The 71,686-nt window shown below is 39.3% G+C and overlaps 3 protein-coding genes across 5 annotated transcripts in view; 2 read left to right on the forward strand and 1 right to left on the reverse strand.

Annotated features, from left to right (window-relative positions):
- Nucleotides 1-9,178: 9,178 nt before the first annotated feature.
- Nucleotides 9,179-27,593, reverse strand: ANKRA2 (ankyrin repeat family A member 2). Of its 2 annotated transcripts, none has more exons than XM_029215765.1 (9): nucleotides 27,230-27,496; nucleotides 24,425-24,817; nucleotides 23,407-23,565; nucleotides 21,673-21,738; nucleotides 19,574-19,671; nucleotides 18,943-19,068; nucleotides 18,584-18,650; nucleotides 17,997-18,077; nucleotides 9,179-9,242 (listed from the first exon to the last, which is right to left on the reverse strand). In XM_029215765.1, exons 2-9 carry the CDS (start codon nucleotides 24,711-24,713, stop codon nucleotides 9,217-9,219), a joined length of 912 nt encoding a protein of 303 aa, XP_029071598.1. In that variant the 5' UTR covers nucleotides 24,714-24,817; nucleotides 27,230-27,496; the 3' UTR covers nucleotides 9,179-9,216. The 2 variants fall into 2 exon arrangements, with proteins under 2 accessions (XP_029071598.1, XP_029071596.1); XM_029215763.1 differs by lacking the exon at nucleotides 9,179-9,242 and adding an exon at nucleotides 16,901-17,422 and having other exon boundaries at nucleotides 27,230-27,593.
- A 256-nt stretch (nucleotides 27,594-27,849) lies between these two features.
- UTP15 (UTP15 small subunit processome component) lies at nucleotides 27,850-47,312 on the forward strand. Of its 2 annotated transcripts, none has more exons than XM_029218415.1 (13): nucleotides 27,850-28,023; nucleotides 31,050-31,218; nucleotides 32,868-32,960; nucleotides 33,079-33,263; nucleotides 34,415-34,593; nucleotides 35,840-35,965; nucleotides 37,570-37,705; nucleotides 39,333-39,417; nucleotides 40,255-40,404; nucleotides 41,332-41,433; nucleotides 42,943-43,076; nucleotides 43,248-43,306; nucleotides 44,258-47,312. In XM_029218415.1, exons 2-13 carry the CDS (start codon nucleotides 31,129-31,131, stop codon nucleotides 44,260-44,262), a joined length of 1,344 nt encoding a protein of 447 aa, XP_029074248.1. In that variant the 5' UTR covers nucleotides 27,850-28,023; nucleotides 31,050-31,128; the 3' UTR covers nucleotides 44,263-47,312. The 2 variants fall into 2 exon arrangements, with proteins under 2 accessions (XP_029074248.1, XP_029074246.1); XM_029218413.1 differs by having other exon boundaries at nucleotides 44,085-44,410.
- A 20,597-nt stretch (nucleotides 47,313-67,909) lies between these two features.
- ARHGEF28 (Rho guanine nucleotide exchange factor 28) overlaps nucleotides 67,910-71,686 on the forward strand; it is a 309,995-nt gene continuing 306,218 nt past the window's right edge. The window contains exon 1 of the mRNA XM_029216894.1: nucleotides 67,910-68,032. The gene's annotated coding sequence lies outside the window, so the exon portion shown is untranslated. The remainder of the gene's footprint in view (nucleotides 68,033-71,686) is intronic.

Raw genomic sequence — 71,686 nt, forward strand, 5'->3', positions numbered from 1 at the left:
GGTTCCTATTATAGTTGCAAATCGTACCTCAACAACTGGTTGTATCAGAGAACTTTGAAAAGACAAGGTTTATTACTCAAAAGTCCTAGAGGGTGCATAGCACACCTGGGGTCACACAGAGAGGTTGTGGTGTGGGTCGACAGAACCTGGGGTTCTGCCTTTATTGGGGTGGAAGTTGGAGTGCTTAGGGTTTCATGGGTTCACTCTGTCGGTGAATTCTAAAACTAGGATTAGAATATAACCTAGGTCCTAGTATTATTTAAAATAAACACTTGTTGTAGTTGTATCTTGCTCCAAACAAGCCATTACGTATTTCATCAAATCTAAGGTGCTTTTGAGATTGAGGATTTCTCCATCCTATTGGAATGCGTCAATGGAAAATTTCCTATTACTACATCATGACTGCCACCTGGTGGACAATTATTGTATGACACATTGACTGCATCCTTTCACAGATGCGTGCTGATTTTAGAGGTTAAAATGAGAAAAAAGTCGAGCGCACTTTAGAATCGTTGAATAGGGTATATTTGCATAAAAATATTAAGGACTAATTATTCGTTTTACATAAAATGTTCATATTAGCTCCTTAATGACTCTGTTTTTTAAAAAAATACAGTTTGATTTACTAAATCCCAGCATTAATACACAATGTTGATGAAATGTCACTATTGCACAGAGGAGGTGACAGCCGGCAGTGCAGCCTCACAGAACCTGTGCTTGTTGCCTGCCTTTCACCTGCTGAGAGAAAAGGCTCTTACATCAGTACATCATTAGTCCTGATCATCTTCCTTTATTTTCTCTCTCTTTGCTTTTGGAAAATATAGATAGAAAATTATTCACAGTCAACTTCTTCTCTTTCAAATAAAAAAGTTAATAACAGACCTCATAAGATAGGTAGTGGGTTTCTTGGGGGGTTTTTTGTGCCTCAGTGTTTCAGCCTGGAAAATGCCAAGGGACAGTCCTCTGTGTATTTCTACTGTGAGCATGTACAGAGAACAATCTTGGGAAGTCTGGCTTCTTCACTGTTTACTAGCTATGCAAGTCTCATGCCTCTTTGGGTGTCGGTTTCCTTGATTGTCAAATGGATACACTCACCAATCCTTCGAGCTCCTGGGGACTCCTGAGTGAATCCAATGAAGCAATGGGCAGATGCATTTTGGTAACTATTAAAAGCTTTCTGCAAATGTATAATGAGAATCGCTGAAAAAAATACTTGGAGAGTGTTTTGGCAAGTGCCCGAGGTAGTCGAAACAAAATTTTCAATTTAAAATCTTTTTGACTTTTAAAATAATTTGGAACAAAATCAAAGTATTGGATCTAAGTCTGTGTGCTGTAAAGAATTTGGCCAACTTTAAGGTTTAAAAACGATGACAAATTATTATCTTATGGAATGGCCATTAAGCCACTGGCAATGGCATTCAAGTCCTACTCAGTGGGGGGACACGAGTTTGGTGCACAGGTTGCTGGGAAGCCCACCCAAGAGCAGCCTCAACTTTCTCCCAGGTGTACGTTTATGTGGCAGTTATGTGGGGACTACCTGAGCTGGAGCATGAACCCTTCTCTTTAGGCAGCCAAAGATAGTTTCCAAAATGAGCCCTTGAGGCGGTAGGGAAGCTTGTGACTTAGGGACACTGTGGGGAATAGAGCCAGCCCTCCTCAAAGCAGGTGAAGACAGAGGCTTTCCTGAGCTCTTCTGTGGCTTTGTCACTTGGGGATCCCCCTCTCCTCCTCTTGATGGCCCTGATTTGGAATAATCCTTCCCAGGTCCTGACTAAGTCTCTGACAGAGGATTATAAGTGTGTGTGCCCCTGGCAGCTGGAGATGCAGAAAATCTGACCTCTGGGTCCTGTGGCCTATGAAAAATCTGCTTAGTTCATGATCATGGAAAGTCATCTTCAGCAGGATGAAAATTATGGCTGGTTTTTATTATTTTGTAAATAATTTAGCCTGCTTATAACTTTTAGGGCAAAAAACTTAACCTATATATTTTAATTGAGACTATGTGTGTTTATGTATATACTTAACTTTATTAAAATATGCCTTTATAATGAAACTATTATATATGTGTGTCATATTCATGTCAATATAAGCATATTGGCTTTTAAAAAAATTTATATTTTATTTATTTTATTTTTGGCTGTGTTTTGTCTTCATGCTGTGTACAGGCTTCCTCTAGTTGTCGCAAGCGGGGGCTACTCTTCTTTGCAGTGCATGGGCTTCTCACTATGGTGGCTTCTCTTGTTGCAGAGCACAGGCTCTAGGCGCAGTTGGCTTCAGTAGTTGTGGCACGCAGACTCAGTAGTTTTGGCTCGTGGGCTGCAGAGCGCAGGCTCAGTAGTTGTGGCGCACGGGCTTAGTTACTCCACGGCATGTGGGATCTTCCTGGACCAGGGCTTGAACTCGTGTCCCCTGCACTGGCAGGCGGATTCTTAACCCCTGAGGCATCAGGGAAGCCCGCGTATTGACATTTATGGAAAGTTGGTTACTGCAAATGACTGGCAGTGGATGTATCTGAGCCATTCTTGTGCATAATCTTTAGTCCCTGGGGACCCCGAGGGACTAAATGGGATTTAACCCCAACCAGCTTGGTTACTCAGAATATACCTGCAACCACCCTCCAGGTAAAGTTTCCTAGGAGCCAGAGTCTGGGAAACACCTACTGCTACTTTAGGTGCCTTGAAGCCATTGGCTGAAACACAGAGAAGGTATCACTGAGTGGCTCTTGGGACGTGACCGAATGATTCTTGTTTTGCAGAGCCATTTTATTTATTTATTTATTTATTTATTTATTTATGGCTGTGTTGGGTCTTAGTTGCTGCGCGCGGGGTTCCTCTAGTTGCAGTGAGCGGGGGCTACTCTTTGTTGTGGTGCACCGGCTTCTCATTGCAGTGGCTTCTCTTGTTGTGGAGCACGGGCTCTAGGCACACAGACTCAGTAGTTGTGGCTTGCGGGCTTAGTTGCTCTGCGGCATGTGGGATCTTACTGAACCAGGGCTTGAACCCGTGTCCCCTGCACTGGCAGGTGGATTCTTAACCACTGTGCCACCAGGGAAGTCCCATTTTATTTACTTTTGAAAAAAGTAAATGCCTTCCGATCTGAAGGCATTTCCTTTGCAGTGGAAAGAGGAGAGACTTCTGTCACCTACAAGAGAAGGAACAGTCTTGACTATTCTGATGCGCAGGAACTTATTTTGGGTTACACAGCATACTGGAGTGAAGTGAGACTTCTCTGAGGGAGGGCTGAGCTGAGGCTCTGCCATCTTGTCTCATTAAAATGTGCTCTGTGAATGCTGGTGGAAGAGAGGGAGGAAAGAGGGAGGGGACAAGCCTTTAGGAAACAGGTGTCAGGTTCAACAGGAATCATTTAGTCCTGCTAAAGATAATCTAGAAGGATCTTTTTAGAAAAAGGACAATTTATTTCCCAAAGTATCCAGTTTCTCAATATGTAGGGGTTCTAAACCAGGCCCCAATTGTGTGCTCGCCAGGCAGCCGGACTTGTCTGGGCAAATGGATGAATGAATGGAACGGTGGCTCCAGGAGGGTACTTATAGGAGCCCTGCTGTACAGGGTGGGGCTCTTGTCCTGGAGGAGGTTTAGACAGCGAGGGATGGAGAGAGAGCAAGCTGAACGTCTCTGCTGCTGGCTGGTGCTCTGGAACCTGAAATCATACCTGAGACCTGGAGAGATGAGAGAAGGGGGCGGGGAGGGTGAGCAAACACACAGCCAGGACTAAAGGAGCTGGGTTTTTTTGTTTTAATTGAAGTATAGTCAATTTACAATGTTTTTTTAGTTTCAGGTGTACAGCAGAGTGATTCAGTTTATCTATCTATCTATATTCTTTTTCAGATTCTTTTCCATTATAGGTTATTACAAGATACTGAATATATTTCCCTGTGCTATACTGTAGGTCCTTGTTGTTCATCTATTTTATATATAGTAGTGTATATCTGTTAATGCCAAACTTTTTTTTTTTTTTCTTTTGCGGTACGCGGGCCCCTCACTGTTGTGGCCTCTCCCGTTGCGAAGCACAGGCTCCGGACGCGCAGGCTCAGCGGTCATGGCTCACGGGCCCAGCCGCTCCGCGGCATGTGGGATCCTCCCAGACTGGGGCACGAACCCGTGTCCCCTGCATCGGCAGGTGGACTCTCAACCACTGCGCCACCAGGGAAGCCCAATCCCAAACTTTTAATTTATCTCTTCCCCACGTCCCCTGCTAGTAACCATATGTTTGTTTTCTATGTCTGTGAGTCTATTTTTGTTCTGTATATAGATTCATTTGTATTATTTTTTAGATTCTACATATAGGTGAAACTATATGATATTTATCTTTCTCTGACTTACTTCACTTAGTATTAGAATCTCTAGGTCCATCCATGTTGCTGAAAATGGCATTATTTCATTCTTTTGTATGGCTAATATTCCATTGTATCTGTATATATACCACATCTTCTTTATCCATTCATCTGTCAATGGACATTTAGATTGCTTCCATGTCTTAGCCATTGTAAATAGTGCTGCTATGAACATTGGGGTGCATGTATCTTTTTGAGTTAGAGTTCTCATCTTTTCTGGATATATGCCCAGGAATTGGATTGCTGGGTCACATGGCAACTCTATTTTTAGTTTTTTAAGGAACCTCCACACTTTTCTCCATAGTGGCTGCACCAGTTTACATTCTCACCAACAGTGTAGGTTTTCTCCACACCCTCTCCAGCATTTATTATTTGTAGACTTTTTGATGATGGCCATTCCAACTGATGTGAGGTGATACCTCATTGTGGTTTTGATTTGCATTTCTCTAATAACTAGCAATGTGCCTTTCATATGCCTATTGGCCATCTGTATGTCTTCTTTGGAGAAATGTCTATTTAGGTCTTCTGCCTTTTTTTTTTGGATCGGGTTGTTTGGGTTGTTTTTGTTTTTGTGTTTTGTTTTGATATTGAGCTGTATGAGCTGTTTGTATATAAGGAGCTGTTTTCATGAAGGATTCTTAGTGCTCAGATGGCAAAGAGGGACACAGAGTGTGGGAGAGGGATTTTCTCCTTGTTTCCTTATAACTGGCAAAAAACTTTAGCATCAGAAACCAACTCTAGTTAAACAGAAAAGGAATGGACTGAAAAGCAGTTGGTTCACAAAAGTACCAGGAAGCCTTGAGAAGCAGGCTGGAGGAAGGCAGGAAACATGGGAGACCAGGCAGCTGCGGGGCCACAGCCAACATCTTACCAGTGAGGACATGGCTGTGACATTTTGTACAGTATCTGCTGTTCCCAGAAACTGGATATTGCTGTGGTCACTGCCGTCACTGCTATGGACTCCATTGTTCTTAGTGCTTTGCATCAGTAGCCACCAATTCAAAAATCTGGGGTGGGAGCATCTGATTGGTTAAACCTTCATCACATACTTGCATTCTAGCTGCAAGGGAGGCTGGATAAAGGAGAAGCTAGGAAAGGGAGCACCTGGGCTTTTTGGCTTCTTTGAAGGGAAGTGATTTGAGACATTGTTTTAGGAGCACCAGGGAACTGGTGAATTTAACTACACAAAATAAACTATGCCTGGACTTCCCTGGTGGCACAGTGGTTAAGAATCCGCCTGCCGGTGCAGGGGACACGGGTTCAAGCTTTGGTCCAGGAAGGTCCCACATGCCGTGGAGCAGCTAAGCCCGTGCACCACAACCACTTAGCCTGTGCTCTAGAGCCCATGAGCCACAACTACCAAACCCACGTGCCACAACTACTGAAGCCCGTGCACTTAGAGCCCAAGCTCCGCAACAAGAGAAGCCACTGCAATGAGAAGTCCGCGCACCGCAACAAAGAGTAGCCTCTGCTCACTGCAACTAGAGAAAGCCCGTGTGCAGCCAAAATTAAATAAATAAATAAATAAATTTATTAAGAAAAGAAACTATGCCTGCTCTGGAAAAATCAGCATAAAGCCAAAAGACAATGACAACCTGATTGTCCGAATAAACTTCCTGGAACACCTTGTTTTAAGATGAATCAACTAGTCATCTTACTTTGTACCTACCTTTATGTACAAAAGGAGAGGAGAGACAGGAAAAGTTCTGAGACTATTTGTTTTTAACATAGAAGAATGGTAGTTGATACCTTCTAGAGTTACAAATCTCAGTGTGAATCCAGTTATCCATGACTTCCAGTCAGCATACAAGATTTTTAGAGATTAAAAGCTGCATATTTAAGGAACAGCATCAAACTTTGAAAGCCAGATATCTCAGAAAAGAACTTTTTACAGACCACCTCATGAGGAAATTTTTATTGATTGCTAAATATAAGACAGGGTTTCATTCTAAAAATTTCAACCTCCAAATGCATCTAAAATTATTTTTTAGGAAATTCCCCGGCAGTCCAGTGGTTAGGACTCGGCACTTTCACTGCTGGGGTGCAGGTTCGATCCCTGGTAGGAGAATTAAGATCCTGTAAGCTGTGCATCTGTGCCCCCAGATAAATAAACAAATAAATATTTAAAAAATAAAATTTTTTAAATTGTTACTTAGTATTTCATCTTTTCTTCTGGTATCAGTAGCTCTTTTCTTTATTATTTGCAAGTAGTAGGGCTTCCTTTTTCAAGGAATAGAATTCCATTTGCTAGGTTACCAGGGGTTAGGGGAGATGAAAGGATGAATAGGCAGAACATAGAAGATATTTTAGGGCAGTGAAAATACTGTGTATGATACCATAATGATGGACATATGTCATTACACACTTGTCGAAACCCATAGAATGTACAACACCAAGAGTGTACTCTAATGTAAACTATGGACTTTGAGTGATTATAATGGGTCCATGTAAGTTCATCAAGGGTAACAAACGTTCCACTCCAGTGGGGATGTTGACAAGGGGAGAGGCTGTGCATGTGTGGGGACAATGGTATATGGGAAATCTCTGTACCTTTGCTCAATTTTGCTGTCAGCCTAAAACTGCTCTAAAAATAAAGTCTTTAAAAATTAAGAAGTATTCCTTGGTATATACAGAACTTTAAAAATTAATAGGAAAAAGAGCAATAACCTAACAGAAAAGTGGGACAAATGAACACTTAAAAGAAAAACCAGTGGCTTAGCTTGTGAAAAGGTGTCCAACCTCGCTTGTGATTAAAAAATTGTAAATTAAAATGGAAACAAGCTACCATTTTAAATCATTAGAATGAAGAAGATTAAAAAGTTAGAAACCATGGAGGGCTGATGAACAATCTTCCCCTACTCAAAGATCATGAAGGTATTCTCCTACGTTTTCCTTCAAAATTAACTAGACCTGTAATCCATCTCTAGTTAATTTTGTAGTAAGATGTGAAAGCTGAAACTTAATTTTTTCTCACAATGATATTTAATGACCCAGCACTGTTGGTTAAAAAAAATATACTATTTTCTCCACTGAGTTGCAGTGGTGCCTTTGTGTAAATCAGTGATATATATGTACACATCTGTTTCTAGATTCTCTCTTCTGTTCCATGGGTTTATTTGTTTTGTCAACACCTGGCTTAATCATTGTAGCTTTACAGTGAGTCTTGATATCTGGTAATTTAATTTTTCTACATTGTTCTTCTTCAAGTTTTGGCCAGCCTAGGTCCCTGAAGTTCCTTGTGCCAACATTAATGTGGCCACACCAACATTCTTTTGGTTGATGTTTGATGGTGTCTTTTCCTATCTTTTTACTTTCAATCTATCTACATCTTTATACTTAAAGTATGTTTCTTTAAAATAGTAATAGGTGATTCTTGCTTGGTTTCCTTAGTCCAGTCTCTTGGAATGTTTAGTGCTCATACATTTAATGTTGAATTTAAGTCTATCATCTATTCTTTGTTCCCATATTTCTCATTTCCTGCCCTCTTTTGAATAAATCAAGTATTTTTTTTTATCATTCCATTTTATCTTCTCTGTTAGCTTTCTAGTTCTGTATTATTCTTTTGCTTATCTACTTAAGGTGACTGGTCAGGGCTCTCCAAAGTGAATTTCATGTGTATTGTATTTGTTCCTCTTTCTCCTTCTTAATGGAAGGCCAATGCTTCTCCCCACTCAGCCCAGGTGCTACACAAGATGCTGACTCTCAGTTGAATGGGCATGACTGGTGGGTACTAGGGTAATCTCAGTCTCCATGACTGGTTCAGAAATGAGCATGTGACCCAACTGCAGGAAATAAAACTAGGAGAGAGATTTTCTGGGGAAGTTCTTCCTCACTATTGGAAGGGGGTATGGGACACCTTTTTCTCTCAGTGGACTGGACAGAAACGAGGAAGCATATGGCCCCTGCTATTGGAAGTCACACTATGACCCGCAGGCAACCAGACTTAGGATGAAGCTGAATTGTGGCCAGCAGAGTGCAGAGCCTGAAGGAATCCAGGTCTTACTTGGCATTGTTAAGCTGCTATCTATGAACCAAACTTGAAGTGTACCTAACTCTTCATGTGAACAAATACATTCACTTATTTATTTAAGCCATCTTAGGTGGGTCTTATTTGATAGCTAAAAGCATCCTAACAACAGATACAAGAAGTACACATTACTTTTATATTCAGAAAAGTAATAAAGATCAATGTTTTAAAATGCCTAAGTATTAGTGATTTGACATTTGCTTCCTAAAGCCACAGAAGTAATTTTCTTCCTCCAGTTTATTCCTGCTTGACAATGGCTTTTGTTATCTATTATCTCATAGTGCTTTGTTGTTAGTTAATCTGTATCGCATTGAGGCACAGTGACCGTGACCCCAGCAGCCAGCACAAAGCTTGACATTTGTGCTAGGCTCTTTCTCGCAGACAATAGTGGTTGATATATTTGATTTCTCCCCAAGTAGGAGGCTACGTGAAAGCTGACCAAGTACACAATGCTCTCTCAGGAAGGGCCCTATAACATCTCATCAACATAGGCAAGGCAACACTATCTTTAAAAGAAGAATCTGCAATGGCGCAGAAAGAGTGGTTTATCTTCTGAACAGGCCAAACTCTGGCTTGGTTAGGTGGATGGGCTCTTGCTTAAATACTGACATGCTGTTCCTGACTCAGCTGAGGGGGCCTCTGAGGAAGGGGCTCACTGAGACAGGGGTACATGCAATTGACTTAATTCTTGTTGACAGTCTCCTTGGAAGAGGGGCAAACACCAGGACAGCCAACTAAGAGGAAAAGGTTTTCATAACAGGCATGCATGATGGAGGAGGCGTTACCTGGCCTTGTGACCCCTGTGAGCTGGCATGGGTTCTGGAGGCCAGTGCTTCAGTCAACACCCATGTCTCCAAGGAAATCCTAGAACAAAGGAATAACAAGATAAGCTCTTTGGTATTTGTGGGTGCAAATTGCTGTCCTGGACGTTCAGGACTCCTTTTTATCCAAAAGGTAAGCAAGATAAACAGTCACATGGCATCACATATGGGCTCTGTCTTTAAGAAATGCAGGTTAATAAAGGATGTTGAGTCACAGCTAACAACTTGCTGAACAACAAGGTGAATTACAAAAGGTAAGATTAGGGTTTCAAAATTCTTTATTTTGTCACATAGGCTTAAAAGGGTACATGTTTATCTTTACCAAAAAAATCAGAGAAGGTACCAACAGGCCAGAGAGAAAGGATAAACTAGGTTCTTTCATAAGGTTCTTTGTAGACAAGATGGCAATGTGAGAGGCAAATGTTAGGATGTGGTTTGGAATATGCTGGTTCCACCAGCCAGGAGCTAATCGACCCTAGAGTAGGGGTTCTTAGCCTTGACTGTACATTAGAATCACGTGGAAATCTATTATATATCCTCATACGGCATCCTAGATTGATAAATCAGACTCTCTGGGGTGGAGGGCAGAGGGCAGGCCTCAGTATTTTCTTTTTGTTGTTGTTGTTTAGTTAGTTAATTAATTTTATTTTTGGCTGCGTTGGGTCTTCCTTGCTGCAGCTAGGCTTTTCTCTAGCTGCGGCGAGCGGGGGCTACTCTTCGTTGCAGTTCACGAGCTTCTCATTGCGGTGGCGTCTCTTGCTGAGGAGCACGGGCTCTAGGCGTGTGGGCTTCAGTAGCTGTGGCTCGCAGGCTCTAGAGCACAGGCTCAGTAGCTGTGGCGCACGGGCTTAGTTGCTCTGAGGCATGTCGGATCTTCCCGGGCCAGGGATCAAACTTGTGTCCCCTGCATTGGCAGGCGGATTCTTAACCACTGCGCCACCAGGGAAGCCCAAGCCTCAGTGTTTTCTAAACCTCTCCAGATAATTCCACCGTGGCAATTGAGAACCAGCTGCCCTTGGAATGGACCTTTCTTCCATCACTCTAAATTTCTGGGCCCTCTGGTTGCCCTCAGGACATAGGAGTTTCTGTTGTGTCAATAAGAGCACTGATGTTTTGACACAGCAGAACAAGTGGTATATGGGAAACCCAGTAATAGACATATTTGAGCCTTGAACATACTTCAATTAGTACATGACATTTTTTTAAATTGAAGCATAGTTGATTCAGAATGTTGTGTTAATTTCTGCTGTACAGCAAAGTGATTCAGTTATACATATGTATACATTCCTTATATTTTCCATTATGGTTTATTATACGATATTGAATATAGTTCCCTGTGCTGTATAGTAGGACCTTGTTGTTTATCCATTTTATATATAATACTTTGCATCTGCTAATCCCAAACTCCCACTCCACCCCTCCCCCAACCCTCTCCCCCTTGGCAAACACAAGTCTGTTCTCTATGGCCATGATTCTGTTTCTGTTTTATAGATAGGTTCATTTGTCATATTTTAGATTCCACATATAAGTGATATCATATGGTGTTTGTCTTTCTCTTTTTGACTTAACTTCACTAAGTATGATAATCTCTAGTTGCATCCATGTTGCACTCATTGTCTATATGTACCACATCTTCTTTATCCATTCATCTGAGTACATGACATTTTTAACTTGTCCTCAGGATGTATGGGATGAGGGGAGATGATTTTTAGCAGAGCCACACTCGCTCGGTATGCAGATCATTATGTAAGATCTGCAGGGCAGGGCAGGGCACTGGGTCTGTGTGGGTCTCCACTGCATCCCTGGGGCCCAGTCCAAATCAGCAGAGTATGGGCTCAATAAATGTGTGTCGAAGGATTGAATAACTGTTAGAGGAAATTTCTTGTTTCAAACATTTAACCTTTTGGAGGAGAGATGGTGAACATAAAATCAATTAAGCACCAAGAAGGTATTCAAGATACTTTCCACAAATTGATTCTGGGATATGTAATATATCCAACTATTCTCGGGGAATGTGAAGAAGGAAAATAACAGAAACATCTACAAGTTTAAGATACTTCCCAGGTTCATAAACTAACATGAGTGAATCTGAATGAACAATTTCACTGAATTTATGAATAAAAAATAAAACGTGGGGCAAATGTATCATAGTGGTCTGTACTCCATTTCACAGAGAGGAAAATTCAGCAGACAGTGAGTTTGGGAGGGTCTGTTCTCAGTGTAATAATTACGTATCCAATCGTAGTTTCAATCCCACAGAGCATAAAATCACCAATAATAATTTCATGCTTCCCATCACTGACATGATAATAATGCAGGTGGATCGCGTTTTTGTGCACCAGCTCCTATTACACAGCTCAGAAAAGGCTTTACTGTCTGAAGAGGAAAATCTACACAGCAGACCGTAAACCTTTGAAGTTTACTTTAATCAAAAAACATTTACACAGATATCTGTGGGCTGTACCCCTTTTCTTAAATGGTTGCATCTCCTGTCTAAACACACACCTAAAAAAGTTTCAATCATGTTACAGTCCTTTTTCATATCTTTATTGTTATTTTAAAACCAATCTATACGTATTGTAAAAATTTCTAAGCAACAAAAAAATGTGAAAACTTACTATTGCCATCCCGAGTTTTATCAAGAGTATCCACTACAAAGGAGTAAGGTGGTGAACTTTTGAAGCTCTTATTAGGTATGTAAATCTGAGAAGGACTGTCAGAAAAAAATCTGAATATTAAAGAGAAAGGACACTTACTTTAAGGATTTTATAATAGCCAGAGTTTTTCCTGCCTTTCATTCTATTTTTTTTCTCTTTACAACTATCAGATTTGTAAACATTTTATCTATCACACAGGAAACCACCTAACAGAAGTGCATTCAATGCCACCTACTGGAAATATAAATATTCAATGATATAACTTGCATGAAACGTAAATATATAGTGTATTAATATACAACCAGTTTGTTCTAACAAAAGAATTTAAAGTTTTAACTTTAGGTATGGATAAAGAGACAGGAAATGGTAATGAAATCATAGTGTTTTCTAAAATCAGTAGGCTAACTGGATTTTAGAGAAAATGCAAAGCTATAAACCTTAAAAATCTTTATAGTTTAGTGATTAACATCCTCCATTACATCTTCCATAAAAACAAACATTTTCTTCAAGCTATTGGCAATATTTTTTGAAAGTTCAAGAATATTAAAATGATTAACCTTTTTCATTGAGCTCTCTGGTTCACAGCTTCTTTCACCATGGAAAAAGTGAAAGTGAAAGTGAAAATGAATTACATGGTCTAGTCTGGAGGAGAATGTGAGAGAGGCGTTGTCACCAACACTAGGAGGCTTATATTAGTCTACCTGTCAGCTGATGACAGAAGAGCCATTACAAAGGTGATTACCTTACTCCCAGGCTGGCTTTCACTGAAGTACTAAAAAGGGTCATGGCCACACATCCTTTTTCAATGTCATGTGAGATGAAGGCCACCCAAGGATTACCTAGAGAAATGTAATTTGATTCACCATTTACTATTTATTCAAGGTCCCAGACTTAGTGAAGTTACATGTTAATTTGGATATTTCTGTCTGGTAGAGAAGCAAATAATTTCTGTCTTGTGTAAAAAATCACCCAAATGATAATTTCTGTCCCTGTTGGACAACAGTCAGATTTGTCTATAACCCAGCACTCTTATCTTAACATTGCTAAAAATGCTCAGCTTCTCAAATGCTCTTAGAGCCAGTTTTCATATCTTACTGGTTTCCTCATTGAAACGGAGCAGGACACTATGGTCCTTCCCCCCGCCCCCGCCCCCCCCCCCCCCGCCCCTGCCGCCTCGTGTCCACAGCCTGCCTTTTGTCTGTGAAAAAACTTTAGCCAAAGAATAAGTTTAATCAGAGAAGTGAGAAAATGCAGAAACAAAGGAAAACAGTCAAAGGAGACCAATAATATGTATAGCTGATTCACTTTGTTATAAAGCAGAAACTAACACACCATTGTAAAGCAATTATACTCCAATAAAGATGTTAAAAAAAAAAAAGGAGACCAATAATAATAGTTTAGTCATTAAGCATCATAGTCAAGGACTTTAGTTCCTCCTCAAGGGCAATATAGATAGTATTCTGAGCCATATCCTGTGAGCTGTCTTATAGAGACTGAAACCCCCATCAGGTGGAAGAAATTAACTACATGATGACCAGACTGTAGCCATGACATAAGCTGCCACAATTCCAAGAACTGGCCTCAAGAAAATGGGAACAAACCGACCCTGGAACTGAAGATTAATTGTACTTAAGATGACGCTGGTCAGACCACCGATGACCAATTTCAAGATGCCTGTCAGAGCTGTCGGTGCTGTTTCTGCATGTAGCCCCCTCCCTCCTTCCATCTATAAAAGCTCTTGCTCCCTGGTTGTAGGTGGTGGGATTCGGCCTTTGGACAGGAGTCTGCACCCCCCACCCCCCACCCCGGATGCCGACATCCAAAATAAAGCACACTTTCCTTTCCACCAACCTTGCCTCTTTATTGAGCAGTGAGCAGTTGGACCCCACTTTCGGTTACATCATCGGTTAATAAATTGAATTAAATCTTTGTCATGTGTTCATTTTATTCGCATGAGTCATGTAACCTTTAGAAAATTATATTTGATCAGTTTTGAAGGTCATCCACTGAGATGTTTGAGGGGATTAACCCAACGGAGACAAATTAAATCTATTTGCTTGCACATCTTTTCTTGGCTTCTGAAGTGAATCCTGGGTGGCAACAGAACTTTAAATTTTCTGACTCTCTAGTTCTTTTTTTCTTTTTCTGCTGATATTACGTATTTTTTTTTATGTCTGGCTTGTACACCTTCAGTAAGTTAGTCTGAATTGGTGTCAGCAATGATTGGGGATTTGCTCTTATGGTCTGACTATTTGGTGATCTCTGATGGGTGTATAATGAAGACCTGTTCTCTGTTGGGTGGAAGATGACAGAGAATCCACTTAGTAGTCTTCTTTCTTTTTTGTTTTTGCTCTTTTTAAAAAAATCTATTTTTCTATTTGCAACCTTAAATCAATTAAGAACTACGTGCTCACTGGAAGAAAAATAACTCTAAGCTTTTGTTTCTGGTTCACTTCTGATTTGTAGCTAATAGACAAAGCTAGACGCTCTCCCTCTGTTTGTGTGTCTGCATGTCTATAATTAAGAAAGACCTTTACCTCTTGTTGTGTAAGAGAAATATCTTCCTAACACTGGAGGGTATTAAAAAACTAGATTGGTTTACAAAGATAGTCACTTACATGAATCAAATATTCCCTCAAATCCCAGAAGATAAAGAAACTGAATCTCCTCTGGTATTTAGTGTGCTAGAGTATTAAGAAAAATATTTTTCTTACAGAAATCATTAGCTAGGAAACATTTTATGAATTCAAGTTCACATAAGGATAGTCCATTTCCAGCATCACCTGGAAACTTGTTAGAAATTAAAATTCTTGAGTCCCAATCCAGACTGACTGAATCAGAAACTCTGTAGGTGGGACTCAGCAATCAATATTTTCAATAAGCCCTCAGATCATTCTGATATACACTAAAATTTGAGAACCACTAATCTGGGGAAAACTACTTAGTTCAACTCTCTGCTTACTATTGACTAAAAGTACCGGATTTAGTGAAGTCACGTGTTAGTTTGTAGATTTCTATACTATAGAGATGCCAGTAATTTCTGTCCAGTGGAAAAGATAGCCTCAAAGGTTACGGTTTATGGCCTTGTTGGATGTCCATCAGATTTGTGTCTAACTCAGCAAGCTTATATTAACATTGCCTAAAATATCTAGCTCTTGGAATTAGTTTTAACATCTAACTGGTTTCCTTACCAATTAGTTGAATAAAATCTTTGACAGGTGTTCAATTTATATTTACATAGAATAATGTTTTTAAACTTTTTGAAAATTATTGTTAGTGTATTTCACTCTGTGGCAGTAATGAGCCCTAGTACTGTACTAGGCAGTGAATGCCTTGACAGCACGACTGTGTCTATTTTTGCTCAGTATTTTATCCTCACATCAAGCACAGTGTCTGGTACATAAGCTCTAAATAAGTTTTTGTGCAATCAATTAACACTACCTAAAAGGTATTTGATTTTTTTAAAAATAAATTTATTTTTGGCTGCGTTGGGTCTTCGCTGCTGCGCATGGGCTTTCTCTAGTTGTGGCGAGCAGGGGCTACTCTCCTGTTGTGGTGCGAGGGCTTCTCATTGCGGTGGCTTCTCTTGTTGCGGAGCACGGGCTCTAGGTGCGCGGGCTTCAGTAGTCGTGGCACATGGGCTTAGCTGCTCCACGGCATGTGGGATCTTCCCAGACCAGGGCTCAAACCCGTTTCCCCTGCATTGGCAGGTGGATTCTTTTAACTACTGCACCACTAGGGAAGTCCAAGGTACTTAATTTTTAAAAGAGGAATTTCAGAACTGGCCCATAAGTATCATTCCTGTTGTTTTAATTAACTGTGTCTATTTCTTAAGGGATTTTTCTGGGGTTTGTTATCAGGGACCCCGAGGCTAAAAGGTGATAGAATAGGAAAGGGGAATTTTGTTCAAGATATTCTCTGAGATCTGTTGGCTGTCGACCTGAGTCCGATTAGGAGTGGTTATTTTAGAGTCAATCCCAGCATAGGTTGTTTGGTTGCTGTTCAGTTGCGGAGAGCACTTGCAAACAATACTGAGTGATGTGCCCAAAGGGATCATTGGATTTTGTTACTTTATAATATGAACAGGAAGTAACAAACACTTCATGGATAATGTGCCATCAATAAGAAAAGGAACCAAATGGACGGGTGAATGGTTTTAGGTAAAATCAATTTAAAGCATATGCCTGACAAGGGGGGAAGCATTAGTACTATTTTCACGTATGATTTAGCTTGCCTTTGGAGTGAACATCTATCATTTTTTTCTCCCTGTCGTTTTCCTTTAGGCCTCCTGCTTTCCAGGTGGTCTGGGGGCAATGGTGGGTTGTTAACCAGTCATCCCCTTCTCCCCTCAACTCCATACAGTGGTGCATTTATATCCCATGCTAAATAGATTTCTGCCTCCTGGAAAATTTAATCCCGAGCAGAATGATAAACAAGGGGATTTAAGCATTACCAAAGCGGCATCCAAAATGACTGGCCATGACTTCCTGATTGAGATCCCTGGCCTAGTTTCATCCCTTTGGTATTGCCTGCTTCTTCAGCTTTTCCTTCCATTCTGTGTCTTTCCATTAATTCCTTTTTGCTTAAATTAGCTAGATCAAGTTTATGTGGCTTACAACCCAACTGTCATAACTGCCATCACACCTATCTTCCAGATGAAGTGATTTAACCCAAGTCCCACGCTCAGTGGTCATGTCAACTTCTAGCTCGTGGCTCTCTTCCAGATGTTGGTGTAGCACGAGTTTATAATGCTCCTTTAGTGGAATTTAGTGGAAAGAGCATCTGACTTTTATTGAAGAAATGAGTTCTCTTTCACAGAGGGCTTTTCCTACTGAAAACTTACTCACAAGGTTAAAATATTCTCAATATACTTCTAGAAATGACAATCAATAAGTCTTTGTTGACTAATTAACATTCGGTTTATTTTAATTATATTGTTTGATCTAATGGAGTATCCTGGCAGGACAGAAGGGTTAAACTAAAAATCCCAAAGAGATACCTTAATAATCTTACGCAATGTAAAAAGAACAACCTGCATGCAAACTAACAGAAGAAAAGTACTTTATTCATTTATAATACCATTTTGTAAACAACCACACTGTGCATTTTTAAATTCAATAATAACAAATTTTTTTCCTATGGATTTATAGCAAACTCTATATAAAGTCAATGAGTTAATACAAGAGTGAAGATGAATAGGGCAGAATAATTTCCAAAAATGTTAAATTACAGCACTTGATATAAACACAGATAACTATCTGTACCATAAAAATTTACATGCCACAAAACACTCATTTATAATTTTAAATATGCGGTAAAACACATTTATAAAAAAGCATCAACATTAATTTTATTATAAACCAGTGAATTACTCAGAGGAATATTTATTAAAACTTACTAAAAATCAGTCAATATTGCAACTGAGGTAAAAATTCATAAGTAAACAAAACTATCATTTATAAGGGCCAAAAGTAAACGGAAGGGCAGACAACACTTTCTGATGACTATGTCTACTCCTTGATGTTCTGAAGCAGTTTCAGTAAATGTGACTCAATAACCTGTTGAACTAGAACACACATGTGATCAAGACAACAGCATGTTGATTACAAAATTTTTAAAAACTATCAAATTCAACTTAACATCACCAACATTTTCCTAAAATAATTTCTAATTAGGGTATAATCATAGTCTGAGGGCAATAAGATTACAGTGCAATACTTCAAACTTAGTCTGTCACTGACTTTAGTAATTGTCCAAGTTACTGGGTTTTCTGTTCTTGGTTTCTAAATTTTGAAACTGAAGGAGAGTCCAGAATACAAGGTTGTTCTAAGGAACAGAGAAAGGGCAACTATAAAGCATTTTATAAATAGTTTGCTATGAAATGTTAAACACATCTTGTAAATAGGTGTACACGTATCCTCCAGCAACTAATTATTTGGGATGGTGAAAAGTAATAGTAACAAACTCATTTCTAGACTTTGTAGGAATCTATTGATTTTGCCCACAGTTGAAAGTATATGTCAGGAGTTAGGATAACATGCATGTTCTATAACTGCAAGTGATGAGAATAGTTTGGACCACTGGTTTGTATTATTATATAACTTTACTAAAATGAAACCTGAGAGTTCTAAACCACTTACCACTTCTATAGCCCAAGGCTACAGCTAGATCCATAGAATTGTATCCAGAGTCGGTTTCAATTGTTGGGTCAGCTCCATTTTCTATACCAAAACAGAAAAATCTACATAAATAAAACGAAAATATGGATATGTTTGTCTATCACTGGCTCATGCGCAATTAGCGGGACAGATTTTCTGCAAATTTGGAAGGTATTTTCAGGATGGTCTGACAAAGTACAGAGTACACAGAGGGCATAGAATTCACTCTGGTGGGTCGGAGGGAAGACACTTCAAACATACAGGCATCCTCTAGAGCAACTGAAACTAATACACCACTACAGACAGCACTCAGGCTTAAAGACACTGTGGACAGAGAAAAGAGCCGAGGATTCACATGTGATCCCTAAAAGGAAGCAATAAGGACAGATACTGCGATTGCAGGCGTGCTGTGTGATGGAGCTACGGCTTACATGGGAACCTTAGGGCAGCAGGTGCGCCAGGGGTGAATAACGTATTTAATAATAGTTCAGGATTCTCTTGAGGCTAGCTTGTAAAAAATAATGTCTTCATGTGGCGTTTTCTAAATATTTCCACTTTTGTCTGCTTACCTAAGAGCATTTTTACACATTTCACATGATTTCCATGTACAGCGTAAAGCAAAGGCGTCCCTCCATTCTGCAAAAGGAAAGGTGATTTAGTTTTTCAAGGTGAGCAAGATTCAAATAATTTAATGCTCCTGTGAATTGGGCATGTAAAAGTAGTTTAAGGTAATTTTAATATTTTGTGAAGAATACTTAATCAGAACTAATAATTGAGTTTAGGACATTAACTTTTTCTCCCAGCTGTTTAATTAACTAAGGTAATTAATTATTCTTCCAAGGGTTTAATAAAGCTTATTGTGTCTCCCCAAACCAAATAAATCCTAGAGTTTGTTCCAGTAATTTAAAAATCAGTATTACAGACTCACCCAGTCATATTCATTTACATCAACTCCACAATCCAGCAGCATTTTGACAATATCTGTGTAGCCCTTACTACAGGCTAATGACAGTGCACTTTCTCGACCTTTTCCTAAAAGCTGGGGATCAGCACCCTGCAGTGGGAAATGGAGATAAAAGACTTTTCAGTTTATGAAAACAAGAATATTGTTACTTCTGTCAATAATAATTACAGTTCAACACTTAGGTCAGGTAATGTTCTGGGGTTAATAAAGAAAGAACACAAACTTCTACTCCTGGGCGCTCTGTTATCAAGGTTGTCTGGAGGCCTGCCTTCCTCCCTCTACCTCAATCCTAACTATCTTGTCACTTTGGAGTCAAATTGTATCTTCTCCAAGAAGCTTCTCCTACAGGGCTGACAGGACTTTTGTTCCCATCGTGCTTAGCGGGGCTGGGCACTCACTTCTCTCTCCAGCTTCATGGACGACTACACTTGCCTGCTCAACCAGATGCAAGCTCCACAAGAATATGAAGAGCATGTAAACATTTTTTGGATCCTCTACCATTACGTCTAGCTGGCTGGAGATGTAAAAACTTTACTAAATACTTAACTGAACTTAAGTAACTGTACATATACATTTTCTGAGGCATTTTCCTTACATTCTGAAGTAGAAACTCTACCACAGCTATTTGCCCGTGTGCTGCAGCCCACATCAGAGGAGTAAATCCTTCGTCGTCCGTGTGATTGATAACATTTTCTATTTAAAAGAAAAGCAATTTTTGTGATCTAATTTAACAACCACATATTAATATCTCTATGAAAATACTGGCATTCTAAAAAGGTGACTATATTACCCAATGAGGTTCACGTTTGTGCTGACTTGTGTTCACTGAAGTGCTGTGTGTGTTTGCAATTTCCAGTCTCAATGCATTCAACTGTGCCTCAATGTACGTAGCTGAGTTCAAATAGCACATTATTTAAAGTATAAACTACCAGACACAACATAATGCTAGGTACAGGGCAGTCCACAGAACACTGGACACAGAATCAGGAGACCAGAGTTTGAATCCTGACTGTCACTTTCTAGCAGTGTGATTCTGGGCATGTCATTTAATTCCTCTAATATCCAGAATAATACCTTGCTTATCTCAGTAGTTAGCTGGGAGGATCACAATAAAAATGAGGTTATACGATAGCCCTTAGCATTACATAAATACATATTATAAAAAGCCCCAAATTAGTAAAGCTATTTTTACTCTCTAGCCAATACTGCTGCCTTTGAGTCTCTTAAAATTTTTGGTGGTTTGCTAACATAATATAATATGAATGAAGACTGAATAATCTGAAACACAATTCTATGCAATTCTACCTCAAAACCCATTTTGTTCCCTAGATTCAGTCTACCAGGTATAAAGTCCACAGTTTTTTCCCTAAATTTATTTAGTAGATTGAGAATAAAACCTTCAAATGTTTATAAACAAATAGGAATATAATGATGAAGTCTTTCTTATAAAAGAATGACATGATTAAAAAAAAGCCACTCTTTAATCATATGCCCTGCATTCAATTGATAATGTTGGGACAATTGGCTAACTTTTTGAAAAATGAAAATAAAAGTTAAGCTCCACCTTTACCTCATTACACCAAAACATATTCCACATGGGTCAAAGATTGAAATGTAAACAAGAAACCACAGAAGTTCTAGAATAAGGTATGAGTGAACTTATTTATAATCTTGGAATAGGAAATCTTTTCTAAGCAAGATATAAAACTCAGAAGTCACAAAGAAAAAAATAAATTTACCACTTAAAAATGTTAAGCCTGTGTTTGAAAACATCATAAAGTCAAAGGAAAAATGGCAAACTGGGAAAAAACTAGATTCAACATAAACAAAAAGTGAACTTCTTTAATTTAGGTAAGAGTTCATATAAATCAATATAAAACAGGCAGTTAACACAAAAAGAAATTCAAATAGATCATAATTTTAAAAAGGCAAACAAAACCAGTATGAAATACCATTTTTCACCCATAAGATTAGCAAAGATTAAAGTCTGATAATATTCTGTGTCAGTGAGGGTATGGGGAAGTAGAAACACTAACTCTGGTGTGAGGACAGGGCAAACATCTGGCAATGTATATAAAAATAAAAATTCATATATCTTTTGACCCAGCAAATATACTTGTAGGAATTTACCCTATGGATATACTTTAAAAGAATGCCAACAATATTGTTATTTAATAGAAATAAACTGGAATCAACTACCATCAGGGGAACTAGTTAAAAATAAAAAACATAGTATATGCATGTGCAATACAATGCAAAATCACAGACCTATTAAAAAGAATGAAATAGATCTTTATGTGCTTATATGGAAAGATCTCAAAATTTAAGTGAAAAAAGTAAAGTGCAATGCAGTGTGTATATTTTCCCTCTTGTGTAAATAAAAAAAAGCACATATATACTATACTCTCACATATTGCCCCAAGTATAAATATTTTCCAGAAAAGTCTTCTGAAAATATAAGAAACTTATAATGTTTGCTTCTGCAGAAAAGGCGAGGGTGGTAAGGGAAGCTTTAACTTCTATACCTTATATCACTATTTTTTTTTAAAGTATCTATTGGGTTATCTGCCTGGTGAGGTTATGCAATTATTTTTTTTTTGTCTTTATACTTTCTTGTATAAAAAGAAAACAATAACAAATCTGATAAATCCTATTAAATTTGTTTTAAATACATCTAAAAAAATAGGCTAGTACCTTGTTCAATACGAGCAGCCAGGTAGAGCATCTCTCCCTGAGCAGCCAACTGGTGAACAGACAAAGCTGAAACAATACCATAAAAAGTTTCATGTATATCTGTAGGTACACTTTCATCATCTCATTGTTCATGCCTGTGTAGCAATTTTCCTTTCCAAAACACGAACTATCATTTTATTGTCTAAAAAAATCTAACTTAAAATATAGCCTAACATTTGCAGATGTCAGAATTACCTTAAATATCTAAGAGTCTGAGAATTGACTCATATATGTTTAAGGTAATTCTGACATCTGCAAAGTGTTATTATCAGTGAATGTGCAAATTGTTTGATTATTAACAATGCAAATTGTTACTGATCTTATGAATTAAAGAAATGGTTTAGGTACTTAATTTTTAACATGGTATCTCTTTATCCAAACTTATAAGGAAGTTGGGTCTAAAAGACTCTTGTTTTTTAATTGACTGTATTATTTAAGTCCCAAATATCATTATTTCAAGAGGCCATGGGTATTTCTTAACTTTTGGAGGACTAAGATAGTAAATTAAAAACTAGCTGACAGGAAATTCTTGAGTACAGACCTATTTGTGGCTAATTAGCTGTGTGACCCTGGAGACCTGATTAAACATTTTTGTCTAACATGAAGTATGTGAACCACATGATCCCTAGTTTTTTTTTCCTAAAATTCTATGGTTGGGGAATTCTCTGGTGGTCCAGTGGTTAGGACTCGGCGCTTTCACTGTGGGGCCCCAGGGTTCAGTCCCTGGTCAGGGAACTAGGATCCCATTAAGACTCTCGGCGTGGCCAAAAAAAAAAAAAAAAAATTCTATGGTTGGAATATTTTAAGACAATCTCTTTATTTTAAAACAAAGCCAAACAGGTACTGTTCTATGACAGTTCATCTTAAAAATCAGTATCACTTGATCCTTGATTTAGGATGATATGACTGGGTGGCCTTAATACAGAAAGGAAAGCAATTGGGAGGCATATGCAAATTTACATAAATAAAACAGAAATGGCTCTTAGGTAGAGTTAGAGTCATGAACTCGTTCTGGCTTACCTACTACAGCATACAATTCAAAATCAGGAGGGACACAGTGTTTCCAAAGTAAAAACATATATTTCACCATGCTTTAGAATACAGATGCATTTATGTTATATTCTCAAATATAATTCCTAACATCAAATTGCTAACTGGTTTCCTCTCATTAAGAAACCCGTACTATATAGAATATTTTCTAGTTTACAGAGAAAACCCTTCATTTTATTTCTTCTAGAATAATTCTACATTAAAAAATTGTAAATTCAAAGTTTTTAAAGAGGTGATTTCATATTCATATTATATTCAAATTCGAAATTATAGTAGACATCGCTCAGCTTTTACTACAAATCATTTGTTGATCAGTGATCTAGTTTATAAAATGCACTCCAAGAACACAAAAACACAATGTCTTGCTTTGCACAAAGTTCAGAATAACTCATTGTTTTTATAGTAAAATTATGAAGGTTTTAAGAATATTTCAATCTGTATTTGTTCTCAACAGAGAAACATAAAACATGAAATATTTGAATATGCAATAATATGTGAGTTTTAAATTACTAAAACTATCAGGACATCACTTAAGCTTTCCAAAACAGAATATGCATTTAATGAAAATAATGTTTCAAAGCCAAACTCTTGAAATCATTACATTAGTAATAACAATATTCTAATACATCAGTGGGAAATACTTACAATTTGCTAACAGAGGTGTGGTTGAGACCTCATTTCCTCTGTGTTTGTTGGTTAAAGTAGTTGACTGTTTTATGGGTGAGAAGTGCTTTGTTGTAGAGGGAGTGTAGACATGCCTTACTTGAATTCCCGGAGAAGGAGATGTATGGATACTGCATTCAGCTAAGTAAAATTAATTTAAACACATTAAAACAATATTTTAATAACAAAGCATTTCAAAGTTCTATGTCAATGTTTACATTAAAAAAGAAATACAAGATGTATAATATCTTTAACTGGTTCTCAAGTGATACTATTTTTTTGCCATAAAAAATCTGTACTAGTGGGCTTCCCTGGAGGCGCAGTGGTTGAGAGTCCGCCTGCCAATGCAGGGGACGCGGGTTCGTGCCCCGGTCTGGGAAGATCCCACATGCCGCGGAGTGGCTAGGCCCGTGAGCCAGGGCCGCTGAGCCTGTGTGTCCGGAGCCTGTGCTCCGCAACGGGGAGAGGCCACAACAGTGAGAGGCCCACGTACCACAAAAAAAAAAAAAAAAAAAAAAAAAAATCTGTACTAGTAAAAGTTCCAGAAAAAAAAATCAATATTAATCTTGAGCAATTTTATCCAGAGATTAGTTTTTTTTATTCGATAGATTGTTATAAAAGTAAATCTACAATATGATGACAGATTTCACTGTATTAAAGCATTGGAAGCTAATGCCAATCACATATTCATGGAGTTAATTCATTTACAAAAGGCACAAAATTTTTTTCTCCTATAATTTTAAAAGGTACAATAATAAACTTTATTAGAGAATTTGTAAATAAACAAAGGTCAAGGAAGTAAAAATCAACATGTACTTATGGACATTATATAACATGAAATTATTTAATTTTGGTTTCTATGAGATTCTAGAAAATCATAATTAAAGATGACTTCCAAACTCTTCGCAAACTCAAAATCTCATGATCAGAAAGGGAAAAAAATAAAAAATAAATAAACAAAAACAAAACAAATGCAGATATTTATACCATAACTTTCAACCTTTAAATAGGACAGATGCCACCTCCAGGTCAGAGTTAACTTGATCTTGAATATTTTTACTATCTTCTTCATTTAAGGACTTCACAAACCGAGAACAGACATTCATATCAAATCTGTTAGGCAGTATGAATTTCATCCCCATGGAAACACCCTGAGCTGATCCTTCTTCTGCATTTGAGTCCAGCTGATGTTCTATTTTAATGTCTGGCATGCCAGTTAGACTGTAACTGCTGGGGCACTCTTCTACTATCAGCTGGGCTCCAATATCCAAATTTGCTGATGTAGCCATGATTTCAACTGTAGTTTCAATAATTAAAACATTTCTTCATGATTTCCCCTTGGTTTTATAAGAATGGCATACAGTGTATTCTTCAAATTTGGGTATTAAAACATCTGAAAGAAAAAAGTTAAAAGTATTATATCAACTTAATGTATACAAAATAATCATTTTCAATCACGTATGCAAACAGTGCTCTTATTAGCACCTATACATAATAGAAAGAATACAATCTCCAGAGGTAGAAAAACCTGGGTCTGAATCCAAGCTTCACCATTTATTAGCTGTGTGAATCTGTACAAGCTCCTCAACCTCTCTAAGCCTCAGTCTCACTTGTAAAATGGGTATACACCAGTAACCTCACAGGACCCTGGCAAAGACCAAATGAAATACAGTAACATTCTCACCGCCATCACTAGGTCCCAACAAATTTTACTTATCCTTTTCTCCCCTTTCCTATTCCTGAATATTGCCAAATGGATTTTTTAAAAATCAGGCTAACAACAAAAATAAACTTTCATGTAAAAACTTTAACCTCTAATCTGAGGTTTATTTTTTAACATGCTGTTAAAATTTGAATTTAAGAAAAGATAGAACTCATGTTGTACCCAAGTCTATCAGCATCTACAATATCCATGATTCCTGGATAGTGAAAGGCTTTACAAAGTTTTGGTTATGATGAACGGAAAACATACTTATTAATCAGTTTTTGTTCAAATCAAGTGTTAGCAACTTAATACAGGTTTTTATGAAAAATAAAGTGTACAGATTATGGACTGGCTTCCTTTGCTTTAGCATCTCTAGGACATTATAATCTAAGTATAATTTTTGGTCCCAATTTTTGTAATAAGTATTAAGAAATTAGAATTATTCATTTTTTTCCAAATATAGATTGTCAAGACATGAACTCAATAAACGCGAACTCTCAAAACAGAGGTTAGAAGCACACCTGTTACTGAATCATTTACTATTGTTTTAAAATGAGTTTTCAGTAAGGTAATCACTGGCACTTTCCTATGGACCTTAATAAAATTTCAAGAGAAATTTCATTATTGTACCTAAAATTGCTTCTAAAAAAAGGAAGAACTCCAAGGCATATAATTGTCTTACACATATAGTCACTGAGACAAGAGGAAAATTAATAGCATCCAGTTAATTTTTTCATGTTAGGGCTTACTGCCTCAGAAATTTTGAGGGTGCAGGGTGTTTTAAAATTGTAATTAATTGGAACTAACAGAGAAAAGTGCATTAGGACCACAGTGGAGCAAAGGTTGGCAAATCATACATTTATAGGTAATCACTTTTACAGTTTTAAAACATCTTCCAAGATTGATCTTTATAACAATTCTTTGAGTAGTCAGGGCAGGTAATCATTATGTTCACTACAGAGAAGAGAAAAGAGGAGCTCACGACTCCATCACCCTGTTCGTTAAAAGAAAAAGCAGCACTAAACTAATCCAAAACTTCCAAGGTAGAAAGAGTTGAAGAAATAATAAACGCTAATAATAATGTTAACAAGTAACAAAGTCAACACACTTCAGCAAACGGTAAGAAGGAGACTAAAACAGAAAATGAGTTGTGATTCAAATGGAGGTGGAGGGGCAATGCAGAGGTCTTTAAAAGTATATTACAAGATATGAACTGTGTTTCCTGAGGGAAGAGCCATCTCACACAGACTCCTACCCAGAGTTGGGCGAAGTGCAACTCCCCTGACCTCACTCAGCACCCGCATATATCTTTATTTTAGCATTTATCACTCTCTTGAAAATTTCCATTTAAACTCCTAATAAATTGACAACTCCTCTAGGATGGGGGGGGCACTCTTACTAATTTCTGCACACAAACAGTGCTTGGTTCTATCACGTACTCCATAAATATTTTCTGATCTGAACCTTAACAAAGCTTCGTATTCTTTTCTACCCTGAAATGAGCCTGCAAGATGCTCAACAAACATCTGCTGATTAGACCTGGCTTTCCGTTCCCAACATCACTACCAACTAGCTGTGCAACCCTGGACAGAGAAATCATACACGTTTCCTAAGACTCATTTTATTCAGACAAGATGAAGATGGTTGAAATAGGTATCTCTAATATTCTGTCCAATTCTAAACATCTTCCATGTTACAAATCAGGGTTTAGAAATGGAATTACCAGTCTTTGAGGGAAGAAGAGCAAATGTACTTGGGGGAGGAGGGAGTGGAAACAGAACGCTTATCTTGGCACCACTCCAGAAAGAAGAAGCAACACTGACTGGTTAAGCCATAATTTTGAAGTATAAGAGAGGAAGGGGGGAAAAAAAAGATGATCGAGAAGAGGAGGCGGTGAGAAAAAGAGGTAAGACCAAGGAGAGCTAGGATCACCTCAATCTGTCAGAGCCCAGGGATAAGGGGAGAGAGACCCTAACAAATAAAACGGGTAACTGGGTTAATCCACAGTGGGTGCTAGTAACAGGAGCCCCCCGGTTCTTCCTCATCCTGGAGTTGTTCTACAAGTACAGGAAGGTGCTATGAAAATGAATGATGCCTCACAGGCCACAGGTGTCCCGGCGTCCCAGGACAGGAACCCGCTGGAGGGGAGACTGTTGCAGGGAGGGAAGTCCGCTCTGTCGCCTCCCGCCAACTCTGCCCGAAAAATTCCAGCGCGGCTCGGGTAGGGAGGGCGGAAACTCTGGCTCAACCGCAGCGGGCTGGTCCCGGGGATAGGGGCCGGAGGCCGACCGTGTGGGAGCGAAAGGCCTGGCGACCGCCTTCGACAGCCCACAGCGAGTCGGGCCTTTCCATCTGGGCCAGAGTCACTGCAGGGCCCCACCCCCCGGCTTGTTTTGACCGCGACGTCACTTCCGATTTATTCTTTCGGTTTCCGGCCAAAAAACGTGCCGCACCGGTGAAGCTGTTGCAGGGAGGGACTTCCAGGTATTTTCCCGCCGCTGCTAGATCCTTACTGCTCCAGTACTACAGAGACAGTGTCCCTTCGCCTACAGCTCTGGTTCACTAGCGCCAGGCCTCGGCCTCTCCCTCCGGCCACGCCTCCTCCTCCCCATCGTCCCGCCCACCAGGGCTCGCCCCTGCGCACCAGTGCTGCGTGCGTCTCGGGACGCCATCACGTCACCTTCGTGCGACACGTCTCGCCGTTCTGTTCGTGGCGTGTTTCGGCAGCTCCTTCCAGGATCCGCGTGACCTTCCGCATGTTCTACCGCACAGTCCGGGGAGGGGGCTGACGGAGTCCAAGAACTTCTCCTTGAGGCCGGGGAGGGGGCTGACGGAGTCCAAGAACTTCTCCTTGAGGCCGGGGAGGCTCGGCGGACCCTCCGGGCCCATCGGAGGTAGGTGAAGGGGGTTCCCAATGGGGGTGGCCCAGACTCACATCGGGCCTTCCTTGGTATCTAGCATGCTCCTCTGGGGTTTCCCAGTCTCCGCGGAATAGCTAAACTCCTTAACCAGCTTCTCAGGATCCCCGCAATTTACCTTCAACCTAGATTTTCCTCCTCTACAGTCACGTCACGTCTACACCTACTGTCCACCGTCATTAGTCCCCGGAGTAAGCCACACCCCTTTAGACTGATTTCTATCTCTGTCTTTGCTTGTGAGGTTCCCGCAGTTTGCAGTGCCCACCCATGTTAAATGGTTAATTCGTTTTAATGTTAAACTTAAAGGCCCAGCTGAATTGCACACTTTGAATCTTTCTGGCAGCCGCCCAGTTAGAGTTAAAAATCGCTTCTGAGCGCTCCGTGTTACGTACGTTACTTATAGCATACATTTGGTATTCTGCATTGTGATGTAGTAGTACCTGTTTTTCATTTAGTCCCAGTTTCTCAGCCTCTAACCTCTCCCTGATCATTTTCTTCCTATTCATTTTCACATCACTTGCATCCGTGCCTTTGCTCTGTCTTGCTTACCCTCCCCTGCCTCTAATGCTGTTCCTCACTTTAATCTGGCAAACCACTGTTCCTGTGCCTCGCTTTTTCCTTCTAAAGCTTTAAACGATTTCTTTCAAGGCAGAGTTATGTACTCCTTTGCCTATACAGCTGACCCTTGAACACTGCGGGGGAGGGGGGGGTTTAGGGGCCCCAACCTTCCCCTGAAGGATAACTTACAGTGGGCCCTCCATATGCGCGGTTCCTCTTTTTCCAGGTTCCTCCACATGTTGGGTTCTGCTTGTGCATTCAAAAAAACGGGAATTCTGTAGTACTGTAGTATTTATTGAAAAAAATCTGCCTCTAAGCGGACCCACGCGGTTCAAACCCGTGTTGTTCAAGGGTCAGCTCTGCGGTAGTAAGGGGCGAAGGCCCACAGGCTAGATCTGGCCCAGTGTATGTTTTGGGGTATTCAGTGAGCCAAGAATGATTTTTATAGATGAATATTTGCAATCTATTTGATGATAGGAAACACTAACTTTGAACCAGAGTAAGTGAAATGTTTTCCCTCTCCTCCAAAAAGTCCCATTCCTTTCATTCATAAACAAAATATTGAACTTATAATTATTTGGGGCGGTTTCCTTAGTAAAAAATTGGGACGTTTTTCTTTCATGCTATATAAATAACTACATAATATCCTCCATTTTGCCTGTTGGCCTGTGAAGCCTAAAATATTTATTATTTGTCCTTTTACAGAAAAACTTCGTGGACTTGTGCTCTATAGCAGTGTTCATACAATAGATACCACCTGTGACTTTAATTTTGTTTCCCATATAACCCAGCACAGTGCTTCCTTTCCTTCCACAAACATTCTTTGAGCACTTGTTTTTAATCTTTCAGATATGAAATGTTCAATTCAATGGGAAAAAGGGGTCATTACAAATGCAATGTGATTATGTGCATTGACAGAAATACAGAGTCATGTAGGATTATAGAAGACAAGCCCCTGACCCAGCTTAGGAGGTGAGAGGTTTCTTGGAGGATGTGATCCTTGAGTTGAACTTTAAATGATAAATAGGAGGTAGGTAGAAAGAGGTCATTCCTGCCAGAGAGGACAAATGAAGAACAACATTGAGACAAGAAAGAGCATGGTGTGTTAAGGGAATAACGAGGGAAGCTGGAAAGGTAAGCAAGGGCAAGATCACAGAGGGCCTTACATGCCATGTAAAGGAGCTTGCACCTTCTTTTCTGGGCAGTGTTGGGCTTTGTAGCAAAAGCCAGATTTGCATGGTAGTTAGGTAACTCTGATGGCTATTTGGAAGGTAGGTAAGGGAGTCAGGGAGACCTTTAGATGAGAAGATGTGAATTAGAGTAGTGGAACTAGGTGGAGTGGACATGATGGAGTTTAGAAAGATTTGGGAGGTAAAATGAGCTCTTGTTAACTATTTGGATGTTAGAAGTGAGAAGGAAGGACAAGTCAAGGCTGATTCCAGATGCCAGTTACCAGCTGAAATGAGGAATATTGGAGTACATGAAGGCACTGACCATGTCTGTTTCACTCACCATTGCACCCCATTGCCTAAAACAGTGTGTCCTACACATTATATGTACTTCAGTGAACAGAAAACTTTTAAAATCATTGATTGCCGTGTTTCATCAAAGCCTTTAAAATATGTCACACCTGTTTATTTTGGTGTTACTGATACGGTGTTTTCAGGCTTTTGGGAAAGATGAGTTGCACCACTGAATCATTCCTCTGATATAATTGAATCTCTGTTGCAACTGAATGGTTCTGGAAAGACATTTCGGCCTAATTACACGTCAGTTAAAGTTTTAATTAATTTTTATTGTGTCATTTTAATTTAGAATTTAATTTCAGAATTGCTTTATTCTTGTTTTCTTTCTTACTGTTTAAACATTTTAAAATTAACTTAATTTTAAGCTTCTACATCAGAATATTTGATTTTTATTTTAAGCTTTTAAATTTAATTTTAATCTTCTGCATTAGAATATTAGCTTTGTTTTCTTTTCTTCTTGGCAATTTTAGGCTTTCAGGAAGTCAGGTGCCTAGATTATGTTCTTATAGATTAAATGTCATTTTAGGTTAATTTCAGGGAACATTTGTATTTGCAGTTTCACCTTAACATTTTCTGTTGTCAGTAAGTGAACATTCTAAGCCAGTGTGTTTCTAAATGCTTTGGCTACTGGGTGGCCGAACCAGATTTATTCCCAGGTGTTGTAAGTTGGTCAGTTAGGTGTGGGAACATGTGTGTATAGCCTTTGCCTATAGCTGAGTTCTAGATAGTACGCTATGGTAGCCCTATCTGTATTCTTCCTGCTTCCTTTAGATTGTCCCTTCTGAGTTGAAATTAAGTGGTTACTGATCACTAATCTATAAGCTACCACACAGCTTTCTGAAAAGATGCAGAGTGAAAATCATAACTATATACAGGTTTATGAATAATAATGTGTTTATAAAATGTTTTCGTTTTCAGACGTGAGGCAGAGTCGCTTTATTTCTAACACCAATTTCAAACTATTTACCCTTGGATAACAGTGCAATTCTATGAAAGTATGGCTGGTTATAAGCCTGTAGCGATCCAGGCATATCCTGTACTTGGTGAAAAAATCACCCAAGATACACTGTACTGGAACAACTATAAGGTAAGTATAGACAAAATTAAGGGAGGGAGGTGTTTTACGTTTATGTCAATTTCTTCAGCATATTTTATACTGTGGATATGCTAATAGAGAACTAATAACTAAAAATAATCTATCAGCAGCTTATAGTTTGGGTGGAAAATTTGATATCTGATATTTTTTTCTTAGAGTTATATAAAAATAAAAATCCATATTCCTTAATCAGTTTAATCATAGAAGTTATCTAGCACAGAATGGATGATTAATCAATGCCAAATGAATTAAATAAATTTTAGAATTTGAATCTCATGAAAGAAGGGTTTTTTTTTTCATTTTTCTTAATCTAAGGAGGAAGTGATGCAAAATTAATTCTTCTAGACTATATGTAAAGGCTAACAAATGATTTTTTTTAAAAAGCTGAACAACTAAACAGAAAAATGGGAAAAGATTGGGATTGGGAAGGTTATAGAAAAAGAAGTTTAAGTGGCCAATAAATATATTAAAAGAGCTTCAGCTTCACTCATAATTGAAGAAGTGCAAATTAAAACAATAATTGGATTTTAGATAATAATTTATTGGATAATAAAATTATTGGATAATAATTTGGATACTTTTTCATCTTATATCGGCACAAATGAAAAATTTTGATCATCGTTGCTACTTGAGGGAGGGAAATTGGTGCAGACTTTCTGGAGGGCAATTCTGGCATTATCTATTATGATAAAAATACCTTTTGGTCTTGTAAGTTCCACAGCTTGGAACTTACTCAATGAATATACTCTCCAGAATTTGTGTGTAAAGTATGTTATCTTTATGTAGAAAGATGTTCATTAAGTGTTATTTGTAATATTAGAAATCTCAGGGACTTCCCTGGTGGCGCAGTGGTTAAAAATCCGCCTGCCAATGCAGGGGACACGGGTTCGAGCCCTGGTCCGGGAAGATCCCACATGCTGCGGAGCAGCTAAGCCCGTGCGCTACAACTACTGAGGCTATGCTCTAGAGCCCGTGAGCCACAACTACTGAAGCCTGCACACCTAGAGCCCATTCTCCGCAACAAGAGAGGCCACCGCAATGAGAAGCCCACGCACTGCAACGAAGAGTACCCCCCGCTCGCCGCAGCTAGAGAAAGCCCGCATGCAGCAACAAAGACCCAATGCAGCCAAAAATAAATAAATAAATAAATTAATTAAAAAAAAAAGAAATCTCAGAAAAACCTATTTGTTAGTAGTGAACTGGTAAATTAAATTATGATGAATCTTATAATGGATGATAAAGCTGTTGCTCTTATGCAAAGTTATTAGCTAAGGTGTTAATAAGTGAAAAAAAGGCAAGGTGCAGAACAGCCTGTGTGGTATGATCTTTGTGCCAGTTAAAAAATACATGGTTAAATATGTGCTGGTTTAGGCATAACTTTTTCCTGGTAATAATCACAGAAAACTTCACAGCTAAAGAGAAAAAGTGGGGTGTGGCTTTTCAACCATACATTTATTTACTTTAATGGCCACAGAGATTGTCTAGATGATGGGATTTGGATCTTTTTTGCTTTCTTCATACTTCTCTATTAAATACAACCTAGTTACTAAGAACAAAAAGAAATTGTCAATAAGAAATTATATGCTTAAATATGTCTTACCAGTTGTAACTTTGTTAATACACTATTATTTTTCATTAAGACCCCTGTTCAGATCAAGGAGTTTGGTGCAGTGTCAAAAGTAGACTTTTCTCTACAGCCTCCGTATAATTATGCTGTCACAGCTTCTTCAAGGGTAAATATAATTTTTGTTTTTCTTTTATGTAGTTTATATTTACTACTGGTCTTGAGCCATCTAGTAAAATACTGTGTGTTTTTTTTTTTTTAATACTGTGTTTTTTATCTTCTTGTAGATTCACATTTATGGCCGATACTCCCAAGAACCTATAAAAACCTTTTCACGATTTAAAGACACAGCATACTGTGCTACTTTTCGGCAGGATGGTAAACTGCTTGTGGCTGGCAGTGAAGATGGTGGCATTCAGCTTTTTGATATAAGTGGCAGGGCTCCCCTCAGGCAGTTTGAAGGCCATACTAAGTAAGAGACAGTTGTTTTGTTTTAATTTTTTTTTATTGAGCTATAATTAACATACATTATATTAGTTTCAGGTGTACAGCATAATGATTCACTATATGTATATATTGTGAAACGATCATGATGAATTGAGTTAACATCTGTCACCATACAGTTACAGATAGTTGGTTTTTATGTGTTTTTGTTTTGTTTTATATGATTGTAAGCTCTACTGGTTTTACAGGCTTTGAAAAAAACAGAGTTCTGTGAAGATTATGTACCGTCACGGACTTTATTTTCTGGTTGTTCTAAGACAGTGCTTAACTTGGTTCAATCCTATGGTCCAGTTTGATGGAGCCCATGAATTTCTAGAATTGTATGTGACATTTTAGGAAATGTGTGGTTATCTATGGAGATGTCCTGTAACTTTCGTTAACTTCTCAGTGAGTTCTGTGACGCCGTTGAGGTTATAAACTGCTGATCTAAAGGCAACCTCACAACTATTAATGAGAACTCTAAAGGCTTGGACTATATTAGAGGTTGTTATTTTGAAATCAAGTTGGATTTTTTTCTACTTGGATTTGGTGTTTTGCCCCTTTATAAATTAAATGGCTAGGGACAGTTTTATATCTTTCAGGATTACCAATGTCGTCACTGAAATTTGCTGTTGATTTTAAATCTCAGAAGTGTTTTTTATATTATCAGGATAGTCTTAGTCCATCAGTGAAACATTTTAAATATAACAAGTTCACTTAATACGATCCTACTTAGTGACAAGTGTCCTTAGAATTTTTTAAGAAATATCCATTTTGAAATTTTTCAAGAACTATCCATTTTGAAATTTTTCAAATTAAAGTACCTTTGTGCCAACATTTAGAACATTTACTTTCTGTTGACGTGCTAAGTAGAAATGTTAACTTATTAGAAAATATAATTTTAAGGCTACTGTTTAATATTCTTATTAACTTCATAGTACTAGGGGTATATAAATTTTAAATTGGCTTGGGGACAAATACCTGTTTTAAAGATTTTCTTATTCTCTCATGATTTCTCCCTACAATTACTGAAACTGAGCTGCTTTTTTTTGTTATTTTGGGAAGAAGGGTGTTTGATGTCAGAAGGTGCCAGCAATAATTTTTCCTTGCTTTTTAATATACTGATCCTTGATTTTTCAGAGCAGTTCATACAGTAGATTTTACAGCTGACAAATATCATGTGGTCTCTGGGGCTGATGATTATACAGTTAAATTATGGGATATTCCAAACTCCAAAGAAATTCTGACATTCAAAGAACATTCTGATTATGTGAGGTGTGGATGTGCTAGCAAACTGAACCCAGATCTCTTTGTAACAGGTTGGTGAAATCTTTTTCTTCCCTCCTGAAGTTGGTAATTTTATTGATATACTTTAATATTGCTTTGGGACTCTTTTGAGATAGAGGAGTTTTGTTTTTTGTTTTTTAAACATCTTTATTGGAGTATAATTGCTTTATAATGGTGTGTTAGCTTCTGCTGTATAACAAAGTGAATCAGCTATACATATTCGTATATTCCCATTTCTCCTCCCTCTTGCGTCTCCCTGCCACCCTCCCTATCCCACCCCTCTAGGTGGACACGAAACACCGAGCTGATCTCCCTATGCTATGCAGCTGCTTCCCACTAGCTATCTATTTTAAATTTGGTAGTGTATATATGTCCATGCCACTCTTTTATTTCGTCCCAGCTTACCCTGGGATAGAGGAGTTTTAAAAAGTTTTATAAAAAAATATGTCTCTGTTTATCCAATTGTTTTATTTTCTTTTTCTTCTGGGGATTTTTTTTTTTTTTATGAAGTAAGCTTTTTTATTTTAAGTTTATTGCTCAGAATTAAGGCAAGGTTTTTTCTTGTTTTGTTTTATGGCTGCGTTGTGTCTTCGTTGCTGTGGGCCAGCTTTCTCTAGTTGCGGCGAGCGGGGGCTACTCTTTGTTGCGGTGTGCGGCCTTCTCACTGCAGTGGCCTCTATTGTTGCAGAGCACAGGCACTAGGCATGTGGGCTTCAGTAGTTGTGGCACACAGGCTCAGTAGTGGCTTGCGGGCTCTAGAGTGCAGGCTCAGTAGTTGTGGTGCATGGGCTTAGTTGCTCCACGGCATGTGGGATCTTCCCGGACCAGGGATTGGACCCGTGTCCCCTGCATTGGCAGGGGGATTCTTAACGACTGCGCCACCAGGGAAGTCCCTGGGGATTGTTCTTATCATCCTCCAGATGTGTTTGGAAACATCTGTACTCTGGTTTTCACAGGTTCTCCAGCAGCCAAGAAACAGAGATAGTGCAGTTCAGTCTTAATGGGTGCCTGTGCAAAGATTCCCAGGTGACTCAGTAGTGACAGTAGTCTGAAGATAGGAATCATTTAAGATTCTGTGTAGGTTAGTGCTTCAGAAACAGTCAGTGGTACCAGAGGGTTTGGAAGTACTGTGTCTTCATGAGTATACATATGTCTTTTTAAAATTTCATCTATGCTTCTTCTCCCTTTAAAGTTTATGTTTGATTATGCACACACACACGTATAATTTTTGTTATTTTGAGTAGTGAAACTCACATAGTACAAAAATTGACATTTTAGGGTCATATGATCACACTGTGAAGATGTTTGATGCACGAACAAACCAGAGTGTTATCTCTGTTGAGCATGGGCAGCCAGTGGAGAGTGTCCTGCTTTTTCCCTCTGGAGGTCTTCTGGTATCAGCAGGTATTTCTTTTAAAAATTGCTTTCACCAATATTGTTTGTCTTGAGTCAGATATTTCTTTATTAGTTACTCTTTATAATTTATCAGTGTGCACTTGAAATGCATGTCTCAGTTTTTGCTCAGACAGTTGATAAGTGGCACAGGCAAGCAATTTTCATTTATTGAGTAGCTAATATGAGCCAGGCACTATGCTATTATAAACATATTACCTCCAATCCCCTAGGTGAGCCTACAAGATAGTTTTCCCTCTATTTTGCAAAAGAAAATAAGTAAAAGTTTTAAGTAATTTGTCCAAGACAAAGTGAAAAGTGGCAGATCTGAAATCTCAGAACTTGAGAGCCTTCATTGTGTACTTAATCTAAAAATCCAGGTCGTACTCCTGCTGTTGTTCTTACGTAAGAGATCTGCTCTGCGGCAGCTTTTGAAAACACAGGTTCTTTCAGATCTAGAATCAGGCTTATCTCTTTTTATGTGACTCTTGATTGAAGTGGCCTTACCCAGCAAATAGCTGATAGTGCTGGAGGAGAAGATAACGTGGAGTCAAAGGGGCCTTGATACATTTTTTATCAAGTTGGAACTGAGGTGCATTTAAAAAATTATAATGGAAGAAGTAAATTCTCTTTTTCCATTTGTTAAGTCAAAATTAATGTGTTGACATTAGAAGAATACGTAGGTAGTGTGTAGCTTTGTTTTGTTTTTTGCTTAATTCTAAAATCCAAATAGAAGTTATCCTGTTTTATACTCTTTTCCCCAGTACCTATTTGCTTTCAAAGTAAGTTGATAATATTGTCAGAGTTACCTATTTTTCTTGCTGTTATTTTGAGAAATGGAAGTACATACAAGTTGAACAGGGAGAGTGGATGCCTGTATGCTAATCTCCGTTGTGTCAGTAGCTAATTGTGTGGCCTTGGGCAATCCTTTAACCAATATAGACCTTGAAAATGAGAGGTTGGGCCAGATCAGTGGTTTCAAACTGTGATCTCTCTCATGAGCTGCTACATGTAGGGAGACAGGGACTGCAAATTGGGTTCCAGGTGCTTTTACATAGTCAGGATAAGTAAGAACTTCATCCCCTCCCACCCCAGCCCCCCAGCCTCTTTTTCCATTTTACCTACTAGACTTTTGCTTAGTATTTCATTGAAAGAAAAGACGCCATAATAAAAAAATTCTTTTTAAACCCCTGGATTAAATTGCCTTTAAAGATGCTTCCAATTCATAGAGTAAAAGTTACAGAGTTTTTCAGTTTTGTTGGGATTCACAGAATTTTTAGGAAATGAAATCTGTTATTCTTTTCCATGGTTATACAGAATTCCTTTTGTAGAATTATTTTAATCTTGTTAAAATAAAATCTTTCTTGATTATACTTCTTATTTTGCCAGGCAGTTCTGTGTACTTTACAAATATGAAATTATTTAATCATCATAACAGGTTTTTGTGAGGTAGGAACTGTAATTATTATCAGCCACGTACCCAGTAAATAGTAGACCCAGCACTGAAACCAGGCAGTCTGGCTCTGGAATTCCTCCACTCCATGCTGTGGAGTGTCCAGTGAAGAGTGCTTTTCAGATCCTTTCATAATCAAACTAATGATTATTTCTTTTTATAGGAGGTCGTTACATTAAAGTCTGGGACATGCTAAAAGGAGGACAGTTGCTAGTGTCTTTGAAAAATCATCATAAAACTGTGACGTGCTTATGTCTGAGCAGCTCTGGACAGAGGTTACTTTCTGGCTCACTGGATAGGTTAGCATTTTAATTTTCTTTCTGGATCATTCTTAATGTACACATGTTTACTGCTTGAGTTATTTCTGCAGTATTTGTGATAGAATAAATATTCTCCCAAATGATTTCCATGAAAAAAAATCTATTGAGTTGAAAATAGTTTTGACATTTCATTTACGTATAGCAAACTTATTTTCTCCCTTGAGGTAATTTATTGATTTATATACTTGAGGAATTTTATTGAACCATGTGAACATTAATCTTTTAAAATAATTTCTATTATTCTGTAGCTTTCTTTTAAAATCATTGTATGTTTGTATATTTTGAAGTATTTATAATGAGTATGTGTATATATATATATATACAATAGCTTGTATTCTTTAAAATTTAAAACTTCATGTAAAAATTTCTATACATTAATGTATAGAAATACATATTTCTAAATATTACTCTTTTCAGTAGGTATTAGTGTTTCATTAATGTTCTAGAACAGTGCTGTACAATAGAAATATAATGTGAGCTACATATGTAATTTTAAGTGTTTTACCAGTCATGTTTAAAAGCTAAAAGGTACTAGGTAAAATTAATTTAATAAGTTATTTACTCTAAAATATTATTTCAGTATGTATTCAATGTAAAAATTATTAATGATAGACTAGAAGCAAGTTCAGCATCGAATACATGCCCTTAATACAGTAGTAATACTTTACAGTTAAAGTGAAATAAATATACTTGTGTTTAACAGGAAAATATTTTATACTGCCTCAGTTTTAAAATTTAAGTTGATTAAAATTAAGTAAAATAAAAAATTCCCTTCTTTTTCACTGACCACATTTTAAGTGCTCATTAGCCACATGTGGCTAGAATGATGGCCCAGTTCTAGAATTTACTTATATTTATCTATTGTTGGTCATTTTATTTCCATATTTCCCTTTTTCACTGATATGGAAAGCCTTGGTTTTTCAGCATGTTTATTAAAAAGTATACATATTTTAAAAGCTAGAAAATATTTCTAACACAGAGGAACTTACTATGTAAATATATAGCAGATTCTCTGCAATGGTGTTACTAGGCAATTTGAGACTTGATTTTTAGATGTGTCCCTCAAAAGCTAGGTGTAAGTTCCTCTATTCATAGTAGTTCTCAACCCAGAGTGATTTTTGTCCTCCAGCGGGCTATTTGGCACTATCTGCGGACATTTTTGGTGGTTGTCACAACTTGGGGGTGTAGTGCTGTTGGTGTGCAGTGAGTAGAGGCCAAGGATGCTGCTAAACATCTTGCGGTGCACAGAACAGCCACCATTTCAAAGAATTATCCTGGCCGAAATGTCGATAATGCTGAATGAAGCTGAGAAACCCTGCTCTTTCCAATGAACATTCATGTTGCTTTTTCTTTACTTTCAAGTTTCATTTTCAGGAGACAGTGGTCTATCCTTCTGGTGGCTGGTTGAAGTCTTTATGCAAGCATAACAATAAACAGTTCATTTTTAAAAGAGATCCAGTGATGAATTAGTTTGTAACTAATATTATTGTTTTTCTTCATTGTTGTATAAGTTTTAATATTCATATATTGAGTTTCAAAAAATAGAAATTTTACCTTTTATGCTCATTTCCAAGATGATTTGTGACAAAGCTTTCTTTTTCATTAGGAAGGTGAAAGTATATAGCACAAGTTCCTATAAAGTAGTCCACAGTTTTGATTATGCAGCTTCAATTTTGAGTCTTGCACTTGCAGTAAGTACTTTTAGCTCTTTTTAAAGCTTTCACTAACCTTGCCTGTTAAATGAAACTAAAATGGAATATTAGGGTTTATCTTTGTACTTGTACAAGTATTATTTTCTTTTCACCCCATTAGATAATTGCTAGAACATGTAACTTGTCTCAGTAACTAGGCATGAATTCAGATTTAGGTCCCACTCACTGCATAGCTTGAAACTAACTACACTATTGTAGGCATTGTTAACACTAAGGACAGGACCTGGAAAGCAGATAAATCTCTCTTCAGTATATTTACCCAAAGGGTTAAATACTCCAGAAAGTCAAGTTGGCTCTCTGAGCAAAAAAAAAAGGAGAATAGGGGGCAACACAATGAAATGATGTCTCCTTTTCTTTGTTAACTGCTCCTTCTGGAATGTTCATTGTCAAGTTTCATGAGCCATTGAAGAGGAATAGATTTGAATACATTATATAGAAATTGGGAGGGGAAAAGTTATTATAAAATATTTTCTTGACAAGATTGTGGAAAGTCATGCTACCACATCATTCTGTTTCTAGGAAGAGGATGTGGGAAAAAAATTATTTTGGAAGTTTCTTAAGATGTCATTAACTGTATTATTATACAAACTGCCAGTGATAATTTCCAAGTATAATTAAAAGTTCTGTCAATATAATAGTATCTTGGAGGAAAAAAATGATTTTATTCTAACTTTTTGTTGGAGTATCTGTATCTGAATGGAACTCTTGTTGAAAGTATGGATAAGTGGCAAACACATTATAAATGGTATTTTGAAGAAAAAGTAAGATGAATTATGAGTTAGGAATATACTAACTTATTTTTCTAATTGCTGTTAGCATGAAGATGAGACAATAGTTGTAGGAATGACCAATGGAATACTGAGTGTTAAACATCGGAAATCTGAAGCAAAGAAGGATTCTCTTCCCAGGAGAAGAAGGCCTGCATATCGAACTTTTATTAAAGGAAAAAATTATATGAAACAACAGGTATTTATATATTTTGTGTAATTTGTTTTAAAGGTGAAATTTGTTAGAGTATCCAACCTCATCCCTGCGCATTACTGGAAAGTGTAGTTCACATGGCATTTAGCTTCATTTTGCTTTTCTCTACCTCATTTATCTCCACATTGCTAGATTGGGGACATTAAATTAATAAGTAATGGGAAGTAAGAACTGTACTTCTTAATGCCCTGAATCATAACAATGCTGTGGTGCTCAGAACAGTGTCTTTCCCATGCTATCTGATTTGATCTTGTAAACAACCCTGAAAAAGAGTAGAGCCAATAATATCTCCATTTGGCATCTGAAGATGGAGAAGATGGAGATATAAGGAAGTTGTGTTGATCCAGGATTGCTTTACTGGGACTAGATGGCACTTTCTCTGATTCTTGTTTTCTCTTTCTGCTGAATCAGTGCTTGCTATGTACAGAGAATTGCAGTGAGTAATGTTTGCCCAGAACGGAGGTATCATGTATGTATCGTAAGTTAAAATCATAGGACACTAAGAACACAGTGATGTGGCAGATTATTCCATTTTCATTTAATCGACAATATGGGCATATGACCATTTTTTATGATACAGTTCAAGGATACCACAGAACTATGAAAAAATACCACTACGGGGGCTTCGCTGGTGGCGCAGTGGTTGAGAGTCCGCCTGCCGATGCAGGGGACACGGGTTTGTGCCCCGGTCTGGGAAGATCCCACATGCCGCGGAGCGGCTGGGCCCGTGAGCCATGGGCGCTGAGCCTGCGCGTCCGGAGCCTGTGCTCCACAACGGGAGAGGCCACAACAGTGAGAGGCCCGCGTACAGCGAAAAAAAAAAAAAAGAAATACCACTACGAAGAAGTTTATTTTGAATGAAGCTCTAAAAGGATATTTGATTTTTCTCTGTAAATTTACTTTTCAATGCAGGATGACATTTTGATCAACAGACCATCAAAGAAACACCTAGAATTGTATGACAGGGATCTGAAAAACTTCCGGATCTCTAAGGCACTTGACAGAGTCCTTGAGGTGAATGAGGAATGTGTGTGTGTGTGTGTGTGTGTGTGTGTATTTTTTTTAAATTTTATTTATATTCTTTCTACTTCAAAAAAGTGGATGTAATTTGTGACACACACATATAAATAGGTTGCTAAAATCATATTGAATATGAATACCCATACTATAGAAAGATGCAGAAACTTAGGTTATGAATATATACTAGAGTGGAACATAAATGTATATTCCAGTTTCCTAGAAGCAAGGTAATAAGGATAATGGATTGAATTTCATAATTGCTATTAGATAAATGAAACATATATATCTATATTTTAGAAAAAATACACAACGTTTTTTTTCACACTGTAGTACAGAGAAATTTATCATGAGTTGTTTTTAGTTGGAACATGAAGAAAAATGTAGGAATCGTGTGATAGTCTTTATGTCATTAGAAGATGCAGAAATATTCTCAAGCATAGGATTATGTATTAACCCTCTGTAAAAGCCAAAGACATAATAATAAACGCCCACAGCTTCTGTAGTGTCATTTCAACAAATAGGTAACCAAATACAATTCAAGTAAGAATTCACTTATAATAGAACATAGCTAAAAACCAATTTAGAGCAGTGATGGTTAACTTGGTCCATAGATTTCTTCTCTCAAATACCAGTTGTGTCAACTGAGTTTTAATAAGGGCTGGATGGTAATCAATTTTATTTTATTTTATTATTTTTTTAACATCTTTATTGGAGTATAATTGCTTTACAATGGTGTGTTAGTTTCTGCTTTATAACAAAGTGAATCAGCTATACATATACATATATCCCCATATCTCCTCCCTCTTGTGTCTCCCTCCCTCCCACCCTCCCTATCCCACCCCTCTAGGTGGTCACAAAGCACCGAGCTGATCTCCCTATGCTATGCGGTTGCTTCCCACTAGCTATCTGTTTTACATTTGGTAGTGTATATATGTCCATGTCACTCTCTCACTTTGTCCCAGCTTACCCTTCCCCCTACCCGTGTCCTCAAGTCCATTCTTGGTGTCTGTGTCTTTATTCCTATCCTGCCCCTAGGTTCTTCAGAACCATCTTTTTTTAGATTCCATATATAGGTGTTAGCATACGGTATTTGTTTTTCTCTTTCTGACTTTATTCACTCTGTATGACAGACTCTGGGTCCATCCACCTCACTACAGATTGTGTGTGAATTTTTTATTAAGACTTTTTTTTAGAGCAGTTCTAGGTTCACAGCACAGTTGAGGGGAAGGTACAGAGATTTCCCATATACTACCTGCCCCACACATGCATAGCCTCCCCCCTTATCAACATCCCCACCAGAGTGGTGCATTTGTTACAATTGATGTATCTACAGGGAGCTTATTTTTAAAAGAATCATTTTGTTTCTTGCCTTGTCATTACCACGACTCAAAACTGGGAAGAAAAAAACCTGTTTAAATTTGGTAATTGTTAGTGAGTTCCAAGACTATGATTTTTTTCTTGTACTGTCTTGTCTGCTCATGTTGACTCTGAAAAATTTTCTAGCCCAGTTGTGCAATAAAGACGCCTGAGATTACAGTTTCCATCATAAAGGAGCTAAATCGAAGAGGAGTCCTTGCAAATGCCCTTGCAGGTCGAGATGAAAAGGAAATCAGTCGTGTTCTTAATTTTTTGATAAGGTATGTTTTATGTCTATGAAGCGCATGTATTTCGCATCTGAAATTTTATCTCCAAATTTACTTTTAGTTTGAGCTTTGTAAAGAACTGACAGAACAGTTTAGTAAATCTATTTTAAGGATTTTTTTTCTTTAAGTTTCCAGGTTTCAGTAAACAGAATTTTTGCTTTGTAGGAATCTGTCCCAGCCAAGATTTGCCCCTGTTTTGATTAATGCTGCCGAAATAATTATTGGTAAGTAGCTGTTAAAACCTGAAAAATTGTAGCATACTTGCAGAAGTAGAGATGTCAAATAATGAAATCAAATAGATTGATATACCTTGTCTTTATCAGTTCTCCAGTGAAGACTTCATGGAGAAAACAAACAATAGTAGTAAATCAGTGCATTTTAAAGTGGGAGTAAAATGTTTACAATGGATTGGCTTTCAGTTGCTGGCACCAGGGTTATTATAATTTAAAAAGGTTTTTCCTTAAATACCTCCAATGACCATGACTAATTTTTTTTTTTTTCAAAGAGAACAAACTGTATTTTCAAGAACAGAAAGAAATCTCTAGTGCTGAAAAATATAATAAAAAGCAGCCCTCTCACTGTTGTGGCCTCTGCCGTTGCGGAGCGCAGGCTCCGGACACGCAGGCTCAGCGGCCATGGCTCACGGGTCCAGCCGCTCTGCGGCATGTGGGATCTTCCTGGACCGGGGCACGAACCCGTGTCCCCTGCATCGGCAGGTGGACTCTCAACCACTGCGCCACCAGGGAAGCCCCCACGACTAATTTTTAATGGGAAAATGAAAATAAGTCAGAACCTTAACACTGTACTTTCTTTAATTATTTCTTTTTGAAATACGTTTTTCAGATGGATTGTTTACTTTATGTAAAACATAAGTTGTAAAATAAGTACAGATTTTTCAATGTCTTTTATATTTAATATTTTTGTACTTTTTCTAAATATTGTTGTTCATGTATTGTTTAGAAAGATGTTTCTAGTAAATGTGTTTCCTCTCTCTCTTTCTAGATATATATCTACCTGTGATTGGTCAGTCACCTGTAGTTGATAAAAAGTTTTTGTTACTTCAAGGACTTGTAGAAAAAGAGATTGATTACCAAAGAGAACTACTAGAAACCTTGGGGATGATGGATATGCTTTTTGCTACCATGACAAGTAAAGAAAGCCCTTCTTTGTTGCAGCATAATGCATCTGATGGATTTCTAGAGAACAAGAAGATTGAATCATAGCGTGTGCTTAACAGGACACATAAGAACTCCTAACTTGGAATAGATTTGATGCGGTTGACTACTGGGAGGAGACTGTTTGATACATAAAAAAAACTATTTACAGAAGCAGTTTTATGGAAGAGACTGGAATAACTGTGCTTGGAAAATAAGAACCTGTTTTTAATCATGGTTTTCCATGTGCTATTTTGAATTATCTCCTGGCATCTTTAGCTGGAAGATGTTTTGGTCATAGTGTATGTCCATCTTGGACAAATTGACATTAATTTTTTTTTTTTTTTTTTGCGGTACGCGGGCCTCTCATTGCTGTGGCCTCTCCCATTGTGGAGCACAGGCTCTGGATGCGCAGGCTCAGCGGCCATGGCTCACGGGCCCAGCCGCTCCGCGGCATGTGGGATCTTCCCAGACCGGGGCACAGACCCGTGTCCCCTGCATCGGCAGGCAGACTCTCAACCACTTCGCCACCAGGGAAGCCCGACATTAATTTTACTACAGCAGAGTTCTGTTTCAGCATTTGAGTAGGCATTCAGAACTCTGGAGAGGGTTTCAACTAGGAATACTGCCAAAGGAACAGGGCTTTACTTTTCCCTTCTATCCTGGAAAAACAACAACAACAAAACAAATGGCAACAACAAATAAATTCTTTCTTCACTCTAATCGGGGCACTTGGGATTCCCAAGCCCCAGCTGAGTTTACCTCCCTCTCCTTGATGCCATCCCTTATCCCAGGCCACGTGTTCCACCTAGCTGGTAATTGGGCTGTATCTGTTCCAAGTGTGGCAAATTAGTGGCCAACTCTGAATAATTGACCCTAGTTTGACCTGTATTCAGAGAGTGTGATGAGGCAGATTTGAATACTAAAAATTGTGCTCAGCAGCCCATGGTTCTTTTTCTTTCTGTAATCTTGACTGTGCTTCTCAGAGCAAGGTCTGCAGGTAGGCCTTACAGACCATGTTTTTCCTCTTCCCCAAATATGCAGCCTTTCTACTAGCTTTTCAACTTGCTTCAGGTCAGTAGAATGATAAAATTTGCCATGTCTCGTGATTAATAGCCTTTCAGCGTTTTTTATACATATTGATATATTTGGAGCTTATTTTGTAGCTACCTACCTCTGGAAACCATTTGATCTGTGTTTAGGTTTTTTTTTTTTCTCCTCTATTCTTAACATCATTTTGTGTTTCAGAACCCCAAGCCAGAGTTGCTTGTTTTGGAAAATACTTGTGTTTTTAAAAAAAAGTTCAATGTAATTCACATTTTTTTATAAAGAAATTCATATTTTCTTCTTGGCTTTCTGAGATGTTTCAATTCCTGATGGATAGTAACTGGTTACTGATTCCTAGCACACTGATTTTACACTTGCTACCTTTTCCACCTTCCCCCAGTTCCTTAAGTAGTTAATTAAGGAAATGTCAGGCCAGAAGAATTCTTAAAGGAAGATTTTGTAATTGCAGTCTCCTCTTAAAATTTCCGTTCTGTGAATTCAGAGATATATATATATATATTTTTTTATTTGCGGTACACGGGCCTCTCACTGTTGTGGCCTCTCCCGTTGCGGAGCACAGGCTCCGGACGCGCAGGCTCAGCGGCCATGGCTCACGGGCCCAGCCGCTCCGCGGCATGTGGGATCCTCCCGGACCGGGGCACGAACCCGTGTCCGCTGCATCGGCAGGCTGACTCTCGACCACTGCGCCACCAGGGAGGCCCTCAGATATATTTTTTTAAAGCAGAAAAAAAATATTCCTATGTTCTGATGAGGACATATGCTCAAACAGAGGGTCTGGTTTCCCCCTCATCAATTGATTTAAGCAATCATGAAGCCCAGTGGCTTATAAGAAACCAGGAGTTTGCTTCCCTGAGTAATTATGAGATTAGTCAAGGTTAGAAACTGTGTCTTCATGTTAAGAAGGGTTAATTTATTTAAATAAATTTAAAGCTTTAAAAAAAATGTAACTTCATAAATATGCTGATAGATTGGATACTATCAACAGTAAGAATGAAAGGTTAAAATTCTACCAAAAAACTGCCATCAACTCACATGTGACAAGGGTTTTCCCGTACATTATTTTATTTGATTCTCACCACAACCATCTAAGGTTGGTATTCTCATTTATCATTGAATTTACTACAGTAGTTAATTCACCCTTGAATTCCCCCAAGCTTGAGTCCCTCATGCCAGCACCCTGAACTGGCCTGCCTGCTGGGGCCCAAACCACTCATTCCCTTTAACAAAACTTCACAGAGTGCTGGCGTTTTTAGATGCAATATGTAACAATTACAAATTTTCAAAAAGGTTAGGAAACAATTCCCATAGCCATCAATACTTCAGTGTTAAGTTCAGGAATAGTTTTTTATAGTCATTGGGACAAACTGTAGTATTTGCTATTTGAAGTAGTATTGGAACATACCTGACATATTACAGTATGTAACACTGGCCTTCATTTCCAACTTAAAATGCCTAACAGATTTTTAGACTTGTAAATTTTAGTTGAAATGTATTTTAAGATCTTAGAAAGCCTGCAGAAATACTGAAATATGTCAGAGAACTTAGTCACTGTACATTTATTATATTTATAAGAGTTAAGTACTTGGGAAGGTTTTGCTTGTTGGGTCAAGCATTTGAAGTGCTATTTACAAGAAAATATCTTAAAAGTGTAAATGCTGTTAAACTGTTTAAAGGACTTTGGGTTGTAAATGGGATTGTTTAAAGAAATTTAGTCTGTTCAACTTAAATCAACTATCAAACATTAATTAAAAGCCCCATTTAAAATGATTATTAAAATATAGTCGTTTTTTGAATGAAATGACAGACTGTATGCTGGTGGGGATAATCCCTCTGGAGAGAGGGGGAAACTGATGATCAGAGTAGAGAGAGGGGACCAATTGCTGGAGCAGTGTGCTTGGAAGGGGGCCCAAATGGAATGGTCGGCTTAGACAGGAAGTTAATAGTTTGGGCATAGCTCAAGAGGGAAGGCAGAAGATATGGCACAGATGTAATTGGGTGTATAGCTGTGGTGCTGGGGGTTTGTGGAAGTTCTTTACTAAGTTCCTTTATGGGAAAAAACCACCAACTGAAACAGGTTGGAGAAGGAGGAGTTCAGAGGCTAGAAAGTTTGAGGAGAGAACAGAAAAAGTACTTCTAGGGAGGTCAAGGGCTCATACTCTGGAGCCCTCTGCCTGGGTTTGAATCTTGACTCAGCCACTCACTAGCTGTGTGCCTTTAGTCAAGTTATTTTACCATTTTGTATTTCATTTTCTTCATCTGTTAATCAGACAAACAAAATCACTAAAAGTGCTTGTGAGAATCGAGTTGATACCTGTAAAAGTAACCTAGAATATTTCTGTTGTTCAGTATTGTTGGGGGAATGGATGGACTAGAAAAGGAAGTAGCATTACCGGCAGCACTAAGGCCCACATGAGGTTAATGCCATGGACTTAAAGTCGACTGTAGCTCACCATTGGTCCACGAGGTGGCAGTATTACTTCAAAAACCATGAGAAACCCGCTTTTTCCACAGCCCTTTCTCTGAATCAGTTTGGTGTTGCTGAGTCATAAGGTGAGTTCTCTCACAAAACAACCAAGGTATTTGGTTATTGTAATGTTGACACAGTCGGTTCAAAAGTCATTGATAATTATTATTAGATGCTAGCCAGAAATACGGAAATAAAATCTAACCAACAACCATTTTGAATTAAAGATTAAACTTTTCAACATTGTAGAATAATGGAAAGGACATGAGCTATGTGTTCCTGGGTAAGTCCCAGCTGCCCTGGGCCTCAGCTTCCATATCTGTTAAATGGGGCTAATATCACTTCCCTTGCAGGATTGTTGTGAGGATAAATACAAATACGAAAGTGTCTTACCTGCTTTACTGTGTTTTTCACATGTTTCTATGGAAAATCTACTTGCCCTGCACTATTTGGGAACTTTTTCTTAGCTTTTCTGATTATTAACATCATTTGGATCATTTAAGGGTTGGGTTGAAGTTTTCTATTATACTAGTATAAAGGATGTTTTTAAAATAAATTAATTGCATACACTATTAAATAAGGGGTGTAACTGATTTGAGAGAGACTGCTTACAAGCATTTTGAAAGTAAATGGTATGATTTGCATTAGGTACAAATAAGACAGTAACCCCTTATTCATGAAAACAAGATGTGAGTTCCCATTGGATCATTAGTGTTATAGTAGAAATTTTAAGCAGAATTATGTCTTTAAACATATATTAATGCAAACTTTATTCAAATTAACTATATTAGCTGTGACTGTGATGGCTGTATTGACCAAAAGGTTGGAAATATGAACTGTGTTAATCTAATGAGGGTTGGCAATTTTTCTATAAACATTACTATAAAACACTGAACTCATAAGATTTTTAAAAATTTTTTTATTTTTGGTTGCATTGGGTCTTCGTTGCTGCGTGCAGACTTTCTCTAGTTGTGTCGAGCAGGGCTTACTCTTCATTGTGGTATGTGGGCTTCTCATTGTGGTGGCTTCTCTTGTTGTGGAGCACGGGCTCTAGAGTCCACAGGCTTCAGTAGTTGTGGCACGCAGGCTCAGTAGCGTGGCTCATGGGCTCTAGAGTGCAGGCTCAGTAGTTGTGGCATACAGGCTTAGTTGCTCCAAGGCACGTGGGATCTTCCCAGACCAGGGCTCGAGCCCGTGTCCCCTACATTGGCAGGCGGATTCTTAACTACTGTGCCACCAGGGAAGTTCCTCTCATATGAGATTTTTTTTCAAGGTTTTTTCTTAACTGAGATATAATTGACATTATATTAGTTTCAGGTGCACTAACAGATAGAGGCTTGACAAAGTGTTACCAATTAAAAAAAAAAAAAACCAAAACAACTCAAGTCAAAAGCAGTTTCCTCATAGGAAACAAGTGGGAAGCAGTAGTCAGATTTTTTCTTTTACTGTTGTCCCCTTAGATAAAAGACTTTGAGGTCTACGTGCCTAACTCATTCTTATCTTTCAGTGGGAAATTATCTAAGTGATAAAGAATTGGGAAAATGAAACAGCCAGTTGCAGTGAAATTTGTTGATAGTAGCATATATGAACTTCCTTATTCTGTAATTTCTAGGAGAATATTATGAGCTCATATACATGATTTTCTACCATGACATTATTACCCATAAACCTACACGTAACCTAGTGGTTTTATTTACTTATCTTGTGAGTGCATTACAAGTTATTTAAGATAGTGCAAGTCAGTGCATTATTAATGGTAGGAAACTCTCTGGTCAACTTTTAAAGAGGACCTTGTATAATTCTGCTTTAACAATAAGTATAAGGGTAATCAAAACTAGAAAATTATGGACAAGAATAATAATAATGGTTGATACTAATAATATACTTACTAAGCCACTGTTCTCACCAATGTACATATACTAATTTATTTAATCTTCACAACAACTCTGGAGTTGGTACTGTATCAAAATTAACTGTTTTTGCAAATATGTATTTCTAAAGTGTGTGAAGTTAATACAAATTAAACAATGAGAAACAGTGTAACTATGTGAGATCATGGGTATGTTAATTAGCTTGGTTTTAGTGATCACTGTACATCAAATCATCACACTGTAGACCTTAAACATATACACTCATATTTGTCAATTTTACCTCAATAAAGCTGGAAAAAAGAATAAGCCACTTTAAAAAGCAAAAAGAAACAAAAAACAAGAAGTAACCACAGATGCTGAAATTTAAACAGCTTAGAAGAGTATTTGACAAAACTTTATTCAAATATATTTTAAAAGCTGGATTACATGGATGCTTTTCTTGAAAATATAAATGAACAAAATAGGTCCCAAAGAGACTGGAGATTAAAGCAACACTGAATAGGGAAGTAATTGAGAAGGTAACCTAAGGAGCTCTGGACTCAAATGTATTAGTAAATTCTTTCAAGATTTCAAGGAGCAGAAAATTCTAATGTATTTAAACTGATCTAAAACTTAGAGAAGAAAACTTCCAACACCATTTTCTGAAGCCAGCACAACACAAACATAGACCTGACAAACCTCTTTTTGGTAGGTTGTACTATTGTTCAAAGTATCGCTGCCCCTCCTGGGGGGACAGGTTGCAGTTCTTAGGACCACAGGCATCTGCCTTGCCTCTAGGACTTGAGGGCCTCCTGTGGTAGGATGACATATCCCCACCCTGTGGAAGTCAGGTGTGGTCATGCAAATGCAACTTGCCTTGGCCTATAAAATAAGGGCAGAAGTGACATCAAGCCACTTATAAGCAGAAGCTTTCAAATCCAGTTCATGGTTCACTAGATCTCACTTCTCTTGCAATGAAGACCAGCATCGTGCCAGATCAACTGCTTTATCTACCTCATCCCAGAGGGAAGACGACATGGAGAAGAGACACAGTAGATACATGAGTAAGAATTAAACCTGTGATACTCTAAGCTACTGAGATTTGGGGATTGCTTGTTATCACAGCATAACCCAGCCTATCCTGATTGATACACTCCTCTCCCCCACAAAAGAACACGATAAATTCACTTATGAATATCTGTGTTAAAATCTTCCATTAATAAGAAAAATATTTCAGGCATACATTGTAGGAATAATATACTTCCAACTAAGACCTCTGAACAGGTAAGTATGTTCCCCACTGAAGACTCGGAGACCTCTGACCTCTGAAAAGGTAACATGGTTTAGTTTGTAAAATATGTAAGCAGCTTCGTCCACTCTCTCCCAACATCTATTGTGTCAGTATCAAAAAGGAGTTAAGGATTTGAAGGCTTCATGGTAGCAAAAACACCCTTGAATGGGAAAATATATTTCAGCTGAGATATGCATGAAGGGTATACTAAATGAAAGTTCCTAGGGCTCATGCCTTATACAATTTCAGGGTGCAATGCTCCCTATGAAGGCACAAGAAGTGGATATTACTCCCATTTTTCAAGAGGAGAAACTGAAGTAGTTAACAGGGAAGCTCCAATTTGGCCTCAAATCACCAATTCCTGATGCAGTTTACTTGCTGATGTTTTCTTATTTTGTTAAGAATAAATCTACCATTGCCCAAGTCAGTGAGTTTCTAGCAAAGATACTCTAATGTTTACTTCAGGCTTTTTCTTAAGTCTTAATGGATGTGATGATTTCTAAGTCATTAAAAGATGAGTACATCAAGCTCTTGCAAAGAACCTCAGGTAACTGGTTGACCTTGTAAATAAAACATTATCTCTGCCGCTGCTGTAAGCAAGCCATGTGATCGATGATAAATTTTCTTAGAAAACAGGACATGGAGGTCATTTGATAGAAGAACACTCGTGTTTAATGTTCACCTCAACCAATATAAACTGTTATGTTAATAGTCTAAATAGTAACCTGGATTAGTTCATCTCTGGATTTCTTTCTTAGCAGTATAGGAGATAAGAATATGAATTTCCTGGATCCATCCTGGAAGGACAGTGGTGAGTACAATATTTAAAATTTGAGTGGTGACTCACTTAAATAGTAATTGACAAAAGGTTGAATGGATAAGAGAAGTAAGCTGTGAGAAAACAGGGCCCATACCTGTCTTATGTATAGGGTTTGGCATACAGGAGGTGCTAAATAAATGTTTCCTGCTTGAAGAGTGAATTCTGAGAGGCAAATGTCAGACTTGAGATGGAGGTGAGCAGGGCTACCAGAGTGGGAGGTGGCTTGCTCCCTCAGGGCTAAACAAGGAAATGAGTTTTCTAGTTCTCTCTTGAGAACTAGATAAAAATGAAAGCTTCGAGGACAGAAGGCTTCAAAACCCTATGGTTTTTATTTTATTACTTTTTGTTTTGAAATCATTTTAGACTTACAGAAAAGTTCTAGAAATAGTGCCGCTTGCCCCAACTTCTCCCAAAGTTAACAACAGTACAAGTATCAAAACCAGGAAATTAACATTGGTGCAATGCTACTGATGAAAATATGCCAATTCCTCCAGTTTTCTCCCTGATGTCCTTTTTCTGTTCTAGGATCCAGTTCAAAATCCTACCTTGCATTTAGTTGTTGTGTCTCCTTAATCTCCTCCAATCTGTGATGGTTCCTTAGTCTTTCCTTGTCTTTCATGACCTTGAAATTTTTGATGAATCCTGGTCAGTTATTTTGTAGAATGTACCTCAGTTTGGGGTTGTCTGATGTTTTCTCATGATTAGAAACACGTTACAAGTTTGGGGCAAGAATATCACAGAAGTGATATCGTGTCTTTCTCAGAGTGTCATGTCAGGTCTTCCTGATGTCCATTTGTTTCATTACTGGTGACTCTAGCTTTGATCCCTTAGTTAATTAAGGCATTTCAGGCCAGGTTTCTCCACCATTAAGTTATTCTTTTTCCCTTTGTAATTGAGAAATATTTAGGAGAGATACTTTGAGATTATGAAAATATCCTGTTTTGGCTTAAGCTTTCACTAACTTCTCCCACTAATAGTGGTTTCGATTTGCATTTCCCTGATAATTAGTGATGTTGAGCGTATTTTCATGTACCTGCTGGCCATTTGGATGACTTCTTTGGAAAAATGTCTATTCAGATTTTATTCGGATCCATTTTCAGTCAGATTATTCTTTGCTGTTGAGTTGTATGAGTTCTTTATATTTTTTAGATAGTACCCCCTTATCAGATGGATGCTTTGTCAATATTTATGGACAAGCTCCTTGTGAGGGGTCAGTAACGGAAGGATCTGTAAAATTCCTTTCTAAAACTGGTTTATTACTAAATCCTACTTCAAAATGTTATCATATTTAGTCTTAAGTAATATGATTGCTGCCCAGAAATGCAAATGATTTAATTTCTGTACCCTATGAAGTTTTCATTCAAACGTGTAAGTTCTTAACCTGTGGACCACGAATGGGGCTTTGGTGGAGTCAAGAACCCCCTGAAAGGTAAATTCACGATTTGGTGAATGTGTATTATTTTGGGGTGAAAAATCTGAGCTCTTTTTCAAATTCTCAAATGTGTCTGTGACCTCATTCCCTCTACCCCCTGAAGCCGTATGTTTTAACCAACCTAGTGGACAAACATAGATCATTCTTTTGTACTTACTCAAACTTGATATGCTGGGTTTGGTGACATGTATAGAGGAGGACAGAATAAACTTTAATTCAAACTGATCATTTTGGTTGGAGGAAAACACATTCACACAATGGATGAAAGAGGATAAGCTTCCTTTTTATGTTGCCCGCCGCACAGATTAGGATCAGCGTTGTACCATGAGGTATGACTTATAGAGAAACACTTACATTTTGATGCCAACAAAAAAAGCAAATACGTGTTTGGTGTGGTTAATGATACTTTCCCACTGAGGCTTTAATCTTGCGGTGTGATGTTTGCTTATTACGGTTTATACAATTTGTCATGCAGTCAGTATCAAAGGCGAAAGTCAACCTGCAGCATGTTAAAAGTTTTACAGAGCACCATTTGCATTCTTCCCTCAAACACTCCTCCCCTGTTTCTTAAGACAGCTCATAACCTGTGAAGGAAGAATGCAATGTTTTCTACTAAGGAATGTTTTAATGACGGTATTTTGTAGTTGTCATCAAAGCCATCTTAAGGGTGCATTTTAACAGTGCTGAAATGACTGGCAAAACAAATATATCCTGAGCTATGCAAGTGTGATTGGGGCAGGGGAGCAGTGAGAGAGTGATGGCAAATGAGATTTGTTCATAATATGTTTAGTAAACTGGGGTATATCATGAGTGTTCTAGGGGGTCAATAGAAATTGTTTATAAAATTGTTAATGGAAATCATAAAAGAATATTTTTTATCTATAAAGCCAAATACAAAGTTCTACAGAGAAGTTGTGAAAAGCACCTGCCGTTCTTTGTTTCTTCTTACTTGGCTAATTGATCTCCTTGACCACTGGGTGGTTCCATTGACAGTTCCTGCTCATCTCCTAGTACTTCACAAGCTGCAACTAATTCCAAAGACCTCAAATGTTAAAAGATAAAGGCAAGAGAGTTTGTAGCTACAACCTCGAGGTTGCAGATGACTGTCAGATGTTTCAAGTTGTCATACGTCTGCATTTTGGAGCCTCAATCCAGAAGCCCTAAGGCCCCATTTCACCTGTTGCAGTAGGTCCCCCACCAACAAGTCTAGGCAGGGTGGGAAAGAGAGATTTAAGGATGATAAAGGGGACATTATCTTTTAGAAAAGTTGGAGTCTGGATGGGAGCTTATCTTTTGCATATTAAGCATGACTTTTGTGTCCCTGGCCCCTCGGCTATAGAAAAAGAATATATGTATATTGGGGCAGGGGTTTGAGGAATATGGGAGAAGATGCAAAGAATATGTCTGTAGTGTCTAGAGATAACGTCTTCATAAGGGGCTGATGGAAGATGTTCCTTCTTGCCCCAGATTCCAGAGGAGAATTAATATGCCCTTCTTGTAACATGAGGGGTGGAGGTATCACTGAAGCTGATGTTGTTTACTCAACAAATAGTTATATGTTGCTTCCGCCAGATTTTGTACTAGGCGTCAGAGAATCAGAGATGATTGAAACATACACCTGACCCTAGTGAACTCTCAACTGAGGGAGATGGAAGCCAACGCAAACTATCATGATGCCACATAGTAAGTTTGGTGATCAAGAAATGCACACAGCAGGGCTTCCCTGGTGGCACAGTGGTTGAGAGTCCGCCTGCCAATGCAGGGGACACAGGTTTGTGCCCCGGTCCGGGAAGATCCCACACGCCACGGAGCAGCTGGGCCCGTGAGCCATGGCCGCTGAGCCTGCGTGTCCGGAGCCTGTACCCCGCAACGGGAGAGGCCACAGCAGTGAGAGGCCTGTGTACCACAAAAAAAAAAAAAAAGAAGAAAAAAAAAAGAAATGCACAGAGCAAGAGGGAAGTGTGGATAAGGTACCTAACCCAGCTTGGTGTGGAGGGTGGAGAACATTTTCTGGAAGGAGAGCCTTAGCTAAGGCTTAGGAAATCAGTAGAAAAACACTGAGATCCACAATATTGTTTTTAGAAGTTATGTGGCTGAGCAGACCAAAGAGATGGGAAGGCTGGGGCTGGTGGTGGAGCCAGATGGACCAGGGTGGAAGTGGTCAGCAAGGCAACTGGGGTTAGTTTGACCATAAAGAAATATGTGACTCCTGAGGCTTCTGCAACTTGCCGCAAGAGGCCACGTAGAGCATCGGTTACTAGTATGGGCTGAGTTTAAATCTGGTCTCTACCACTTAATAGTTTCTTCCTTGGTAATAGGAGACACCACCAGTATCTCAGAGTGGTGTTGTGAAGCTTAAATAAATTTGTATGAGTAAAGAGCTCTGGTATGTGCTAAGCGTAAGCGGTAGCTGCCACTCTCAGGGTTCTGAGGCTGTGCTCCATAGCGCAGTTCCTTACAGCACTGGTGGATGAGACCAGTGGCCAATGAGAAAATAGCTTTTTAGGAAGCAATGCCAAGAGTAGTTCTTCAGAAGGGAAGCACAGGTAACATTGGTGTTTCCCAAGGGTAGAGTTGGAGAAGAACCTAATAGAATTACCTGGGGAGCATTTTCAAAGTACACATGCCCAGGATGCTCCCAGGATATGCTGACTCAGTACTTCCAGGGGCGGGGCCCAGGCATGAGTGATGGGGAAAAGTCTTCCAGGTGATACGTCTGCTCAGGCCCCTGGCCTAAAAAAGCACAGCTGGCTCTGCCTAACTGTGGGACAACAACCCGACAAGGGAATGCGTTTAGCGTAGATGCATGCCAGGCACGCTCTGCCGCTGGGTAGTTTTCCTGAATACACAGAAGAAATCAGATCGTTTCCCTTTCCACCCTGCAATTTGATGCTCCCATGTGCAAATGTCAAGAGACAGGGAGAGGCAAAAGATAAAAGAATAGGAGCAACAGAAGAGCTTTGCAACCCAAGGGATTAGGGTAGAGTGCCCTGTGCTTTAGAAATTTGACTTAGGTAAAACAAGGGAGAGTCTGGGGAGCTTTTGCAGAACCTTTGTGCTTCTTATATCACAACCATCCAGGGAAGATATTGATGTAGGTGGATTCCCAAAAGGGGGGGACACAGATGGGACTTTTCAGGCTTGAATGCATCTCCACATTCCGAAAGGGACTGTCCATGTGGGAGTTTGTCAGGAAACACGCTAAAACAAGCCCATCGGACACAGTGCACCTAAAGGAAACTTCGTTAATATAAAACATATTTATTAAACTATGAAGCATAAAAAAAGGAAAAGAAGCAACAATTGTTAGGCATCTAGAATCTCAGAATTTCAAATGTCCCACAAGGAGAATTCTACAATGTCACTTACTGTCCCCGGGGAAGTTTAGTTCCTATGGCTTCCCTCCTGGCTCTGGGGTACTGCGATGGGCCAGTGACATTCACTCCATGGGAGCAGGCTGTACACTGCTGGCTTTAGAGCTTTCATGAACATCTGTCAGTTGACCTTCTATTTGCTCAAATGACTCTTATCAGGGCATCCAGTACTGTGTTAGACACTAGGGGCTCACAAAAAAGATAAGTAAGACGTGCCCTGTCCCTAAAAACCTTCGAATCCAGAAGGGAAGACATAAACAATAATGAAGGCTATTTTAATTATTTATTTATTTTTTGGCTGTGTTGGGTCTTCGTTTCTGTGTGGAGGCCTTTCTCTAGTTGTGGTGAGCAGGGGCCACTCTTCGTCACGGTGCACGGGCCTCTCACTGTCGTGGCCCCCCTTGTTGTGGAGCACAAGCTCCAGACGCGCAGACTCAGTAGTTGTGGCTCACGGGCCTAGTTGCTCCACGGCATGTGGGATCTTCCCAGACCAGGGCTCGAACCCATGTCCCCTGCATCGGCAGGCGGGTTCTCAACCACTGCCTCACCAGGGAAGCCCTATTTTACTGAGTTCTTGCTGAGTACTAGGCTCCAGTCCTCACTACAATCTGAAAAATATGTGTAAGATTCATGTTACAGTCTTCACTTTAATGGTAACTGAAGCATATCTTTGAAAGTTAAAGTAACTTGCTGGAGGAAAATAGTTAGCAAGGGGAAAGTCAGGTCCTTCTGATGACAAAGCCCATGCTGCTCTTTCTACTCAGTCACATCCCCTCTTAACTGGCACCATAAACAATCAATTAAAGCACGAGGTGATAACTGTTGTTATCGTAGTGTCTTCAACGTACCATGGGCATATGGGTGAGAAGGGAGAAAGGCTGACTTCTGTCATCATATGCAGACCAGAAGTCTACCCTGTATTGGTAGTATAAGGGGTACATGGATAAGTGTTACTAAATCTTTTTAGAAAATAGGAGAAGTTTCCAAGTTTCTGAATGGAGCAGGGCTGCACGTTTCTGTAAGTTCAGGTATATAACTACAAAAGTATAAATTAGCTACTTAAAATTTTTTAAAAATATAATTGTGGAAAAATATACCTAACATAATATTTACTATCTTAACCATTTTAGGTGTACAGTTCAGTAATATTAAGTATATTCACTTCATTGTGTAATTAATACATTAGCTACTTTTAAAAGTAGCTATTAGTGTTTCTCATTTATTTTTAAATTTATTTCTTCTATGCTTTTAAAACTCCATTTAAGTTGATTCATTTTTCTACCTGTTTCTTTACAGATGATAGGTAATTTGCTAATTTCTTTCTCCCCTTTTCCAATGTAAATTCTTTTGTCTGCCTTGTTTTCAAAAACCTTTACAGTCAGGCTTCCCTGGTGGCGCAGTGGTTGACAGTCCGCCTGCCGATGCAGGGGACACGGGTTCATGACCCGGTCCGGGAAGATCCCACATGCCGCGGAGCGGCTGGGCCCGTGAGCCATGGCCGCTGAGCCTGCGCGTCTGGAGCCTGTGCTCCGCAATGGGAGAGGCCACAGCAGTGAGAGGCCCACGTACCGCAAAAAACAAACAAACAACAAACAAAAACAACAACAAAAAAAAACACACCTTTATATTCTAACCTAATCGCTTGGCAGAGATGGTTAACAGTCCTTCTTTACTCCTAGAAATCTTGTATTAATAGGAACATCAATGTGCCCAGCTTAAAAAGCCTACATGTTTCCAGCCTCCTGTAATTGACAGGGGTAGCCAATGAGATGTAGGTAGACATTGTTGGGTGCAGATTCCAGGAAACTCTTCAAAAGAGGTTGGCTGGACTGGGAGGTATGTCTCTTTTCCCTGCTCCTTCCTTCTTCCCGCTATGTAGGGCATAGATAAGATGGCTCACGCTACAGTGACCATCTTGCGATTATGAGGCTACCTTGAAGATTGGAAGCAGTGCTAAAGGTGGTGAGGCAGGAAGGGAGGAGTCTGAGGCCCTGATGATGATGAAGCTCTTGAAATAGCCCAGGACGTTGTATCTCCGGCTTCCTTTGACATGAAAGAAAATTAAACTTCTATCTTATTTAAGCCACCGTTAAATAAGTGGCTTAAATGAGCAGCCAAACCCAATCCTAACTAACATGATCCCTCTAATCTCAATGGGCTACTCTCCTCACCTTTGCCTGAATTCTGCATGCTCATTGGGATCCATGTCTTTACTCTTATTGGCTGTTTGGCTTGTAATGTTCTCCTTTCTGCCTTTATGATCCTTCAAGTCTTACTTCCTTCATGAAGCATCTTTGGCTACTCCAGTCTTCATAGGTCTCTGCCCTCCAAGCTCCCAGGCTTTGACATTCTACACAATTGGACAGGAGGCTATACCACTGAGCCCTGGTCACCGCTGGCCATCTGTATGAGTCTACGTTACTAACTCTAACATAAGCTCCTGAAGGGCCAGGCAATGCCTTTTACTGCTTGTGTTCTTCATCTGGGTCTTTCTCTAATTAGGAATTTCATTTTCTTTTCCTCCTGACCCCTGATAATCTTCCCAGAGATATTGTAAAGGGAAAAACTTTTTTTCCTTTCCATAATATTGTAAATAATTTACTTATTGCTTTTGATTTTTAGAAATTACAGAAGAAACATATAAACATTGTAAAAAAAAAAAAAAGGCCATGATGTAGATGTATGTAAATGCAAAGTTGAAGGACTATTCATCTAACCCCCCAATCCTGCTCCTCTCCCAAGAGATAACTCCTATTAACAGTTTCCTGAGTAACTCTTTAGACTAGCTGCAATTTGCAAACATATATTGATCTTTAAACATTTTATTTGTTTTATTTTTCAAATATAAAGGGGCTCCCCGTAATAATACTGTTCTACAACTGGCTTTTCTCACTTAGTGCCAGAAGCTGGACATATTTCCATATTAGTACATCTAGAACCGTATTATTATTTTTTAAACAACTACATAAGTATAGGTGTTCCGTAATTTATGTAACCAAACAACCATGAACAGTTAGGTTGTTTCCGATTTTTGCTCTTACAGAAATGTTGCACTAAGCACAATTGTGTATGTATCTTCATGCCCTTGCATATATCTTTAGGATAAATTCTTAGAATAGACTTATGTTTCCCTGAATTCAGAGCTTAAGAAAATGTATCTTTGATACTTTCTTTCACTCTCCTTTCTTCTCCTGGACCTCTTTTTAGTGGTATGTTGAATATGTGAGCTTAATCCTTAAAAATTTTACTTTTGATTTCATATTTTCTGTGCATTTGCCTTCTCTTTCTTGTTTTTGAAAATTGAAGTATAGTTGATTTACAATGTTGTGTTAGTTTCAGGTCTACAGCAAAGTGATTCAGTTATATATATATATAATATATAATTTATATATTTTATATATATATATATACTTTTTCAGATTCTTTTCCATTATAGGTTATTAGAAAATACTGAATATAGTTCCCTGTGCTATACAGCTGGTCCTTGTTGGTTACCTATTTTATATATAGTAGTGTGTATCTGTTAACCCCAAACTCCTAATTTATCCCCCCCCCGCAATTCCCCTTTGGTAACCATAAGTTTGTTTTCTATGTCTGTGAGTCTGTTTCTGTTTTGTAAGTAGATTCATTTGTATTATTTTTTGATTCCATATGTAACTGATATCATATAATATTTGTCTTTGACTTCACTTAGTATGATATTGTCTAGGTCCATCCATGTTGCTGCAAATGGCATTATTTCATTCTTTTTTATTGCTAAGTACTATTCCATTGTATATATATACCACATCTTCTTTATCTATTCATCTGTTGATAGACACTTAAGTTGCTTCCATGTCTTGGCTATTGTAAATAGTGCTGCTATGAACATTGGGGTGCATGTATCTTTTCAAATTAGAGTTTTTGTCTTTTCCAGATATATGCCCAGGCGTGGGATTGCCGGATCACATGGTAGCTCTATTTTTAGTTTTTTAAGGAACCTCCATACTGTTTTCCCTAGTGGCTGTACCAATTTACATTCCCACCAACAGTGTAGGAGGGTTCCCTTTTCTCCAGCATTTGCCTTTTCTTAAACTTTCTGGGATATTTTCTCAACTTTATCTTCAACCTTCCGTTGAATTTTTAAACTTTACTACCTTATATTTTTAATGTCTGAGTATACTTTCTTGTCCTCTGATTGTCTCCTTTTCATAGCATCTTGTTCTTGTTTGATAGATATATTATTTTCTTTTATACCTCTGGAGTATATTAATGAGAATTTATGGAAGTTCTCTTTTCTTCTCTTCACTATCCCTGTTTTATTTTTTCCCTGCAGCTTAACTTTTAATTTCTATAGTTTAATTCTATAGCTGAATTTTGAACTCTTTGCCGTATTGTGGATTTCCATATGGTAATATATTTGTCCATATTTGAGGTAATATCCAAGCTTTAGTGATTTTTAGAGCTCCCCATGATATTCCAGTGGTCTACAACAGCGGGAAGGCAAACTACAGCCTGTGGGGCAAATCTGGCCCACTGCCTATTTTTGTAAATACAAATTTCTGGAACACAGACAAGCTCATTTGTTTACATATTGTATACCACTATTTTTGTACTACAGTGTCATAGTTGAGTGGTTGTGATCGAGACTATACAGCCCACAAAGCCTAAAATATTTACTATTTGGCCCCTTACAGAAAAATTTGCCGGCCCCTGGTCTAGAGGCAGGCAGAGGCCATCTGTAAGCTCTGAGTTTGTTCACCACTTCTCTTGTGGCTGCTTCCCATACTCATCTACGGCTGAAATTATTTTTCAAGATGAAAAACAATGAATTATTTGCATAATAATAATATGCAATAATATCAGAGAGTGCTAATTTAAAGACATTTTCTCTGATAGAAGAGAATTAACTTCCTTTTATGGCAGGGCTCTGGATAGGACACTTTATTATTTAAAAACAAGAGGAGTTAAAGACATGTTATTTTTGGACTCTCCATTTTTTCCCAAGTCTTTGCATTTTCCTTTGTACATTATGGATGATTCTTAAGTTTCTTCATCTGAGTTGGAGTCTCAGGGCTCTCGATAAGCTTACCTGCCTCACCTACCTCCTTAGAGTCCTGAAGAAAAAGTTCTGCCAAAATATCCAACTTCAGGGGTGAGTGGGAACGGGGTCTTTTCAGAATCGAAAACAGCAACAACAAAACAACGACAACATCAACCACAAAACAGTTCTTGTGCACTGCACTTGGTATTGACTATCTTGCTCTTTTGAGTTGGATTCAGAAATTGCAGGATATTTAACTGAGGCTATTAAAATATTCTTGGATCCTTTAGTAGCAGGATTCCAAACTTAGCTCTTGGGTTATGTATTAGGAGCAATCAAATGGTTCTGAATGAAAAAGCTGAGTTAAAATATATTTATATAGGTTTTTTTTGTGGGGGGGAAAACTGATTCATACTAATTTTATTTATAGATTTTCCTGTCTTTTCCCTTCCTCTGCCTGCCCTTTGTAAATGGAAAAACAGGATCTCGATCCTCCTTAGTGAGTAATAGCTGCCCAAAGCTATACGTGCTTTCTGAGGCTTCCAAATGACATCATGTGCAGAACACTGAAGCTGCATTCTCACCCTCTGTCATGTCACCAGAAGTCTTAAACATAATTACAGCCCATGTGACAGCTGCACACACATTATTTCCCACCCATGTTATCTCCTCCTTAATTAAGATGGTGTTAGTATCTCAGTTATCAACTCTGTTTTTTCAGGGCTTTTATTATATAACTGTGAAGACTTGCTCCAGGCTGGGATTTAATATGTTCATGTTTAGCAGGTGTTAAGGGATTGGAGAAATGCTAGAGACTAGTTGTTCTGCCCCACACCCCATACCTGAGCACTCCAGCAGGGCTCTTGGAAACAAGATTGCTGATGATGGGAGATTATTTATAGACACATGCATTTAGGGCATTATCCAGCTGGCCTGCCTTGTACAGTTATGCCTGGGAGATCAAAAAGGGCCCTTGGAGTTGGTTTAAAATTTAAGAAGTCATCTACAACTTGAGGACAGCTAGAGTCATTCCGCAAGGATAAGACCCAAACATACCAGTGATGCACATAAACAATCACTTTTTGGGATAAAGCCTGCTCTAGATCCTGGGATAAACCTTTGAAGTTCCTTGGGTGGATCATGAATAGTATATAATGCCCTTCACAAGTCAAAAAGGTCTAGCTTTCTTGAAAGGCAAGGGAATTTCAACAAAAAGTTGGTTTTCTAGAAACTTTGGTTTGGAAGGTTTAGAAAAGAGCAGAGTGATGGATGATCTGGGTAGTTGTAGATCAGTTGACAAATGGGAACCAAAAACTGTGCCTGAGCTAGAGTCTGCATATTTCCCCAACTGGCCTTGCATTTCAGAGGGTCAAAGAAGGGTGGTGCCCTCTCTACTCAAACCCTTGAAAGAGCACTGTCTGATGGAAATTTCTGTGATGATGGAAATGTTCTATCCCTGTGTTGTCCAATAGGTACGTGTGGTTACTGAGCACCCAAAACGTGGCCAGTGCAATGAGGAACTGATTTTTAGATTTTATGTCATTTTAATTAGTTTAAGTAGTCTACTAGCTAATGGCTATAGTAGTGGACAGTAAGACATAGTGGACCGTAGAACAATCAGTAATTTTTGTTGAGGTTACCGTATTGAATAATAGTGATGAAGGTGATGTTGTTTAGCCATGTATGGAGACATTTAAATTTTTAGGAGCTGATTAGAATTGGTGTTTCTTATAAAATGGAATCTCATTATTATATCTTCTTCTTTTCATAGAAAATCCCCTGACAAGTTCCTGAGATGGGGTCCTGGATCTGGAAGGTAAAAAATATTGGTGCTGAAAGAAGGCCGATGTTACAGAGAAAGGGTCTCTAGATACTGTGTCTCTATAGACTGGCTCTGGAGGTGGAAAAAGTCTCTAATGGTAGAATTTTAGAGCCTCAGGAACCAGCTGACGAGGAACAATGTTTTGTCACTGGAGCATCCCCAGTGTTCCTCAAATCACGCCTGTAGGAAGTGATGAACTCTGTCTGGTTAAAGGGGCAGCTCCACTCAAGGGACAATTTTTATCTTCCCCAATATCTTCCTGTTCATGGAAATATCAGTATGTAAATATTAGCCACAGTAGGCTTCATGTGCTTTCCTAAAACTACCTGGGACTAAATCAGACTGAGCACACAGTCACATTATGACTTTTGTGGGCCCTAGGCACTTTTGCCTTCATGGACTGCTTCCTCCATAAAAAATAAAGTAAAATAAAATAATTACATCTTACGACTCCACTGTTATAAAGACAAATATATTAATATTATATGTTAAAACATTTACTTTGACCTAAATTTCATCTTTTTTCTTCCATTATAAAAGAAATTAAAACATTTTGTTGGTTTCTAAAAGTATGGTGGGCTTTGGGCACTGAGCCTGCTGTGCCTGGTGGAGAAGTTGGCCCTATTTGAGAGGCTGTACCTTCCCTTTAGGGAAGTCCTTAGTCCAGTGGCTAAGACTCTGCCCTCCCAATGCGGGGGGCCCGAGTTCGATCCCTGGTCAGGGAACTAGATCCCACATGCACGCCGCAACTAAGAGTTCTCATGCCTCAACTAAAGATCCTGCATGCCGCAACAACAACAAAAAGATCCCTCATGCTGCAAGGAAGATCCGGCGTGCCGCAATCAAGACCCAATGCAGCCTAAATAAATAAATGTTAAAAAAAAAAAAAATTAAAAAAAACTGGCTGGAAATGGCCTATTCTTTTCTTAAAAGATTGCAAAATATATTTTTAGTTGGTGTACAATAAATATTAATTGATTAAAAATATTCAAAGATGTCAAGACTTCTAACAATATGAATATTTGTATACTTTTTGTTCCTAATGTCCATTTTGGACTTATTATTTGGCTACTCAGAGTATGGTCCACAGACCAGCAGCAGTGGCATCACCTGGAGCTTGTCAGAAATGCAGAGTATCAGCCTCCATCTGATACTGAGTCAGAATTTGCATTTTGACAAGATCTCCAAGTGATTCACATGGACATAACACTGAAGCACCACTGGCCTGCACTTTAAACAGGATTGTTCATCATTAGTAGAAATGAAAGAGCTGATTCCCTTAGCCTCCTTTAATCGAGGGCTGGCTCTCATTCTTCTCCATTGGCAATGAATTCAGTTCCTTTAGTACAGCTCTTCCCAACTTTGGCAGACCATTGGAATCATCTGGGGAGCTTAAAAAAAAAAAACCAACGTGTGGGACCCATCCCCTAGAGATCCTGAAATAATTGGTCTGGGGTGGGATTGTGGGAATCAAGGTCTTATTTTTAAAGCTTCTAAGGTGATGCTAATGTGGAGCCAGAATGAGAAATGTGAGCCTTTCCCCACAAGATTTGCCCCCTGGTTTTGATCATTTTGGCCTCTTCTGTATTCCCTAACCTTCTCAGTCTGAGCAACCAAGTGTATAGTCCAGAACTAGTTTCTTACCTTGGAGTCTGACATGCTCTATTAATTCTCAAAGTTCTGAAGTGTTCTCCTAATATATACATACCCCCAAAAATTAATTGCCACCATTTCCTACATCCTTATTATGTGTCCCATAATCACCTTCAGTCATTTATTCTTCACCATGATAATAAATACTATTCTTATGCTCATTTTACAGCTGAGGAAATGGAGGCTTAGAAAGGCTGGCTCTTCCCAAGCTCATCCAATTTCTAGTTCCAAAATTTGTCCCACCCCCACCCCAAAACTATTGTCTTCCAGTGCCATGCTTTTATTTAGGAAACACTGATAATTTCCTAACTCATATGTCCGAACATTAGATTTACCATTATTCAGGCTTTGAGAATTACTGGCAAAGGAAATAGAAGGAAGACCAGGAAAGAATTAAGTAGCTAATAGAATTTTGAGTGGTTTTAATCCATTAAAGAAAAGTTTGAAAATTGTGATATACATTTTCCAACCTGCATAACTGATACGATACTTCACTTGAAAAAAACAAATATTAAATACTCCAAAGGTGCCCTGTGTTAGGACTGTGGAGATTACTGGGATTAAAAAACAGTCTTTGCCCTTGAAATGACAAGTGAAGAGGCTAAGGACCTGAATTAGTCTGACATATGACAGTGAAAAGAATCAGGTGCTAAATTGTGTGGTAAGGTCATTAAGCTTTGCCAAAGTTCAGAGGCTGGCAGAAACTGGACAGGATTTACGGAGGAGTTCTGTCTGAAGTCTGTAAGGATGAATGGAGATTGAATAACTAGAAAAGACAAAGCTGAGCTGGGACACTGGCCTAATATTCACTGGGAAGTAAGAATTTTCCCAACTGAATTACCAGCCTGGTTTCTTGTTGGCTGAATGTCCCTTTTCTGGGGCTGGAGAATACGTAGTCTTTGAATTCTAAACAAATGCCATCTCAGCCAAGCCTAGCACTATCTCAGTGTCCTGAGTGACCTATATCTGGAGCAGCAAAATCAATCAGATGCAGAGGACTGATAGCTTCCTGCTGCATACATCCACAGGCTTCTTTTAAGGTTGCTAGAGTACACTTTGCTTAATATTTGAACCAAGAGAAGTTGAAAGCCAAGTACTTATTTAAATATTTAAATATTTAAATATTGATCAAGCTCAGTGCTTGAGAGAGGGCAAGAAAACTGCAGATAGCATGATTATATGTCCTCAGTTGCTGAGGGTTCCACAAGTACTAGTTTTGCTTGTTTGTTTCTTAATTTTAGTGGGGAAGGAGATTTGGGGTAACTTCTTTTAATAGTTGGTCCTCCTCCCAGATTTTCTTATTTTTTTTCTATCTATGTCTCTGACAGAAGTAACAAAAAAAAGGAGGCGGGGGGGGGGGAGAAAGAAAGAAAAGAAAACGCACAGTACCAGTGATGTAAAAAGAAGCATAACAACAAAGGCCACAAATTCATCAATGTTTTTGCTCACCACGGATTGGAAACCATTTTTGTCAAGTGTGTTGTTCAGTTAGTCTCCAGTACACACTTTAGGGTTGGAAATATTTTTTAGTTTTGAAAAATATAAAACTTTTTATTTTTTTGGTCTTGAGTACTTTGAAGTCCTGGAAATGGGCAGGAACTTCTTTTTCTTTAAAAGGCAGTGCCTGAGGCCAGGCCTTGGGGTCCCAGCTCCGAGAAGCAGGAGCTGGGATTGCAGCATGGGGTCAGGCGAGCGATGCCAGGGTGGGGTCCTTTTAATCAAGGCAGAAGCCCGGACCTTTGCCTTGGAACAGGGTGAAGGACACAAGGCAGGGTTTTCTTGCTCTCTTCCTCAGCCTTGCCTTCTTCCTCAGGCTGCTCTGTCGGCAAGGTGGGCTGGGCAAGGTGAGGGCCAGGAGGGAGGCCAAAATGGCTAAGGCCCAGGAGAGGTGTTGGTGACAGCTGGGGAGGGGTGTCTCAGTGGCCAGCTCTCTCCGGCTACTTCACTTGAAAAAAACAAATATGAAATACTCCAACGGTGCCCTGTGTTAGGACTGTGGAGATTAGTGGTTCTGCGGACGGCAGGTCTTCACAGGAAAACCAAAACAAAGACTCAAGGTAATTATTAGAAAAATCAAATCGGTACTTTTGCCTTTAAAGCTGCTATCATTATCTGAAGTCTCTTTTAGGAAGGCCTGGCTGATGGAGAGGCTTCTCTGCTTGGGGTTGCGATCAGTTCTAACCAGAAAAGTGCGTTGATGGTAAGGGGGTCCCTCTCATATTGCTGTTCATGGTAAGAGGGTTTTCATATTTTGGTGACTTCTAATGGAGCCCCTCGCTGGCGTGAAGGCGCAGAGAATCGCAGCTCGCGAAGCTCTCGGCTTGAGGAACCTGAGCCTCGAGAAACAAGAGGGCGTCTACAGATGTTTAGGCAAGAAATGGGCCACGTTAAGTCACAACTGTGGTGGCTTTTGGCCGAGGACAGCCTGGGGCTCCCTCGGGCCCGGCACATCTCCTTTCAGGAGCCGGCAGCCGACCCTTCGCTCTGGCGGCGCCCAGGCGAGGCCAGTGGGGTCCGGGGCGCGCGGGCGCCGCCACCAGGGCGCAACCTCGCGCTCCCCGGGCTCGGAGCCCCCGCCGGTCGCGGGGCTCGGGGCCGGGGGAGCGAGGCCGAGGCAAGCGGCCGCGGGCGTTGGGAGGGGGCCGGCGGAGCCCGCGCGGTCGGGCAGCTTCAGGTTTCCTCCTGGAGCCGGTGTCGGGCGCGGCGGCGGGCGGGCCCGGCCATGTGATGCCGGGGCCGGGAGGCGGGCAGGCGGAGATCCAGCGGCAGCCGGCAGGCGCGGAGCGAGCGGGGCGGCCCCAGCAGCGGGCGCAGCCAGCTCGGCCCCGGAGCGCGGCCTCGGCTCCGCCCCCTCGCGCTGCCCCGGCCGCGCCGCCGCCGGGCGTGGGCCGCTTCGGGAGAGCCTCCCCGGCTCCGGCGGCGCGTTCCGGGCGCCCTCGGGCAGGGCGCGAGGGCAGCGCCTCGCTCGGGCGTCGGAGGCTGCGGGACAGCACCTCCGGGTAAGTGCTCTCTGGGGCCTCCATCCCTGCGTCTCCCGGCCGCCCGGGGTGGAAAAGTTTGGCCGCCTCACCTGAGTTCGCCCTCGCGGAGCTACTTTCTCCAGGGTCCCGGAGGGCGCGAGGGTCAGCGGGGGTGGAAAAGGGGTGCTGCCGCGGGCTCGGCGGCGCGGGGATGGCCGCCGCCTCCCTGTCCTCGGAGACGGCAACAAGTGCAGAGGCGGCGCGGCCGGCGCGGCGGCTGCAGCTGCGGAGCACTGGGTCGTCCGGACCGCGCGGCCCCTCTCGCCCCCGCCGGCCCCGCTCAGGGGACCGGGGATGGGCGGGTGGAAGCCCGGCCGCTGTCCTTTGGGCGCCGGGGAAATAAATGGTCTTCTTGCGGTGGAGAAGGCAGAGCCTCGAAAGCTGGCGTTTCCCTTCCCCATCAGTGCCTGGCTCCGGGGTGAGGGTGCTCGGCGGGGCCGGGTCCCCAGAGAGCAGCAGACCAAGCGGAAGCTTAGGACACAAGCGCTAACATTTCTTTCATGTGGAAACACATGTTGTGCTTTAAAAGGCATCTATAGTTATCTTGGTTAGGAGAGGCGGCCAGAATTCCGTTGGACTTCCTTAGGATTATTTCGTGGATCTGTTTTCCTCTTGGAAACCTGGGGTGTGCCTGGTGGTCCCCTAACCTTCCCGTGCTGAGAGTTTCCACAGGGGCATAATGACGGCCTGTTGGCTAAGGAGGCATCCTCGCCTATGCAGGGCTTTGTGGAAGCTGGGTGCTCAGGCAGCCTTGGAAACCCAACTCTCGTTTCCCAGACACCAATTAGATTTCCAGGAGAGAATCCATCTTCCTCCCTAGGCGCTCACAGCGCCCCCCCCGCCCCTCCCCATTGATTGTAGCTGGCAGCAACATCTGTGTTTGCGCAGCTTCTCCCTTCTTGACCTCTGCCTGAGTCGAGACAAGTCCCCGCAGACCCAGAGTTAAAGAGGTTTACCACCAGACCCGCGCCAATTGGGTAAGAAATACGAAAACGTAAGATGTTTAGAAGGAACTGATCATTTGGGGTCCCATGGGGTCCCTGGTTTTCTAAAGCTTTGCCATCTTGTGTTCTAGGCCCTGAAGATGTGAGGGGAATTGAAGTCCTTTTCTCACAACAAGAAAATCGAAGACCTGTTCTCTTGGGTTCTGTGGGTTGCTCTTTGCACATGATAATCCAAGCAGGTTACCTGGGAAGCTTTTTAGTATATCTGTCTTGGGTTTTTATATACACATACTTAAAGCACATAGGTATTTGCCTTATCTGGATTAGTAGCCAATCTGATTCCTTTGTAGTATTTGGAGCAAAAGAAATTAACTACTGCAAAAACCTTTGGAGTTTTCTTATACAACATAGTATTTCAGTGTAATGTTCTGATGTGGACTTCCTGTGTGATTATTGTGCTCATTAACTTTGATCAGATAGGAATTTGGATAGCATCAGACCTCATATTTAGTGGTTAGAGAAACTGAGGCACAGAGCTAGCTATTGGGCGTTTGACTCAGGTGAACGTCCTGGCTAATGGGAGAATGGAGAACAGAGAATCAGTGTTTGTCCTGCTTTTGATTGTGTTTTCTTCCTTATCAAAACCACATAGCCTGGCCAACCAAGAACAGGTTATGTAACAGGTGTGTCGTTACACTTTCCTTTGAAGCACCTCTGCTGTCCTCTGAGCAGTTTAGAAACACTTAAAGGTAAAGAGGAAATAGTAGTTGGTAACTAAGGCTCTATGAAATTTCATCAGGGGCCTCACTTGTGTTTCACACCTTTTTTTGTTTAATCATGTGAGTACTGCAGAAGAGTTTGGAATATTTTCTCACTGTGCTCTTATAAGAAACTACTGTTGTGGCTAAGACTTAAGTTGCACAGGAATTTCAGGTGAGCTGTGACACATGACCTCCTTTGGTAAATGAGAAAAAGATATGTGTTTTAAATAGGTATTGAAACAAATAAAGGAATATAATGTTACTTCTATATTAAGCATTTTGTACAAAGTTGGTAACCATTATATTGGTACTTAAGCTCTACCTGCAAGTTCTGCCAGAGTTTATGACCAAGTGTGACTCCCCAGTAAAAAGGTTTATGATATATTGGGTTGGCCAAAAAGTTCATTCGGGTTTTTCCATAACATCTTACGGAAAAACCTGAACAGACTTTTTGGCCAACCCAGTAAATGTCGGAAAACCCTTTACAATTGGCACATGGTTAGAATGGTACTGCAGAGAGTCCAAATTACCCTCAAACTCCCAGGCTGACTGTAATTTTATTATGCTTTAATTTACTGATCAGATATGACAGATCTGGTTTATGTAGGTTTTGTCTAATTGCATTTGTATTTATGCTGCTTTAGTGAAGCAGAGAAGCTATAGGATAATTTTCCTGTGACCTTAAATTTGTTACGAAGAGATGGGTCAAGCTGGGCAACTCCCACTGAGAGTTCTAAATTAAAAACAGTGTTATACTTGAAGTGCACCAAATTCAGGGAATTTTGCCATGTTAGAGTTGTACTGTAAATATTATGCCACGCTGTAGGGCTTGAGTCCAGATCCCTCCCATAGGCAAAGCTGGGCTTAGAGTTATTTTTCTTACGAAGTGCAGGTCAGGTACTAGACCACAGAGCATTTTGCCCTGGTTGGATGGTACTCTGCCATTTTTGTCCAGTCTCTACAATCCTTAGTTCTTTTGTTACTTTCCAGGTATTTAAAAGTTCTCAAAACCTCAAAGCAGTGTCGCTCTGCTATGTTGCCATTTTGATAGTCTCTATCATGCCCCTCTCTTTTTGTGAACATTTTCTTATATTTATTCAACAAATATTTGAGGACCTACTATATGCCTGGCATTGCTCTCTGCTTTAATTCTCAGGACTGTGGATTTCATGTCTAAGACAGTCCTTTTCTGATTTTAGAATTTTTAGGATCTGTTGCATTTTGAGTGGGCCTCTCCACACTCAACACTAAGACATTTGGCTGATAAAATGGCAGGTAATTTTTTCTGTGATAGTACATCTTCTTAACTTGACGGCAATTTTTCCCTTGAAATTTGCTCTTTGGCACAATTGAAATTTGCTTATTTCTACCATTATTGCTCCTGGACTTCTTCTCCTGGATAACCAAGGTAATGAGATTTGACATCATTTTTAGTAGGAAGGAAAGTGAAAACACAAATGAATATTGGGCATTTGTTCCAGTGATCTTGGTTTTGAACACTTTTATAAAAAATGTATTTTAATTTTCAGAGGTGTGTTTTCTTATTTTAATCCTCAGTTTATTAATTTGAGGTTTGATTTCTGTAGAAAGTTGATATAAAAGAAATGCCTCATAGCGACGAGTGAAGGCCAGCGTAGATGGAGATGGGCAACGACACCTTCGCTTTACATAATAGCATGTGTACTCCACACTCAGATAACATTCTGCCTATTTCAAGTGGCAGGCTTTGTTTGACTGGTGTGTGCATGATCATTTTGCCTTTAAAAAATGCTTAAGATGTTAACATGCTTTCTGTACTTCCCTCAAGTATACAGACATTCCCTTAATAAATAATCATGAAATATTATATATTTCATGAAATATTGTATAAATAATCATGAAATATTGTATATATTAATGAAATGTATGGTTTAGCTCTTAAATTCATT

The sequence above is a fragment of the Monodon monoceros genome, unplaced genomic scaffold, assembly GCF_005190385.1.
Source record: "Monodon monoceros isolate NGI ecotype Baffin Bay Population unplaced genomic scaffold, NGI_Narwhal_1 Super_Scaffold_12, whole genome shotgun sequence".
Classification (NCBI taxonomy): Eukaryota; Metazoa; Chordata; class Mammalia; order Artiodactyla; family Monodontidae; genus Monodon; species Monodon monoceros.

Excerpts from the sequence above, each read along its gene's own strand:
- ANKRA2 (XM_029215763.1), bottom strand. The coding sequence starts at position 24,713 with ATGGCTACATCAGCAAATTTGGATATTGGAGCCCAGCTGATAGTAGAA. Across the intron at positions 21,739-23,406 it reads CACACCTCTGTTAGCAAATT|CTTTGTCTGTTCACCAGTTG; the intron begins GTAAGTATTTCC and ends GTATTGTTTCAG. Across the intron at positions 18,078-18,583 it reads ATGTGTAAAAATGCTCTTAG|AAAATGGAGCTGACCCAACA; the intron begins GTAAGCAGACAA and ends GTTTTGGTATAG.
- UTP15 (XM_029218413.1), top strand. The coding sequence starts at position 31,129 with ATGGCTGGTTATAAGCCTGTAGCGATCCAGGCATATCCTGTACTTGGT. Across the intron at positions 32,961-33,078 it reads CTGTCACAGCTTCTTCAAGG|ATTCACATTTATGGCCGATA; the intron begins GTAAATATAATT and ends ATCTTCTTGTAG. Across the intron at positions 33,264-34,414 it reads CAGTTTGAAGGCCATACTAA|AGCAGTTCATACAGTAGATT; the intron begins GTAAGAGACAGT and ends TTGATTTTTCAG.